Source organism: Scardinius erythrophthalmus, assembly GCF_964197995.2.
Source record: "Scardinius erythrophthalmus genome assembly, chromosome: 15".
In the NCBI taxonomy this organism is placed as follows: domain Eukaryota; kingdom Metazoa; phylum Chordata; class Actinopteri; order Cypriniformes; family Leuciscidae; genus Scardinius; species Scardinius erythrophthalmus.
The window spans coordinates 35,485,319-35,557,407 of NC_138235.1; the positions used below are offsets into that span (position 1 = coordinate 35,485,319).

Sequence of the window (72,089 nt, forward strand, 5' to 3'; positions counted from 1 at the left end):
AAGTCCTTTTGGAGTAACATTTAGCAGATGCTCTTTTCCAAAGCGACTTACAAAAACAGTAACTACAAATTCGAGATCTGTATGGCATGTTCACAGGTCTAAGTTAAAGGAGCCCGCCGACTTTTTGTGACTTTAGCTTATTCACCGTATCCCCCAGAGTTAGATAAGTCCATACATACCCTTTTCATCTCCGTGCGTGCCGTAACTCTGTCTGACGCACCCACCGCTAGCCTAGCTTAGCACAAAGACTGGAGGTAAATGGCTCCAGCTAGCATACTGCTCCTAATAAGTGACAAAATAACGCCAACATTTTCCTATTTACATGTTGTGATTTGTATAGTCACAGCGTGTACAAATAACAAGGTCACATGAGACACGGCCATCTTCTTACCGTATACATACTGGGAACTATATTCTCAGAAGGCGAAGCACTGCTACTTGGGCGGTAGTTATGGTTAGAAGATGGCCGTGTCTCATGTGACCTTGTTATTTGTACACGCTGTGACTATACAAATCACAACATGTAAATAGGAAAATGTTGGCGTTATTTTGCCACTTATTAGGAGCAGTATGCTAGCTGGAGCCATTTACCTCCAGTCTTTGTGCTAAGCTAGGCTAGCGGTGGGTGCGTCAGACAGAGTTACGGCACGCACAGAGATGAAAAGGGTATGTATGGACTTATCTAACTCTGGGGGATACGGTGAATAAGCTAAAGTCCCAAAAAGTCGGCGTGTTCCTTTAATGTTCAAATCAAGTCAATTCAAGGCCAAGCCTAAGTAAAGTTTCAGTCTTTTTTCACCAGACCATGTCAAGTCTCTAATTCCCTTTGATAACAGTTTTAATTTTAGTTAGTTTTATAAACCCTGTTGCAGGACAATAATAGGATAAAATAAAAAATTGATTTTGTATAAAATGATACATTTATTATATTATTATTTATTATAGTTTTCTATGTTGTATGTATTAATAATATAGTTTTCTATGTTGTAGGTTGGTTTTATAAACCCTGTTTTATGACAATAAAATAAATTGATTTTATATGAAATAATATATTTATTTTATTAATATTTATTTATTAATATAGTTTTGTATATGTTGTAGGTTGGTTTTATGAACCCTGTTGCACGACAATAAAATAAAAATAGATTTTATATTAAATAATATATTTATTTTATTATCATTTATTTTTTAATATAGTTTTCGATGTTGCAGGTTGGTTGTATAAACTTTGTTGCAATAAAATAAAATAAAATGAGATTTTATATAATAAATAAATTATATGAAATATTATATTTTTACAAATGCATTATTATTGGGATAAAATAGGGATTTTATAGATCTCCAAACACATTTTGACAGATGAAGAGAGTGACAAAGATTGCTCAAGAGGCTTCCTTGCATCTAAATAATTCCATAAAATTCTAAGAAAATATTCAGTGTCAATATATGAGTTGTGCCTATTAGGAGTTTTTAAGTCTCAAGACATATATATATATATTTTTTTTTTTTGCAATTAAGTGTGAATTGAACATGCAATTTAGAGAATTAGTATCTGCTTCAAAAAGTACTTAATCTACGTTTTCTCTATTTTCTGAATGCCTGTGTAAATCTCACGCAACAATGGTAGGGTGTTTTACACAATGAGCGATAGTGAGACACCACTTCCATCATATAGTCAGAAATTCTATTTGGAATCCTTTTGGATTTTTTTCCACAGTAATTAGGAACCAATCCAGACCCAGACAGCAACATAGTGTCGGCCCAGATCCGGCCCACGTCTGGTACGCGTTGAATCCACATGTGATCTGTTCATTTAGAGCATTCCAACACAACAAAAGACCATTATTCCAATGCAGCAAGCAAGGCTCTGATAAAGAGTGTTCACTAGAAAAATCCTGTAGTAATTTCAGTTTATCCAGTTGGATTTTGTTAATTCTAAGAGGATTTATTATTTGATCCCATCTCGATTCGGAATCTTTACACATTCATTCAGGATCTTAACCGTAGATGAAATATCTCGATCAGAGCCTCAGTGGAGCTCATGAACCTACAGCCTTTCAGATGCCATCTCAGATCTCCAACCACACCCCCACAAACTTTCTCTCTTTCATCTTTCTGTTGGCGTTCTCGCTATCTTTGCCTGTCTCTGAAGTTGGAGTGATCCGTGCGTGTTAGCGCTGTGATTTAATGCTCCTTTGAGGTTTCAGGGCTGTGCAATCTTCCTCGAGGAGGGAGTCCGAGTCTCCGTCGGCTGGATTTCATTTTGATCATTAAGATCAGAATTAGCCGTCTGACTTTCACACTTCAACCGTGTTAAGCTGTTTAGAAAGGCAGAAACACTGGGATGTGCCGCGACTACTGATGCTCCCCAAAATCAGCTATTTCCACAACCATTAAGAGTCACTTTCACGCCTTAATTTACACAAATCAAACAAATTAGGGAACCGAATCGCTTATTAGACTTGTGTTCTTCATCCACCACGTGCCGGCCTTTCATTTGAAAGTTCAATCAGAGCCACATTCTGTGCACAAGTTTCAGTCCAAGATGAACCGCTCTGAGGTCTTCCATGGGTAATTAACCCAGTTCTACCTGTCTGTATCTCTCTGGCTTATCAATAATTGAGCTCAAATTAAAACACAGACTCTATAAGTAGCTTTACTGCCATCAAATAAACTACAGCACACAAGACTAGTAATTTATCCTGATAGATAAAACAATTACATCCTGATAGAATGGATCTGATAGGATCAGCGAGATGGGAACGGTGGCTGGAAGACTTCATGTACTATGGAACTGAAAAACAATAAAAATCTAAAGTATGAGCTATGTGCTGTTAATAACTAATATCATCTTGCCCTGAATGATGCTGTCAGACTCAGTGCTCACTCGGGGAATGAGCCGTTTACTTCCTGTGATCGTTCGCCTCCTAGAGGCGGTAGTTCACATCACTGGCCTTGGCATCCAAACAACTGAATCATAAATGCCTATATAGATATGTGAAATTTATTGCCTATAGATATGTGACATTTATATATATATATATATATATATATATATATATATATATATATATATATATATATATATATATATATATATAGTAAACATTTATTATATTGAAATTTACAGCTTATGATTTTTTTATATTATTATTTATTGTATTGTTCTCCACAGCACAAATGGTGCAGGACAAATGAAATGAAATAAAAACATTTAAAAATGTGTTTATTAACTGTTATTAACTGTTCACTGCACTTCACTGGACTAAATTATAAAAATAAAATTATAAAATAAATAAAGTAAAATTGAGCAATTTACCATTGTCATTTAGATAGCCAAAAGACCATTTTTATGCTTTTAAACCCCATTCACCTTATCATTGTGTAGTCAGGCAGAATGCCTCTCCTTCCGAGGCTGGCTGTAATAAATCACTCTTATCTGTGTGTGTACTGGAAGCGTCTGTGGCGATCGGGTAGCCATGACACTGAGATTACCTCAGGAGTCCAGAGAACCCTGGAGAGAACAGGCTGTGCTCTTATGTGTGGATATTGCTGCTCCTAACCGCACCTGTGCTTGTATCTTAGACACATATCAGCTCAAGACGAGGGCGCTGGTCTGTTTTATAGACCTAAAAGACACCAAAAGCAGAGATTCAGGAATTTTGGGTAAGTAAATGTTTTCCTTTAAGCATTCAAACACAAACAAGACTTACAACATTGGAGTATTTGATAGATTCATAATGACACACTGCCTCAGGAAAGTGACGGCAGTTCTGAGGTTTGATATCTTGTCATGTAATGCAGTGATATTTAGACATTTTTAAGTGTGCTATGTGTCATTATCTTCTCTGTAGGAGCTTCCCACATCATGGATGGATGGAAAACCACAGGGAAGACCGGCATGCCACAGCTGGTGGTGAAGATTGTTGGTGGGAAACAAATTAAGTATTTTATTGAAGGGACCAAAAGGTAAATTTGTTCTTTATTCTTTAAAGAATTTCCCCACATCATTAAAAAGTATAAAATGATATACATGTATACACGTTAAATAAATACATTTTTACATGATGTTTATTATTATTGTATAATAATTATTGTATAATATATTATTATTGTATAGAAATATATATATATATTATTAATATTAATTTATTATATTTTTACATAAGAATTATTACTATTAGTATTGATAATAATAATAATAATAATAATAATAACAACATTTAATTATTCAAAAAAAAACATTTTTTATAGAAATCGCAAAATATCAGAAACCATACATAATTACATATATAATTATATTTAGGAATTGATAATAATAATAATAATAATAAACAAGGTTTAATATGTATAATTTATTATTATTATTTAATTATTATTACTATTAGTATTAATAATAATAATAATAATAATAATAAATAATTACATTCAATTATTTAAAAAAATAGCAAAATATCAGAAACATTTAATTTTATAAGTTTATATTTTTAGTTTATTATTTTATAATAATAATATGTTTATTATTATTATTATTATTATTATTATTATTAAGTAATAATCTCTGACCATTAATAGATGCAAGATAAAAGCTCAAACTGTTATATAGTCCTACAGATCATCTTGTGGTAACAAACAGACTGGACAGATACAGTCCACCTTACAGAGTCACGGATGGAGATATAAGCAGAAAATCACCGTCTCATGACCTGGAGCCTATGGGACCATTCGAGCAGACAGAGAGCCTGTTAGATGCCCTCAGACAGGTACTGAGAAAAATCAGCTAAAGCATAAATACAATGAAATATAAATATAATATCTACTCATAAACAAAAAATCTTTTTTAACAGCGACTTGTATTTCTGTGTGGTTGCAACTGGGCAGTTTTTTAGATGACTTGAGATCAGTTCAGGCTGATGTATGATTGCACTGTCCAATGGAACTGAAAATACTTACCAATCAAAATAACAGCGCTATCCATGGTCCTGAAATCCACTTCCCATTGTTCACTAGAAGAAAAGTCCTCTAGAATAAAAGCTTTCTGAAGCTCCTGCTGAAGATGGCTGGATACTAATGGTATTGTAATGATCCAGGTTCCAGACAGACAGTGTGTGACGGCACCATGTGGAGATCGCTCGCGCTCCTACATACATCTGAAGTCCACAACCAACCTGGCTTATTCAAAACAACTCATGCAAACTCCTCATATTACAGGGGCAGAGGTGAGATATCATGTGCATGCTGTCTTTAATGGTACATTTTTTTTTTATGTTTTTAAAAGAAAGATCTTCTGCTCATCACGGCTGCATTTATTTGATCAAAAATACAGTAAAAACAATAATATTGTGAAATATTATTACAATTGAATGTTTTCTATGTGAATATATTGTAAAATATAATTTATTCATGCGATCAAAGCTGTATTTTCAGCATCATTAGTCCAGTCTTCAGTGTCAGATGACCCTTCAAAATTCATTTTAATATACGGATTTGGAAACCGTGATACTTCAGTGATGCATAGAAAGTTTAAAAGAACAACATTTATTTGAAACAGAAATCTTTTGCTACATTATAAAAGTCTTTACTGTCACTTTTGGTCCATTTAATGCATCCTTGCTGAATGAAGGTATCCCCCCCCCCCCCCCCCAAAAAAAAAAAAAAAGTAGTGTAGTAGTGTATTCTAAATTAAAAACCCAAAATGATTGACCTCATGTCCAGCCAGAGGAGCCATTCAAATCAGGTCAGGAGCGCTGCCTCCTCTCCTCTGTCTCTGAGGAACTGCAGGACTGGGAACCACAAACATTCCAGAGTATTGAGGAGGAAGTGACATCACTCGACCCGTCCCAGTCAGGAATCCTCCATCAGTCAGTCCTTACATACCTCTTCCTCAGACTGAAGGTCCCTCTGAAGCTCAGCACACTGGCCTGTATGTTCAAATCCTTCAGAGACACCAGCAACCTAGAGCAGGTACATCAGTTATCATCAGTTACAGCAAATATCATTATTCAACTAATCATTGTACAGTTTCAGGGGCATTTGCATTCAACAAAATGAAACCCATCGATTCAATCATAAATGTAAACATGTTCTATTCATTGATTTTCATTCTTATTTCATATACAAGTCACTTTAGTATACACCATTGCTTATTTTCATGAATAACCTGTTTGTTTGTTTGTTTGTTTGTTTATTATTTATTAATTTATCCATCCCTGACATTGATTTTATGACAATAAAACATACTGGTATTGAAATATGGGTTTAATTTTCTTTTTCCAAAAAAATAATAATAATAATAATAATTTCTTTAGATTTTGGGTTGAAACATGACATATACTGTATATGTTTATGATAATTACCCAGTTTTCCATTTTGACCCTGTAAATAGGGCTTTTAAATTGAATGAATCTCGTATAAACATATACAAGTCATGTTTCACCCAAAAACCTTAAAAAAAATGGATATTATATTTTGCCTGAGGAAAAATAATCACATTTTTAATACTAATATGCTTACAGTAATTGTCATTAAAATGTCACAATAAAAAATACAATAAATAATCTTTAATAAATAATAATTTTTCTAAACTAATTTCTAAAAACTTCACCACCATCATCATCGTCATCATCATCATCATCATCATCATCATCATCATCATCATCATCATCATCATCATCATCATCATCTTCTTCCGCTAATCCGGGCCCGGGTCGCAGGGGCAGCAGTCTAAGCAGAGATGCCCAGACTTCCCTCTCCCCAGACACTTCCTCCAGCTCTTCCGGGGGACACCGAGGCGTTCCCAGGCCAGCTGGGAGACATAATCCCTCCAGCGTGTCCTAGGTCTTCCCCGGGGTCTCCTCCCGGTGGGACATGCCCGGAACACCTTCCCGGAAGGCGTCCAGGAGGCATCCAGAACAAATGCCCGAGCCACCTTAGCTGGCCCCTCTCGATGTGGAGGAGCAGCGGCTCTACTCTGAGCTCCTCCAGAGTGACCGAGCTCCTCACCCTCTCTCTAAGGGATTGCCCAGCCACCCTGCGGAGAAAGCTCATTTCGGCCGCCTGTATCCAGTATCTTGTCCTTTCGGTCATGACCCACAGCTCATGACCATAGGTGAGAGTAAGAACGTAGATTGACCGGTAAATCGAAAGCTTCGCCTTGCAGCTCAGCTCTTTCTTCACCACATCAGACCGGTACAGTGACCGCATTACTGCAGAAGCTGCACCGATCCATCTGTCAATCTCCCGTTCCATCCTTCCCTCACTCGTGAACAAGACCCCAAGATACTTGAACTCCTCCATTTGAGGCAGAAACTCTCCACCAACCTGAAGTGGGCAAGCCACCCTTTTCCGACTGAGGACCATGGCCTCGTATTTGGAGGTGCTGATTCTCATCCCAGCCGCTTCACACTCGGCTGCAAACCGCCCCAGTGCATGCTGAAGGTCCTGGTCTGATGGGGGCCAGCACGACAACATCAGCCACAAAAAGCAGAGACGAAATCTTGTGGTCCCCAAACCTGACACCCTCTGGCCCCTGGCTGCGCCTATAAATTCTGTCCATAAAAATTATGAACAGAACCGGTGACAAAGTGCAGCCCTGCCGGAGTCCAGCATGTACCGGGAACAAGTCTGACTTACTGCCGGCAATGCAAACCAAGCTCCTGCTCCGGTCGTACAGGGACCGGACAGTCCTTAGCAAAGGGCCCCGGACCCCATACTCCCAGAGCACCCTCCACAGGATGCCGTGAGGGACACAGTCGAATGCCTTCTCCAAATCCACAAAGCCCATTTGGATTGGATGGGCAAACTCCCATGAACCCTCCAGCACCCTGGAGAGGGTATGGAGCTGGTTCAGTGTTCCACAACCGGGACGGAAACCGCACTGTTCCTCCTGAATCCGAGGTTCTAGTATCGGCCGTATTCTCCTCTCCAGTACCCCTGGCATAGACTTTCATGGGGAGGCTGAGAAGTGTAAGTCCACCTCCGAGCCCTCAGCCTCTGCTTCCTCAATGGAAGACATGTCAGTGGGATTGAGGAGATCCTAAAAGTATTCCTTTCCGCTGTCCGACGACATCCCTAGTTGAGTTCAACAGCTTGCCACCTCCACTGTAAACAGTGTTGGTAGGGCACTGCTTCCCCCTCCTGAGGCGCCGGACGGTTTGCCAGAATCTCTTCGAGGCCAACAGGTAGTCCTTCTCCATGGCCTCACCGAACACCGAATTTTTTGCCTCCACAACCACCCGGCTGCAGTCTGCTTGGCCTGTCGGTACCCGTCAGCTGCCTCAGGAGTCCCACAAGCCAGCCAGGCCTGATAGGACTCCTTCAGCTTGATGGCATCCCTTACTTCCGGTGTCCACCACCGGGTTCAGGTATTGCCGCCTCGACAGGGACCGGAGACCTTACGGCAACAGCTCCGAGCGGCCGTGTTGACAATGGAGGTGGAGAACATGGTCCACTTGGACTCAATATCTCCAGACTCCCTCAGGATCCGGTCGAAGCTCCGCCGGAGGTGGAAGTTGAAGATCTCTCTGACAGGGGACTCGGCCAAACGTTCCCAACAGACCCTCACAGTACGTTTGTATCTGCCGAGTCTGTCCAGCTTCCTCCCCCGCCATCGGATCCAACTCACCACCAGGTGGTGATCAGTTGACAGCTCCGCCCCTCTCTTTACCCGAGTGTCCAAGACATACGGCCGGAGATCGGATGAAACGACCACAAAGTCGATCATCGACCTCCGGCCTAGGGTGTCCTGGTGCCACGTGCACTGATTGACACCCTTATGCTTGAACATGGTGTTCGTTATGGACAAGCTGTAACTAGCACAGAAGTCGAATAACTGAACACAGCTTAGATCAGGGGGGGCGTTCCTCCCAATCACGCCCCTCCAGGTGTCACTGCCCACATGGGCGTTGAAGTCCCCCAGTGGAGGACTTTCCAGCACCCCTCCCAGAGACTCCAAGAGGGCCGGGTGCTCTGCACTGCCATTAGGCCCCGTAGGCGCACATGACAGTGAGAGACCTATCCCCAACCCGAAGGCGCAGGGAAGCGACCCTCTCGTTCACCGGGGTGATCTCCAACACGTGGCGGCTGAGCTGGGGGGCTATAAGCAAACCCACACCAGCCTGTGGTGAAGAGTCCATCCTCTCTTCGAGGAGTGTGGTTCCAGAGCCCAGTGTTTTTAAGCATATATGGTATTCTACAGGAATTATTTGCACTGAAGTTTGTCTTTTTTCATGCGAAAGTGATGATAAAAATGTTTTATGATGTTCAGCGCATTGTACTCACCATCACACTCTGCAGGTGCAATATAAAGAATTGCTGCAGTTCATACAGAGAGCTGTGCAAGATGAGAAAGAGCAAAGTGTTGAGGTCTGTAAATGAGTCTGATAAAAGTACCCAGAGAATTGTCTTTTTGGCGGTTTTCTTAAATAAAAAAAGATACATTTGAACATGATCCCCTTTAGGCCGAGATCTGGGATGGTTCAGTGGCCAGTACTGACCTGGAATCAGTGATCAGTGTGACTGCAGACCAAAGAGAAACGTGGCTTCAGAGGTTCCAGAAGATGGAGATGGCCTTAAAAATGAGTGACACCAAAAACACAGGTATAAAGCCTATCATGGAAATACAGTCTATCTGGTCCCAAGATGCTCATTTTAAAGAGGACCTGTTATGTTTTTTTTTACATGTTCATCTTTCTTTAGTGTGTAATGTTGCGGTTTGAGCATGAAAAAGCTCTGCAAAGTTACAAAGTGCCTCAAATGGGAGTTATTCTCTATGTCAATGTCACTGTTTCTATACTCCCTGAAACACCACCATTGTAGTCTTGAGTTTTCTTCCGGGAACAAACACGTCACAATATTCCTCATTTAAATCATTAATATGCAGATTAAAGGGGCGGGGCCTGGTTGAGTTAGCTAGTAGTGTGTTGAAACTGGTGCTGCCTTCCAGTCCAAAATTGTCATGCCCTTCACTTGCTAACTTCCCTCCATCTCGTACACTCGGATGTACGTCATTGCTTACGTTGCACGAGTGCCCACTACTGGCAGAAACTGCAATGGGCTGAACTGGAACGTCCTAAGCCCTTGATCACTTGGAATCAGCTATGGAGTTGATTTATTATTTTTATTTTTTTTCCTTTAAGAATTTGTTTAATGCAGCATCCAAATGTTTATGTGTGTTTGGGTTGTTTTAAATAAAATAAAAAATATAATTAATATATCATAGAGTTGTCTGTTGTGGTGGTGATTAGACGAGATATGTGGTGACGTCACAGTCGTACTGCATTGTGGGACATATAGGTACCTGAAGTGTACATTTGAAGTAGACTCGCTCCCACGGTCAAGATCGAGGGAACGAGGGTCTGTCCATACAAACTTCCCTCGTCCACTTCACAAAGTGGAACGCACTTCAAAATGGCGGCAGGGATTCCCCCGAGGGGAAGTGCTTAGGGAAGTTTGCAAGTGTGTGTCTAAAAGTGGACTGGAACGCAGCCCGAGAGTTATGGAAAGGAGCGGGACATTTCCTAAACACGCTCGCACGGTTGACCAATCACAACACACTGATCCAGCTGACCAATCAGAGCACATTGTGCTTTTCAGAAGGAGGGGCTTCATAGAGACAGGAACTAAACAGAGCGTTACTGACAGAGTGGGAAGAGAGGACCTGCAACAGTTGAAAATATGTGAAAAATAATGTGTTTTTGAACATTCAAGAATTAAAACCTGTTTTAGAGCCCAAAAACAAAATCAAGACTTTGTGAAAGGATATGATATTGCCTCTTTAAAGCTATTTAAAACTGTGATGGACTAAGCAGCAATAGTATTTTCTAAGCAGAGATGTTGTTTTTAACACTGTTTTTCAGGTTATGTGGACAGAGATCAAGCCAAACGTCTGATACTGAACTACAGCCTCATCTTTGATCTGAATCTGAGTCCACTGAAGATCAATGAAATCACACGTAACACTCAGCAAGAGGGCAAAGTTCACCTCGAATCAGCTCTGCAGCGGCTGAAGGAACTATAAACCTCTTTAACCTTTTCTTAAATCTATGCACATACTACAGCATTACAGTCATTCTTAATAACCACTCTGGAAAATATATATTTTGACCCTGTAAAAAGGGCTTTTAAATGAAAGCCGAGTAAACCGCATATAAAAAGACATCATGTTTCATCCAAAAAAAAAAAGGAACTATATTTTGTATGAAGAAAATTAATCCTATTTTTATTACTAATATGCTTAAATGTCATGAAAACAAATGTTGCGACTGATGGACAGATAGATATAAATATTTTTTTTTTCTAAGCAAAATATAATTTCTTGTTTTTATGACATTAGTTATGACTGTAACTAATGTAACTAACTAACTGTAACTAACTAAACAGTGTACGACTGTAACTCAGTTACGACTGTAACTTTGGTTCCTTGAAGAGGGAACGAGACACTACGTGGTTTGACGATGTAGGTTGACAATCTGCGTGATTACGTTGTGAAGCATGTGTGAAATCAGTCCAACATTGAAGCTCTGATTTGGAACATTGATTTTTAACAAAGACGCATTCGCTACTAATTTACAATTAAACATTGCACATCCATTAGTGCATCTTAGACTTAAACTCAGTTTTTTAATTAGGTACCACAAGGCCTGATGATTATAAGACAAATCAAACTCTGATGTAAGATTGCAGATATAACATGATTTAACATCTGTTCAGACTGTGGAGAACGACCATATTGTTTGGAGAATCATGTCACATGATCTAGTAAATCAACCAGTTCGACCACTTTAAACACAAAGACATAACTTGTACTTACTTTAGATTTGAAAGGAATGCTTCATTCTCTCACTGAGGTGTATTTTTTTATTTGTAGTAAAAGCATTTCACTATACAAATCTTGTAAAGCTACATGTGTATACATTTCATTATAAAATAAAATGCATGCATCCATAATAAAATAATAAAAATGTAAAAAAAAAAAAAATTTTATAGCTGTGCTTAAATAAATGTTACAAATTTTTGCCACCATGACATTAAAATTGACCATTCTTGTTTTTTTTTTTATGGAATATTTCATGTATGATTACATGATGATGTCAGTCTGATACATTTCAGGTTACTGACGGTCACTCTTCAGTATCTCTGCTGCAGCAGATGATGTTGAAGGTCTGAGGAAGGTGGAAAACACCCATGATCTCATCTATGTCCCGAGGCTGTGGATCTGGTGGCCAGGAGAAATGAATCCGCTGTAGGAGAGACGTGATGTACAGGAAGAGCTCCGTCCTCGCCAGGGTCTCGCCGAGACAGACCCTCGGACCTGATAAACCAGCACACACAAATATTTAGGCCTAAATTTAAGATTTATGTATTTGAGTTGCAAATAAAATTTCCATCCATTTAGATTACAGAGATTTGACTAAACAAACTAGTAAAATGAATGTGATGCATATTTGTCAGTCATACATAAATTAAAGATTTCCACACTCAGAAAATCATAGCATCGTTTATTATTAACTAATTGCATGTAATTGATTCAATTTAAATCATTTTAAAACAGCATAAATCATTGAGAAACTAATTACATTTATTTAGTTATAAAGTATGAACATGCATATGACTAGCTGTGGAACAAGCAATTTTCAGCTGTGTGAGACTCAAACAAATTGGATTAATTGATAAATATATAAACCTGGTTATTGTGAATTTAAAGCATTCAGTTTATCAGTAAGTATTATTACAGAAATCTTCCCTGTTTCATTCATGTACTGTATGACTGATAAATATGCATCACATTATTTTGCTTATGCTAAAACTGTGTAATCCAAAATGGATGTACATTTTATATGCAAAAAATACATAAATCTTATATTTAGGCCTAAATATTTATTTGCGTGTAATTTTAGTCCAGTAACCTTTGTGTTTAATAATATCAGAAATGTCTGACTCACCCAGTGAGAACGGGATGAAACACTCCGGCTTGCTGAAGAGTCCGTTCTCATCCAGGAAATTCTCCGGGTTAAAGGAGTTAGGATGCTTCCAGTGCTCCTTATTGCTGAAAATTGCTGCTAAGTTTGTTAGGATCATAGTTCCCTGTATGAGGAAAGTTCAGCAGAGTTAAATAACGCATTTCACAAAACCTGGAGGCAATATTAACCTCCTATATTGTCCCATGTTTCATGTAATCAGTCATAATTTACACTGGCTTATTGCCCTTACATTATATAGATAATATTACATACATATTTATATAAGATTCATTTAATTGATTGGACATGTGATGGAAATGTTTTATGTAATGGCCTCAGAACTGGTCAAAAGGGTATTTTAACATGAAATGTGCAGAAAAGTGCAGACGAAGGAAGCTCAGGTCAAAGACCATGTACACATCACATGGTCAAATAATCTAGACTTTCCGAAAAGTGCTTAACACAGTAGAACTAACAGTCAGATGATTAGCTTATGATCATTACAAACCAATCACCAGAACAAATCAGAGTGAAGACTTGAGTGGCATTGATTTTTACTTAACTAAGTATTGGATTGTATTACAAGTATTTGGGAAGGGAATTACCATGAGAAACTGTAGTATATTATTTTATTTTATTTTATTATATTAACATCTGGAAGTTTTTTTTTTTAATTGTCAGTGAAGTCAGATTTGTAGGTTGTATTCGTATAGAGAATTTCCACGACAGAAAAGTACAGTACACAACTTTATATAATATTAATATAATATCTAGTCTAGTTTCTTTATACTTACAGTTTAAATTACTAGTGAAACAAAAAAAGCATGAATATTGATTGCGGCAAGAATGTTTGTTATTTATGATTGGGAAACAATAAAACAATCCATTTAAAGGATCATTTAAATTTCAAAATGATCATACTTTTTCAAAATGATAAACTGGGCAAATTTCAAAAAAAAGCAAAAAAATAGAAAAGGAAAAAATATATTTAGCTTATTTTTAATACCAATATGCTTAATTGTCAATAAAATAATGTCATAATGCAAATGCATGAAAAACAAATCTTAATGGTCCTTAATATATTTTATTTAAACAAAATATATATTTTTTTAATTTTGGATTTAATGTAACTTGGACAATTTCTGACAGGTTTCATGACAACGCAACTACTTGCTTACTGCAATGTAATTTGTCAAAAAAGCATAGTGGTCCATTGTGTATTAAGCCTATTGTTAACTTCTGATACATTTTTCAATATTTAATCCAGAAATTGACACAAAAAGGTATACAGATGCGCATATATATATATATATATCAGATGTGATGTGTGAGGGAATACAAAATATAAAAATGTAATCTCTTTGGCTAAGCTCTTCATATGACTCAGGTAGCATCTTTATTGCGAGGTTAACTGTATGAAAAGGCTGTGAAAATCCCTAAAGCCTTGTCAACAAATAATTCAGATGGTTAGATTTAAACATATTGCCAAGGAAAAGCCAGGATGTCTATGTTTTCAGTGCGTAATTACTTAGATAACTTCACTCATACATTCATCCAGGCTCCATTCATTACCTGAGGAATGTCGTATCCTCGTAGTTTTGTTGGACGAATCGTTTCATGAATCACTCCAAATGGTACAAGGTTGGCAAAGCGCTGAATCTCGTGAACAGTGGCGTAGGTGTACGGTAGTTTGCCACGGTCATCCATGCTGGGAAAGCGGTCGTAACCCAACACCCGAACAATCTCCTCATGACATCGCTCTGTGTGAGTTAAAAGGGAAATTGCATTTCATGGTTCTTAAAGGTTAGTTAGAGTTAGAGCACCTTCTGGAATTACTAAACAACCTTCCAGCAAGCAGCGCTCCAAAATGTTTTCATTAGTACACTAAATGGTTCTGAATTAACTGCAGAAAAGACGTGGTCCGTTGCTCTGTATAATTTTGTGAATAACTGATTCTGAAAGGAATCGTTGCAATCGGGAATTTCGTGTAAGGCTGATTTAAATTTCTGCGTCGAACGTACATCGTAGGCTGTGTATAGCACATGTAGCCTATGACGTAGCCTGACGTGCACCTCTACAAAAATGTAACAACGTGTCAATACCAAGGGGGTAATCTTTCAGAAAAAAACTGAAGCTTCTCCGGGGGCCACCATTGATTAGCAGACCATCACCTGCTGTTAGCATTCCATTGACTCCCATTCATTTTGGCGTCACTTTGACAGCGAATAACTTTATATCTGAGGCGTTTAAAGACTCCATTTGTCCATTATTTATTTCTAAAGAAACACGGAAATGTATCAAAGGCTCCATTACCTTGTATCTTACGTTATGGCCCCGTAGAAGCAGTTTTTGTAAAAATAGGCTAACGATTGCGTCATAACCACGCAACTCTGTCGCACAGTAGAGAGATTACCATATGGACAGGAGGAGAAGCTCACAGGCAATCTGGGGGACATGGAGGCAAAAATGACAAAATAATTAATCAGAATACTTAGCAAAAGTTTCTCCTGCTCCTAGCTAAACAATTCTACACGGACCGCAAGCGCTGTGATTGGTCTGCAATAAGTGGCAATCTGTCTGCATGTGTAATTGTGCATCAATGTGGACAACAAGGCAGATATATAAATGACCACAATGGAATCTTGCTTTCACACACAAAAAAAGCTTGTTTCCAAAATATAAATGGTAATTTCGACGTATAATCTCACAATTCTGAAAATTTTCTTGCAAGGGAAAGTTTCTCACACTTTCAGAAAAAAACGAAAAAAAAAACGAATAATGAGATGAAAACTCGCAATTGCCATTCAATTCAATTTTGAATATTATTATTCAATTATTACATTATTCAATTAATGAATATTATTTAATTAATGTTTAGCTCTAGTACCTTGTACATCTCGGTTTCGGATCAAGAAGATGAGCCCCCATCTGATGGTGGTTGATGTGGTGTTTGTTCCAGCCTGGAACAAATCAGCTGCTGAAATAACCAGATTCTCCTCATGAAACGTGGAATCATCGTTGGACTTTTGCTGCTCCAGGTGAAACAAATTTTCAGTTTACTACAACTAAAAAAAGGTCTAGTTTTACATATATGCATGTGGGAACCCTCTCACTTTCTCGATCTCCAGCAGGTAGGCATCAATGAAGTCTCGCGGGCTGTCTGGAACCAGAGTTTCTTTGTGTTCTTTAATTTGTTTACGGATGAAACCATCTAACTCACTGGCATTCTGCTTGACCCTCTGGTGTGGCCCAGGGAAATGCTTGATAAAGGGCACTAAGTTGAAGAACTAAGAAAGACAAAAAGATGATGGGTGCCTTATGTTTCAAATATTTTTCACATTTGAGACTTCTTTTCAGTGCATTTTATTCACGCCATACAAAATTAATATTCATATTATCAGGTAAATATTTCAATATTAAGTAAATATTTTAACTTAGTTAAAAGTTGAGGAACATATGGAAGTTCATCCATCACTTCAATTACTTGTTTGTAAAAGTCATCAATATAAAATATTTTAAGGTGGAGTATAACTAAATGTTGATAGAAGTCAAATAAAACAATTGAAAATGCTTATCCCAACTTTATAAAAATGCCCGATGTCATGCAATATAGCAATGGGAATGCAGACAGTGCAGGTCACATGATTTGTCACCTGAAAGTTAAATATGTGTGTCACAGAACAGAAGATGGCAAACACAGGTAACTTTCAAACAGAGTTAATATGGTGATACTGGTAGGAAAGTGACAGTTCTTATCTTTGCAGGCGGTGATTAAGAATTAGAGGAAAACCGGAAGACGAGATGATCCCAGAAGATGCCAGTGAACACTGGACGAACACTGGACAGTTCAAGACAGGATCGCACAGGTAAGTTTTACTTTCACAGACGACTGACGAAGACTGGACGGTCCGAGACAGGTGGGTAAGTAGGGTAAGTGTTAAGTGCTGAACAACAAGACCAGACAAAGGTGATCTGAAGAGTGACTGCTTATATGGTGCATGGGCAATAAGTGATTTTCAGTGCCAGGTGTGATGATAGCTGACTGAGTGCAGGTGTGGACCAGAAGGATGCTAGGAAATGTAGTTCTGTGGTGACTGAGGATTATGACAAAACCGCTCCCTTTCCAGAAGGTTTGAACACACGCCAATAGAATCCAGCCAAGGAGGGAGGGAAGGAGGGCGCCCTGGTGCCGGCAGGATGGGAAGCCTTGAGTGTGGTACTGGCAAGCCATGGACGGAGCCATGGAGGCGCCAGTAGCTTAGGGTGCCAGGAAGGTATCTGCGGTGCAGGGAAAAGTTTGCAGTGTGGGCTTCAAAAGGACAGTCATCCTAAGTGAGGAGGGTTAAACAGAAGCATGCTGTAGTTAAATCCTGAACTTGCTGGTTCACAGTGACTGGAGTGGACTCTAGACTGAGTCTCAGGGTAGGAATGGACATTTCTCTTACTGGAACAGACTGAGGAATTTCACTCAGGAATTAAACCCTGGACTTGGGGAAGATGACTCACTGGAGCAGTATCTTGACATGAGGACCGAAGATTGAAATCTTCTTAAGAGCTGTCTTGATGGCCATGATAATTGGTAGCGCTAGCTTTTCCATCAGGTCCGCACTGTTTGAGACAGCTTTCTTTGCCCGAAGAAAAACTGGAGCACTTGCCATGATGGTATTGAAAGCTGACATTGCATAGTCGTGAGGAGGGAAGCTGGCGTTGGTTTGACCCACATGGAAGACGTTAACCTCTCCCACAGTGAAGGACGAACCACTTTGCAACAGTGCATAATCAAGCTCAATAATAAATCAAAAATAATTTGCGCTCCAGGGAACAGATAGTAGCTGACGTCAGAATCTGTTGATAAAGGTGCTCCTCTAATCCACCCCAGAATATTGTCTACAAGGTTCCAGCATTCCATGGAACCAGTTTGGAAAGATTAAGAAAATCCTCAACATAATCTTCGATTGGATGACCATCTTGTGAAATGGAGAGTAGATGATTCTTTGGGTCAAAAGATATGATGTCCATGGTTGATGTTGGTTAAGGTCAGTGCTGCGTTCCAGTCCAAAACTGTCATGCCCTTCACTCGCTAACTTCCCTCCGTCTCGTACACTCGGATGTACGTCATTGCTTACTTTGCACGAGTGCCCACTACTGGCACTGCAATGCACTGAAACTGCAATGGGCTGAAATGGAACGTCCTAAGCCCTTGATCACTTGGAATCAGTTTTGATTTATTAATTTAGAGTTGTTTGTTGTGGTGGTGATTAGATGAGATCTGTGGGGACGTCACAATCGTACTGCATTGTGGGACATATAGTGCCTGAAGTTGTACATATGAAGTAGACTCGCTCCCTCGGTCAAAATCGAGGGAACGAGGGTCTGTCCATATAAACTTTCCTCCTCCACTTCACGAAGTGGAACGCACTTCAAAATGGCGGCAGGGATTCCGCCGAGGGGGAAGTGCTTAGGGAAGTTCGCAAGTGCGTGTCTAAAAGTGGACTGGAACACAGCCCTGGTCTGGTCTGCTGTCACGGGAACAGAAGATGGCAAACACAGGTAACTTCCAAACAGAGTTTATTGATTGACATAAGGGAATTGAGCAGGTGAGTACCTGGATTGCAGATTAATATAGTGATACTATCAGGAAAGTGACAGTTATTATCTGTTGCAGGCGGTGATGAAGAATTAGAGGAAAACCTGAAGACGAAATGATACCAGAAGATGGATGAAGACTGAAGAAAATTGGACAGTTCGAGACAGGATTGAAAAGGTAAGTTTCCTTTCACAGAAGACTGAAGACTGGACAGGTCAAGAAAGGTGGTTAGTCAGGTAAGTGTTTAGTGTTGAACGATGAGACCAGACAAAGGTGATCTAAAGAGTGACTGCTTATATTATGCATGGGTGATGAATGATTATCAGTGGCAGGTGTGATGATGGCTGACTGAGTGCAGATGTGGACCAGAAGGGATGCTGGGAAATGTAGTTCTGAGGTAGTTCTGGTGACTGGGGATTGTGACAATATGGATGCACTACTGTTTAAATTCTGCCATTATTATTATTTACTCAAAGGGTGGCCATAGCCAATAATCAGTAAATTAATCAAATAAAAATAATAATAAAATAGTTTCTGAGGGAGATTGAGTACTTGGATGTACATGGATGAGGATAATGCAGACATAATAAAAAGAAAGCCAGTGATGATTATTGATCAGCAGTGTAAATCTTTTTTCTTTTTTTAATTCAGTCAAAAATTAAGAATGTGATCATACCTGTCCTGCAGCTGACCCTGCGAGCATTAAGTTATCATTCAGAAGTTTCAGAAGGTATGAGAAGCATTTGTCATCATAATCGAAGCGATCTCCAAACACGATGGAACAGATAATGTTGGAAGCTGCATTCTGTAATGCATGTAGGGGGTTCATTGACTTGCCTACAAAGAAACATGCATCAGTATGAGTGGAAAAAGGCCAGTGCTTTTATATCCAATCCATTTTAAATAGAAACTTGAATTTAAATTGTAAGGCTCGCCAAATCGGCCCAGCGGTGGTTTCCAATAGAGCAGTTGAAGGTTTCCTGGCATTCTGTCTTTTAGTGTGGCAAACTAATTTAATTCCAATTAAACTTTTATCTAACACCATTTGATCACGACCGAGACTAATCAGACACAATTATTTGTTATATTTAACAAATAATCTTTAAAACTCACCCTGGGATCTATGGTCCCATCCCCCCAACAAGGGCAAGAAGGGTCTTGGTTACCATGACTATGATCAGATTTTTATTGCTGTTAAAAATGTGGTCACGTGGAAAAAGCAGAGGCTATAGGAAATACCCACAGCCCTTAAAACAGACTTTCCTGAATTAAAGGAGAACTCGGCAACTCTAGCGAACTCTAGTCACTTCTTCGCTGATTTTCCCTGAGCTCCCCCTACAGCTGTGGTGGGGCGTATATTTCACAACACGGTCGTAAAAAACTCACTTGCGGCAGCCTCCTCCCCCTCTCTACCGCTGCTCATGTGCGTTTGTTTTGATCGGAGCAAGCCAACTGTATCGTGTGGAGCTATGTCTACCGAGGTGGGTAATCTGGTACATCATACATGCGTGTGTGTTTATGTCGAATTGCCGTAAAGCAATTTGTGTTTCGCGCTCGCGCTCGTTCTCGTTCTCGCTTCTCACGAGACTTCCAATTTCTGTCTTGCCGGGACGGTAGTGCCCAAGTTGCAAGGTTGGTTTTCCGCCTGGGAACGCTGGGGGGAGCGGGGAAAGTCACCAATATCACCAGAACAGGCTGTTTAACCATCCAAATGATTTATAGACAGTTTTATTAAGTTAAAAAAGTTACCAAGTTCTCCTTTAATTTATGGACGAACTGATCTGTAAATGAACATGCACCCCAGAACACTGTGTGAATGATTTACTGTCTTGTGTAGTGTCTTTTGATACTATTATGTCTTTGATAGTATGTATTATATGATAGAACCAATGGTCAATGTTGCCCCACCTGTATCGTGTCTCCTATCTAATTAATCCTCATTTAATGACTCACACTTTAGTGTATATCACCTTCTCATAGAATGCAGTGTGTGTTTGTTATATCGATCTGAGTATAAATGGACACAAACAGCAAGGCCTATGCCTTACCACACTTGAGACAGAGCCATAAATCCTCTCAACAGAGGAATTTTCCGCTTGGAAATTCCCCCTTTCTTATTGGTCGAGCCAACCCTGAGTGGTGGGACCTTTCTCAGACTTTAAATGGCCTCTACACAAGCCCTTCCCTCTCTTGGCCTTCTCGGTACATTCGCATAGCTGTCCTGCGTGGCCACACTAGGCTCCAGGGCAGCGGACCTTGGCCCACAACTAGCCATGTGCTCACTCAGGAGAGAGAGGACTCTCTCAATCAGAACAGAATCAAAGGACTACATCAGGAGTGTGGCACAATGTCTTCATTCAATGCAGAAGAAGTCCATCGCAACTCCAACCATCAACTCTTCCGACTTCCGACTTCCTTCTCCTGAGTCCAGTTTGCTCTGCGTGTCCTCTCCGGCCCAGGGCCGGCAGGCCACAATCTGCACTCCCAGCTATGGGAAAAGAGTCAAATGAACCACGCAAGTTTATCACCAACTCTTTAGCCAACGCAGAAGAAATCGATTGAGACTCATGGGACCATAAAAATCCTTCTTCGGGAACTTCACGAAATGTTTCACTGCAAAGGCCATGCAAGTTTACATTTAATGAGATGCTCTTAAAATGATAAGCTGATGGTTCTTTAGATAAATGGATCTTTTCCATTGTTCCATTTCCTGCTTCCGGTATCATTCTATCACTCACCATTTTACCTATGCATGCATGTATGTGTGTTTAGTTTAGTTATGTTTGTGATTTAGTTAATAAAACCTGTGCACAATACGTATTTGGTTCTGATTCCCTGCTTGCAGCAAAGTTTATTTTACGATTTAGATTTTGACTACAGGCTCTTACAGTAAGAAAGACATTTCCCTTCCCCGGAATTGAATATTTCTTAGAATTAATAAACAATTAACACTGAGTGTTCACGGGACGAACAGGTGGATTGATTATAATATTAATTTGACTACATTAAGTTCATTCTATTAACTGATCCAAATATTCATAATCAATTATAACAAGTTATGACTGATTATTAATATTTCTTTAGAGCTAATTTGCTACATGACCTTAAAGTCCAACTGAAATCAAAATTGACCATATTTACTTTGTTAGCGCATATTACTAGTCTTGTGGTGAAAAATGAATCTGTGCAAGTTGATACACAGAAAAAAATTGTTTGCCGTCGTAATCTTTAATCAAAGTCTGAAAAGTTACTTCCGGTCTGGAATGGCGTTCCTTCTCTGATGATGTAGGTTTGACGGCTTGGGTTGGGAAACGCTTAACCACTCCCCTCAAACCGTTAGTCCGAGATGAGCGAGAGATGGAGAGGAGGAGCGCTAAAGTAAAACCCTGCCCTCTGTTCAGTTTTCCTTTTCACTGGGAAAGACATCACAACACTGGAGAAAAGTCGTTTGCAACTTCCGGTTCACGCGACTTTAAATTTAGGTTAGAATGTCAATTGTTTATTTATCATTTCTATAATAATTAATCTAGACACTTGATTATTCTAACTTTTTATGGAAATTACACTCGTTCATTCAGATTCCAATAACATTTTGAGTCTCTCACCGGCCAGGTATATGGATCTCAATCACAAACTCGTCAGTGTTGGTCATTAGACAGAGGCAATTGACTGATACCTTTAGATGCCGCACCATGCTTATTTCTAAAAGTATGCTATTTAGTCCCCATCTGGATATGTACACACAAGCTATATCTAACCAAAGGTCATGACCATTACCATAGAAATGAGCGGACCAATTTAACTTCTAATAATAAAATATAATGGTAACTTTATATAATCATGCCATGCCATTTCACATATACACAATGTTTAAGAAAGAGTCCTTTGGGTGCTGTTTGACACAGATAAGCTAGTTTGAGAGTTCTAATAAAGGATGAACATTTCATACCTTCTGCTTTAAGAAATTCAGAAATCAGATAGTGGCTTTCCTCTATCACCAGATCTTCCACTGATTTCTTCCCCAGGCCAAAATTCCTGAGCGTGTGCAGAGCAAACCTTCTCTGCTGCCTCCAGGAGTGACCAAACGTGACCATTATTATACCTGAGAAAAAGAGAGAACCAACGTTCTAATCTCAGATCTGATCTATTGCTAAATTTATAGCCTACACATTTTTGAAGCAAAGTGACTCGAGATCGACCACACACGATTAAAAATAAAGGTTCTTCATTGGCATCTATGATTCCATGAAGAATCTTTAATGTCTATAGAACTTTTTTATTGCACAAAAGATTCTATGTAGTGGCAAAATATTTTCAAATTTTCAAAAGGATCCCCAAAATGGTTCTTCTATCTACAGCATCACTGTGAAAACACTCTTTTGGGACCTTTGATATGTAGTTCACCCAAAAAATGTAAAATGTAATTCTGACATTAATCACCCTCATGTCGTTCCAAACCCGCAAGACTTTCATTCATCTTTAAGCACAAATGAAGGTCTTTTTGATGAAATCTGAGAGCTTTCTGTCCCTTCATTGACAGCTACACAACTACCACTTTGATGCTTCAAAAAGTTCATAAAGAGATCGTAAAACTAATCCATATGAATTGAGTGATTTAGTCCAAAATTTCTGAAGAGACGCTTTATATGATGAACAGATTGAATTTAGGCTTTGATTCACTTTTAAATACTGATCAGCGAACATAAACACAAACTTGACGTGCGAGAACAAACCTCATTGATTCTTGCAGAAGCTCAAACGTGCTGCGTAACGAGAAGAAAACTCATTGTTCTCATACATCAAGCGAACATGCTTAAGCTTACGTTTATCAGAACTGATGTGTGCGTTGATGAATGTTCATATGTGAATAAAAGCCTAAATTCAATCTGTTCATCATATAAAGCGAAGTCTCTTCAGAAAATTTGGACGAAACAGCTCAATTCATTAGTCTTACGATCTCTTTATGAACTGTCTGAAGCGTCAACGTGGTAGTTGCGTAGACTGTCAACAGAGGGACAGAAAGCTCTCAGATTTCATCAAAAAGATGTTCCAAAGATGATGGAACGTCTTACAGGTATGGAATGACTCGAGGGTGAGTAAATAATGACAGCATTTTAATATTTGGGTGAACTAACTCTTTAAGAGTGACTCTAAAGTTTAGAATGAAATAGTACAAAATCCAAATTTCAAGCATCATAATATCATTTTACTCACCAAGTCCATTAGTTGTCCATTCAATAAGAGGCATAGCCGGTCTTCCAGAAAAAGCTTCCTGAACCAGGGCTTCCTTCGTGACCTGGACTGTGTTGAGGATTATTATCGGCTTCCTCCCAAGATACACAGTGGACATTTCTCCATACTGAGGCATCTACTCGGAGAACATTCACAAGTGCATTTAAACTAAGAAAATGTTTCTGAACATATGTTTTGTAAACTAAACATCTAATTTCAAAATAGGTCAGAGTTCAATGATGAGCCCATACCAAGAAAACAGCAAAAACTCACTGATCTTATGAACTCCATTGGCTCCTTTATATAATGTGGTAATGATCCCACAAAAGGTAGAGGTCTGGGACCAGGAGGAGTTCGACCTCTGTAGGAATTAATCCTGATGATCTCGAACAGAACCAGAAAGATCAAGCCCAGAAACAGAGTCAGGCCTAGAAAGGCCAGGTCTAACTTCACGAGAGTCGCCCACATGATGAAAGATTCCAAAGACAAACTCAAAAGCAGCAGACTACCAGTGAGCTTTATAAAAGCAAAGCAGAAGAGGGAGGAGACAGTGGGAGAGATTGACATGCTGTTAACCCTTTCAGCTGTGTTAATCCATGTGTCAATCAGCAAAAATGATGAATGCAGCTGTTTTACCAATTTATCAAGCATATAATAATTAACAGAAATTATTATATAACACCAACACCAGTACGTAGTACCGGCACTTGTATATTTGAATCTGTAGCGTACACTCAACTTTTTCTTGCTTCCCGGTACCGCCCACATCGAAACGTAGAATCAGGCTAATTAATTGTATACATTGCACGTTCTGGGCTTTTATAAGCTGTACGGACTGCACGGATCAATTATCTGCCAATATGACTGTGACTCAAGCCTTATTTTTCTAATTCTGCATGAATGGCATACTGCTATTCCTATCGGGTAAAATGTGCAACTCATTTGAACTCTATTGAGAACAGTAAAATGCAACAGAGAGATCTTAAAACAGCCACTAGTAAAAAGACTGATTTCCAGCATGTAATAAAACCCCCACTTATTTGGAGAGAAGATGTCAAAGAAAGAGCACAGTCACTGCCTTGCTCATACTCCTCTCCTCGCATATAATGTATCTTGAGCATCCATTGGTTTTTCCCTTTCATGTTTGGTACCATTTCATTTGTCTGGGTGTGATTAGTAAAATTTCACAGCATCATGATAAAACTTAAGAGACTTCTGTTCTCCTGTTGTGGCGGTGTCTCTTCAAGATCTCTGATAACCTTTGATCCTCAAGCCCAAAACCAGGTGAAAACCTTTGGGGCACATGAATAGGCTCAACAACATTCCAAACTATTTCTAAATATTTACAGCTCTTTTGTTCTGGTCTGGATTTTTAAGGGAGTCATTGGGATCCTGTAACCAGAAAACCACACGCTAAGGAAACTCACACCCTGCTGTGTGTCTCTAGATCTGTCAATGAGCAATTGATGTTATGTATTTTATTATTTCTGAAATGGCATCTTTCTATTTAATTATGTAAATGGCATTGTAACACAGTTCGTTATTGCGGGAAGGAGGAGGCAGGGAAGAAGGAGATGGGAACTGCCGAACATTTAAAGACTTTAATAACAAAATAAATAAACAAATACAAAATGAAAGTAAAGACAGCAGCCCCTCATGGACGACTGCTGTCACATATACAGTAACAAAATAAAACACAACATAAATCCAGGCCTGGCCTCTCTCGTCCTTCACTGTTGTCTCCTCCTTTTATGCTTCCGCTCCTCTGTGAGAGATATGAGACTGGTGCGTCGCGCAGATGTCGCTCATTAGTAATCATGCCACCTGCTTCGTGCTCGCCATAGGCATGATACATTTTTACCTGATGAATAAAAGGCTTCTCTGTCATGGCAACTCTGAGTGGATATGACATTGTTGATATGTTTGTTTGGTCTTGGTGGAATTGATTTGCTACGCTGCTGCTGTTGTTGCTATTGTTGCAAAGCAAGTGTGGGACTCGCTACTGCAAATACATTCAGGACACGCTGCTGTGAGCAAGTAAGACATGATAATGCTTATACTGATAAAAATTATTCTGTTGTGAACTAAATACTACAGAAAAAACAAATGTAATTTCTACATGAAAAAGTTAGCTCGGGCAAGAAAAGAAAAGTACATTTTATATTAGTACTCAATTCAAGCTTGTAGAAATGAAAACGTAAATACCAACGTTATACAATTAAAGGTGCATAACGCAAGTCTCTGAGTTTTTGCAGAACTATGCTAGCCTGGCTCCGCCCTCCTACGTACTTCCGCTCAATTTCATTTTCCTTCAGTACTACGTCTGGGACTGCTGTATATTCTTAGGTTTCCAGAAACCAATTTTTTGTAGGACCAATCAGCGAACAGAGGGAGTGGCTGAGAACGATGACGTTGATGTAGTGCGTCAGTTTGAGTTGGAGTAATGGCAGCGGAGAAAAGCTATTCGGTCCGTTGTTGCAAAACTGCCGAATATACAGAAGTTAAAGCCGGAGCAAGAACAATGTTTGCTAAGTTTTGTTGGTGCTCATGAAGTTGTGGCCCTCCTCGAAGTTTTGAAGTTTTGTTGGTGCTCATGATGTTGTGGCCCTCCTCGTTCGGGTTCGGGAAAAGTTTGATTTTCCAGCTCACTCAGCACTAGAAGTGCCAGAAATCCATAACTACTAGAACTGCCGCAAGCGGTCATTTTGATCGCTATTCAAAACTCTATATCTTTAATGATAAATCTCCAATTGAGAGATGAATGCATTTATTGTATTAGGATGTCTTTTAAAAACAAAACAACACCAAACTGTACATTTAAACAAGTTTAATTATAATTTATAAATAAATAATTTTCGTAGATGCCCTGAACGAAATGACGGAGATGTTGTCATGTTTCCACTGTTCGATCGCGCCCGCCGACACACACACCATATTCCAGCATTGCAGCCTGTTCATTATAGCCATGATAAAATATAATAATAAAATAGTCAATCATACATATAAAAATTCCACTGCTCTGTTTCTCAGTACTAGGCTACAATTTGTACCATTTTATGCGTGTGAAGAGGATGATTTTTTCCGTCGATATTGGAACGTGAGTGAAGTTCAAAGCCTATGATAAAGAATAGTTTAGCATCCAAATACATCGCAAATGTTGAAACATTTTGATTCTAATTAGAGAGTTATGTGAGCCTAACGCCGCTTACTTTCACTTTCGCGTATAAAGCATTTCATTTTGGCTTTAGTTATTTTTTCATTCTTGTTCTGTTCTGAATATCATTACATTTAAATGATTTGTTGTTGAATATGTTTAGTGTATTTTTTACCACATTTTATTGTTGCGTACCGCGAAATTCAGTGCGGTCAATATGACCGTTTATGGCCGAAATAGGTAAATATGTTCATTTTTTTTTTTTTTTTTTGCCTTATGTGTAATTTACATAGGTAATTTATATATAATATAAACATTTTAAATGAAAATACAGACACTTTTAGGGAAAGTCAGGTACCAGATTGTATTTATTTTTTCAACAAAGTTATTGCAGATATAAAATTCAAAACGGTCAAAATGACCGCCAGTTCTAGTGGTGAATGAGTTAGCTAAGGCGAACGATAGGGATGCAAAGCCGATAGTTGTTGTCGTCTCCCCTCTTGTTGCACTAATGGAGGACCAAGTGAAGGAGGCAGAAAAGTTGTTTCCGTATCGCGCAGTAGCCTGGTGATCACTGTACAGCATTTGCGGCAGATCCGAAACGACCGCAGCGGCGTATTGTTAATGATTAGACCCAGCTGCGAGAGTTGACTGAATACATCACTGTCCTTGTACATTTTGAATTTGTTAATGTTTCCGGCCGGTTTCGGCGCATGACATACGTCACGACCACACGGTAGCGATTGGCTATGGCAGATCCTGAGTGACTCTGGGCAGATCCAATAGTTTTGAACTTTAACAGAGAACCCGCCTACAAGGAAGTAAACGTTTCTCAATGGAGAGATTCCAGACTCTCTGTACAAATGAAATGTATAAGAGTCTGGTAGAACCAGGCTAGAACTATGCCCCCCTCTGGCGACAAATGAAACTGCAACACTGCAACTGAACGCGCATGACGTCACGCCCAGTCTCAAATTCGGCCCGAATCCCTCTTATTTATTTTACTGTACAGGATTATAGAGGCAATCGCAGTGATCAGAGAAGGGCTCATTCAGCCCATCAGGCAATTGTTTAAGCATGTATGGGTTAGAAAAACGGGTATTTTTAACATGAAAAGTTGCATAATGCACCTTTAAGTAAAACCTACTCAACTTTTGTGATATTGGTGTTCCCATTATGCACTGGGGCATGAACAATTAATAAGGTTGATTTTTCGCTGTTTTCCAGCTCTATTTACACTTATCACTGCTTTTGTTGTTAGGTTTAGTAACTTTTTTGTGACATCTGGAGTTCCTTTTCTACTCAAAATGACACATACTCAAAAACGATCCATCGAATGTTACCATCATTGTGTCTTGTGTACCAAGTATTGAGGTCTCTGTGTTCAAAATTTGATGTTACTTCTATTAAGTATCTCATTTTCTATTGTACTATTAACTTAGATGTTTCTAAGATGTTTCAAATACACTTTGAAGGTGTGGTTTAATTCAGTATTATAATTGTATGAAACTTCATCTACACACACACACGCAAAAAAAAAAAAAAAATACTAGAGAAAAGCCATAATTAAGTTTACTTTATGAGCAAATTTCCTTTCAACACACAGAAAAATTAAGCAGTTTGTACAAAGTCTTGTTTCATATACGTAATAAAATTATGCAAAAAAATCGTATTTTTTAAGTAAATCAAACTGATTTAAAAAAAAAAATATATATATATATATATATATATATATATATATATATATAAGTGTAGGGCTTCACGATTATGACAAAAATCACAATTGTCGATTATTCCCTTGAAATTGACCAATCACAACACACTGGTCCAGCCAACCAATCAGAGTACATTGTGCTTTTCAGAAGAAGGGGCTTCATAGACAGGAATTAAACAGAGCGTTACTGACAGACTGCGAAGAGAGGACCTGCAACAATTGAGAATATGAAAAAAAATAATGTGTTTTAAACATTCAAGAATTAAAACCTGTTTTAGTGCTCAAAAACAAAATCAAGACTTTGTGAAAGGATATGACATTGCCTCTTTAAAGCCATTTAAAACTGTGATGGACTAAGAAGCAATAGTATTTTCTAAGCAGAGATGATGTTTTCAACACTGTTTTTCAGGTTATATGGACAGAGATCAAGATACTGAACTACAGCCTCATCTTTGATGTGAATCTGAGTCCACTGGAAATCAATGAAATCACACATAACACTCAGCATGATGGCAAAGTTCACCTTGCCTCAGCTCTGCAGCGGCTGAAGGAACTATAAACCTCTTTAACCTTTTCTTGAATCTATGCACATACTACAGCATTAGGCAAGGCATGTTAATTTATATAGCACATTTCTATGGCAATTCAAAGTGCTTTACATTGAGAGGAATACAAATAATCAAAATAAAAGCAAGGAAAATTCAAACAGTTACTCAAAAGTTTTACATAGAAAGGAATTATAATAATCACACTATAGCAATTCATAGTAGCCTAAAAATCTAGACGCACCCTAGCGGCAGCAAAATGTATTTTGCAGCCAGGGTAGTCTAGCAACTCTCCAAGATTTGACTTTCTTGCTGGAAAAAACCTAAATTGGGTCAGGCCAATCACGTCGTGTACAGAGTAGGCGGGGCGGGCTTAACATAATGACGACAGAGTTGCGATGGTTCCCTGCTAACTGTTATTTGAAAACAAAGAATGGCGGCTGCTGCTGTAGAACAGTCTTTCGAATCGGCTTTGGCCGCGACTCTGGAGGACTTGGAGTTAAGTTCTTCTTTGAGAAAGAGCAAAGAACGGCACTTAAGTCATTCTTAAAAAAGGAAGATGTGTTCGTAGTTTTGCCGGCCAGATTCAAAAGTTGAATCTATCAACTAACGCTCCGCTGTTGGGAAAAAGCTCTGGTTGGTTGAAGCGCTGTCCTATTGCGTGCAGAGTGAATTTGAAAGACAGCCGCTTATCCCGCCCCTCGGATTGAGTCGTGTCTATGGTGAGTTGCAGACCAAACATCTTTTTGTAGGTCTGGCTTGCCAGGCTAAATTCAAAGAGCTTTGCATAGAAAATAGACACAAAATAAAAACAAGGGAAATTAAAACAGTTATAAAAGGAATTAAAAGAGATAAATGATACAGTTATAAAATGAATTAGAGTAAAATGAATTAAAATGGTAAAAAGATGATATAGAATAAACTTCTCATCTGGCAAAACACTGGTGGATCTTTTTTTGACTCTGAGATTTCCCCATGACGGTCAGTAGTATTACTTTGTTTCTTGTTGTATGTGTATTTGTATATGTGCACTGGAAGCTTCAGTACCAAGAAAAAATCCTTGTAGGTGCAAGCACACTTGGCAATAAAGCTCTTTCTGATTCTGATTCTGATTATTCTTCTGTGGATTTTCATATACCGTGGATTATCTGAACCCACCAGATTAGTAATCTGTACCAATCCAGACCAGTTATCTGTACAAGTCACCACAGTGTTCCCTTGACCGTCATGAGTCAATCCCTCTCAAACTCCACCACAGAAAGGTGAGCACTTGCTCACAAATTTGGTCATCAGGACCATCGAGGTCTATACTACAATACCCTTCACAAAACACCGGTTATCAATCAGTGCCATTTGAGTTCAGTTTAGAATCAAAAAGAAGAATACAGTAGCTTAGAATCAAAAGGAGAATGCAGAGATAAAATACAGTGTAATCAGTTGGACGCACAGTTTTCATTCATTTAAATGCATAGCTAAACAGATGTGTTTTGAGTCTGGATTTGAATGTGACTACTGTAGGAGCACATCTGATCTCTTCTGGAAGCTGGCTCAAGCTGTGGCTGGCATAGTAGCTAAAAGCAAACTCACCATGCTTAGAGTGAACCCTTGGTATTTTTTGTTGATGTGATCCTAATGATCTGAGTGAATGTGGGCATTCTCTGGAAAGCCACTTTGGAACAATCTACATTGTTAAAAACACTATATAAATGAAGATGACTTGACTTGACTTGATCTGTTGGGTTTATATTCAGTGAGCATATCTGCAATGTATTGACTGAGGTCCTAGGCCAGAATTGGTCAAAAGGGTATTTTAACATGAAATGTGCAGAAAAGTGCAGACGAAGGAAGCTCAGGTCAAAGACCATGTACACATCACATGATCAAAGAATCTAGACTTTCCGAAAAGTGCTTAACACAGTAGAACTAACAGTCAGATGATTAGCTTATGATCATTACAAACCAATCACCAGAACAAATCAGAGTGAAGAAGACTTGAGTGATGTGAATTTTTACTCAGATTAGTATTGGATTGTATTACAAGTATTCAGGAAGGGAATTGCCATGAGATACTATATTGTTTTATTATATTAACATCTGGGCGTTTTTTGAATTGTCAGTGGTGAAGAAGTCAGATTAGTAGGTTGTATTCGTATAGAGAATTTCCACGACAGACTAGTACAGCACACAACTTTATATAATATTAATATAATATAACATCTAGTCTAGTTTCTTTATACTTATTTTAAATTACTAGTAAAAAAAAAAAAAAAAAAAAAAAAAAAGAAAAAGAGCATGCATATTTATTGCGGCAAGAATTTGTTATTTATGATTGGGAAACAATAACACAATCCATCTAAAGTATCATTTAAATTAGGTTTTTACAAAATGATAAACTGTGGGCACATCTAAAAAAACTAAAAAAATATAATTAAAAAAAAGAAATTCTATTTTGCATATTTTCTTTTATAATTTTAATACCAATATGCTTAATTGTCACTAAAATAATGTCATAATGCAAATGCATGAAAAATAAATCTTAATGGTCCTTAAAAATATATTTTCTTTAAACAAAATATTTTTTTTTTATTTTTGGATTTAATGTAACTTGGACAATTTGATAGATTTCATGACAACGCAACTACTTGCTTACTGCAATGTAATTTGTCAACAAACATAGTGGTCCATTGTGTATTAGGCCTATTAAAGGTGCAGTATGTAAGAATGACAACTAGTGGTCAAAATAGGCACTGTAGTCGAATTAAAAATATTGGACATCGCTGTTTCTCCCACTACCTGCTCCTCAGACTGGATGGCGCTCACACGGGTTGCCAGTTTGAGCACACGCAACAGGAACGAGCGCAATGGACAATAAAAATCTGCAAATTGGCAACGTGCAGTATCACTGACCAAAACAAAAACAAACATTCCAGCCTGGAAACGCACATTTTAAAGTAAAATAACTGGCTATAGAAGTGTTTTTCAGAGAAACGAGATGTGAACTTAGCAAGTTTCCTCAATATATGCAAACATATTATGGTATTTTTTTATGGGGGGTGATGGGGATTATGGGGAGTCCTGGATGGCAGAGGCAGGCTAAATACACTAATTGCGCAGATATTAACATAAATAAATACATAATATTCAATAAAAGTAAACATGAATAAGACATTCTTATTAAAGATGAGACTTATTAAAGATTTATTTTTATTGACTGAAAACTTTTTTTTTCTGTGATTACTCACGATGAATAGCCATTAAAAAACCTAATGTTTTTAACATATTTTATAATGTAATAATTTCACATTTAATCTCCAAATTAATGTAGAAACAACAAAGACAGTATATTTCAAATATTGGTCTAAAAGGTAGGAAATATACAGAAATTGAAAAAAGTTATCAAACAGTTTGCACTGCATAAATGTTAAATTATATATAGATTAATCCTTATTAAAGTTACACAAGTTCTTTAGTAAAGAGCAGTGAGTGTTTTTCTCTGTTCCCTTTGTTCTTTGATTAACTTTACTGACAGAAAGCTTCATTGGCTGTTGTCCCTTTAAAGAGGTCATATAATGGTACATGCACTTTTACAAGTTGATTGCACTGAAATGTGTGTTGGCAGTGCCTGTACACAACCATCATAAAATGATAAAAATCCATCCAGTGTTTTTTTTTTTATCTCCTTATGTTTGACCCTCTCTGAAATCAAGCCGTTCGATTTTGTGACGTCACAAAATCGACGCCCCTCCCACGATTGTGATTGACAGCAGCGTTTCAACACAGACCCACCCTCGCTCGTGAGCGAGCTGTCTGTCATCATAGTCCGCGTGTCATTGTTGATACCCTCACTGGAGCGCTGTCTATGAGCAGAATGGCGTCTGCGATTGTTCTTCGGTGTAATAAGGAACACAGCAGTCATTTTGATGTTCCTAAATCCGAACCGTTGAAGAGGCAGTGGCCGAGTTTTGTTTTTGAAGGGAAATGCCCAAAGGATTGACGCGGGGATTCCCTCATGAGGATTCCCCACGATCGTCCATGCTTTCATGTTTGCGCGAATCATTTCACACCAGACAGCTTTACAAACGAGAAAAAACGGATCGTACCAACGTGTTCCTGCTGAATCTCCAGAAGTGAGTGTAATGTTTTATTAACCTTTATATTAATATTTATATTAATCTTTGCAAATTTGCAAACCTTGCTGCACGCTTTTAGTCTGACTTCGTCATACTCATATTCTAGTCAGAATGTGAGTCTGATACCGCTCCATAGAGATTTGATTATGGGGCGTGTCTCAACCGAACTAGGAAGAAAAAAACCTCTGCACTCAATTGGATAGACCTACAACCAATCAGAGCAACGGAGTAAATGACGTATGTTCTTCATTCATATTTTCAACCAACAAAATGTCGCGGCTCTCTGTTCCTCTTTTAAAATGAATGCGCTGTGGATATCTTCTATAACAGACGCGATGGCGGAATCTACACATGATGTTTCATAAACAAAGTTCGGGAGGAGCACGTACAAATAATCAATCCAATATCAAATTGTCATCAAACAATACCATGTCTAACGTTACCGAGGAAGCATATTCACTCTGTCAACTTACCTAACACTCCTTGACAGTTTTTCAGCATCCCTCGGTCCCTCCACCACCCCGAATCCTCACTCTTGTCTTGTTCTCTCACAACCAGGAACACGGGGGAGTATGGCTACCGAGCCCACAGCCCTCTCGGACAGCACGTCATATACGCATTTATTCTATCTGACTTATTTGTAAATGTGAACTCGTGAAATCTCAATTCTCCAGCTGCAGTCGTCTTTGTTGTAAACTAATTCAAATCAAGCGCTCTTTGGTGACATAACCGCAGACCATCTGTCCATCATCGATTAAAGCCCGCCCTGGCAATTTGATTGGCTCGGCCTTCTAGGAGCCGAGCATAATTACTCCTCAATGGATCGAGTCCAGACCGAACTTCCCGACCAAAAAATGTTGTGGGCGGGGTTCGGGCTGGCACCCAGGCTAGCACGCTTCACGATGAATGCATACACTCAGGGTACATTACAGCATGTTTTCTATGTACGACGTTCTCAATATGATTAATAATCCCACGTTTATAATGAACAAGGCGTTATGGATATTGTGTTATTATTTCAAACGGTGTACGCACAGAACAGAGGGGCGGGGTGAGCAAAGCTCATTATCATTTAAAGACACTGATTAGATATGATGATTTAGATGAGCCAACATGCTCTTTTGTGTCAGCTTTGTTCTTGTTGTTCTTCAATATGTATGATGACATGATACATTTCAGGTTACTGACGGTCACTCTTTAGTATCTCGGCTGCAGCAGATGATGTTGAAAGGCTGAGGAAGGCGGACGATACCCATGATCCCATCCATGTCCAGAGGCTGTGGATCTGGTGGCCAAGAGAAATGAATCCGCTGTAGGAGAGACGTGATGTACAGGAAGAGCTCCGTCCTCGCCAGCGTCTCGCCGAGACAGACCCTCGGACCTGATAAACCAGCACACATAAATAATTAGGCCTAAATTTAAGATTTATGTATTTGAGTTGCATACAAAATTTCCATTCATTCAGATTACAGAGTTTTAAAATAAACAAGCCAGTAAATTTAATGTGATGCATGTATGTTAGTCATTCATAAATGACAATGATTTCTGCACACAAAAAAAATAATCATGGCATATTTGCAAGTATTTTATTTTATTTAAATAATCCTATTTTCAAATCAGTATAAATCATTGTGAAAACAATTAAATCTATTCAGTTAAAAAGTATGCATATGAATAGCCGTGGAACAAGCATTATTCAGTTGTATGAGACGAATTGGATTATTGATGACAAATATATAAACTTGTTTATTGTGCATTTAAAACACATTCAGTTAATTAGAACTATTACAGAAATCGTACCTGTTTAATTTATATGACTGACAAATAGGCATCACATTGCGTTTATAAGTTTGCTTATGTTAAAACTGTTTAATCCACATGGATGAATATTTTATATGCAAAACAAAAATACATAAATCTTCAATTTAGACCTAAATATTTATTTGCGTGTAATATTAGTCCAGGAACCTTAATAATATCAGAAATGCCTGACTCACCCAGTGAGAATGGGATGAAACACTCCGGCTTGCTGAAGTGTCCGTTCTCATCCAGGAAATTCTCCGGGTTAAAGGAGTCGGGATGCTTCCAGTGCTCCTTATTGCTGAAAATTGCTGTCACGTTTGTTAGGATCATAGTTCCCTGTATGAGGAAAGTTCAGCAGAGTTAAATAACGCTTTTCACAAAACCCAGGGTCAATTTAAGGGTTAATGTTTTACATGATAATATTACATATATATTTATAAAAGATTCATTTAATTGGTAGTATAAGTACAGCACATAACTCTTTAATTTTAATATAATATCTAGTCTAGCTTCTTTATCCTTACAGTTTAAATTACAACTTGTCAAAAAAAGTACATGAATATTTATTGCGGCAAGAATTTATGACTGGGAAACAACAACAAAGTCCATCTAAAAGAGCATTTAAATCAGGTTTTTACAAAATGATAAACTGGGAAAATCAACAACAAAAAAACTATTTTGCATTTTTTGTTTTATACCAATGTCCTTAATTGTCACTAAAACAATGGCACAATGCGAATGCATGAAAACAAATCTTAATGGCCCTTAAAAATTATGTTTTTTTGACAGGTTTCATGACAATGCAACTACTGGCTCACTGCAATATGTATACAATAAATATCAGATGTGATTTATGAAGGATTAAAAAATATAAAATATAATCTCTTTGTCTAGTCTCTTCATAATTGGTTACTTATGACTCTGGTAGCATCTTTATTGTGAGGTTAACTGTAAAAGGTGTGAAAATCCTTAAGGCCTCATGTACATCATGTTGTTTGTCAACGAATAATTCTGGCTCAGCCAATTCATCAAAAAGATCTGACTCAATATGAACGATTCAAACATATTGCCAATGAAAAGCTGGGTGGATGTCTATATTTTTAGTACGTAATCACTTAGATAACTTAATTCATCCAGGCTCCATTCATTACCTGAGGAATGTCGTATCCTCGTAGTTCTGTTGGACGAATCGTTTCATGAGTCACCCCCAATGGTACAATATTGGCATAGCGCTGAATCTCGTGAACAGTGGCGTAGGTGTACGGTAGTTTGCCACGGTCATCCATGCTGGGCAAGCAGTCATAACCCAACACACGAACAATCTCCTCATGACATCGCTCTGTGTTAGAGATAAAAGGGAAATTGCATTTCCTGGTGCTTGAAGGTTAGTAGGAGTTAAAGATTTATGTCTTGTTTCTTACAAGGCTGTTGGTGTTGAAAACGGCAAAAAGGCCAATAATAGACAGAGCATCTAAATTACCTATTAACCTTAAGTCACTTGTGACACTAAATGGTTCTGAATTAACTGCAGAAAAAGGCATGGATACATTTACCGTTGCTCTGCAAAATTCCTCTAGTGAATTTCTGTGATTCCGAAACATTGCGATTGGGAATTTCGCTGGGCAAAAAAGTTTGATCCCACACAGTTTCCTTTCGAGGGAATTCAAACTGCGTCAAAGACAACACTTTGGGGAATGCCCCTTAGTGTAATGCGTCTGAAGTATGAATGAAACTAAAAGATGCATTCTTCCACATATCCATCCTTCCATCTCACAGGAAGTACCTGGGGTTCGCTTTCAGGGGGGAAGCGTTCCAATATCGGGTTCTTCCGATCAGCCAAGCTCTCTCCCCTCGCACCTTCACCAAGTGCATGGAAGGCTACAGGGCATCCGTGTGCTGAACTACATTGACGACTGGCTCATTATAGCCTAGTCTCAGGAGCTGGCAGTTTGGCATCGAGATGTCGTCCTTGGCCACTTTAAGAGCTTGGGGTTGAGACTCAACACGAAGAAAAATGTGTTTACGTCCACCCAGCAAACGGTGTACCTAGGGGTAGTTTGGGACTCTTTACGATGCAGGCATGGATGTTTCCTGCACGTATCGAGTCCATCCTGGCCATGGTGACCAGTTTCAGAGGCTGTTAGGGCTCATGGCAGCTGCGTCCAACGTCATACATTTTGGCCTGCTGCATACAGTATAAGGGCCCTTCCCAGAGGGGGAACCCATTCTGCATGATCAGGGTTACGCGCAGATGCCTTCGTTCCCTATCTATGTGGAAGACACCTTGGTTCCTGTCTCAAGGTCTAGTGCTGGCAGCGCCATGTTGCCGGAAAGCCGTTTTGACAGACACATCCATCACGGGCTGGGGCACGGTCATGGACGGCCGCTTTACGAGAGGTCTGTGGCACATAAACTGCCTAGAAATATTGGCGGTCTTCCGGGCTCTGAGGAGCTTCCTCCCAGACCTCAAGGGTCACCATGTTCTCATGCAAACAGACAATATGTCGGTGATGTCTAATCTGAATCAACCGGGGGGTCTGAGATCGTGCCCTCTATCCAGACTGACGCATCAAATTCTCCTGTGGTCCCAAGATAAACTGTTGTCCCTCAGAGCAATGTACGTCCCAGGAGACCAGAATCGGGGGGCAGACATCCTGTCGAGGCAGGGGCTGATGCCTGGGGAATGGGGACTTCACCCCGACTTGAAGTCGATATGCGAGAGGTTCGGCCCGGTGAAGGTGGATCTATTCGCATCTCGAGAGACGACACATTGTCTTACTGTGTGTGGTATTGGTACACTGTCCACTGTTTCACCACTTGGTGTAGAGAGCGTGGCGTGGACCCAGTTAACTGCCTTACCCCGTCCACACTTAAGGTGTACGTGGCTGCCATTGCAGCTTTCTACACTCCTCTTGGTGATGGACCTTTGGGAAGGTTGGTTGTACGGTTCCTCCGTAGTACATGGATGATGAGGCCTGTGACTCAAACCAGAGTTCCCACATGAGATCTGGCAGTGGTTGTCGAAGGGCTGGTTGCGGCCCCCTTCGAACCTCTGGAGTCGGCTGCAACCAAGTACCTCACTCTCAAGGTAGCCTTTCTCCTCGCCATCACTTCTTTTAATAGAGTGGGAGATAACCAGGCCCTCACTATATCTCCTGAGTGCCTGGAGTTTGCTCCCAGTAGAGTTAAGGCTATCTTGCACCCCAGACCGGGCTATGTGCCTAAGTTGCCCTCTAATATGGCACACTCTATGGTTCTGCAGCCTTTTTTATCCTCTCCCTCATGTGATGGTGGAAGATGAGAGACATCATCTGCTCTGCCCTGTCAGAGCGCTTAGCATTTACATACAGAAGTCATCTCAATGGAGGAAGTCAGTCCAGTTGCTGGTGTGTTTCGGGTCACCCAGGAAGGGGCTCCCCACTTCCAATAAGACCATCAGCAACTGGATAGTTAATGCTATTTCCTTGGCCTATCAGGTGTGCAGCTTACCTTCACCTTGCCTTCGCTACTCAACTAGAGGCATGTGGCATCCTCTAGAGCCCTCCTTTCAGGGGCTCCTATCCAAGACGTATGTGACGCGGCTGGCTGGGCCACTCCACACACATTCACCAGATTTTATAGTCTGGACCACCCTTCTACGCCGTGCACATGAGTGCTCTCGTCCTAAGTAGGGCCTGAGACAGCTTCACACTAGGTATAGGCAGACAAGGGGTACTCGTTCCTCAAAGTGTCGTCATCAACGCAGTGAAAATTTAACGTCTAAAGTGTAACGTCTCGGTTTACAACTGTAATTATATTTAAATATAATTAAATTATGTAATCAAAGGAATGAGTCACTGCGTCCCTTGGCCACGTCTCCCCCTGCCTGGGAGCGACTTGCTTCATCGCAAAGCTAACACTGTTGTGTGCCGGCGTTGCTTTGTACCTTCCGTGTAAGCAGTCACATACTACATCATGACGCAGTGGAAATCAGGATTTTATTCGTTTCATTCATACGCCAGACGTGTTAAGCTAAGGGGCATTCCTCAGTGTCGTTGTTCCCTCCTCAGGGAACAAGGGTTACAGTCTTAACCCGAGATGATTCCGCTCATATTCAAGTTCAAGAAAGCTGCTTGTTTTGAAAGTGATTTCTTTGTGAGAAGCGCTTCATACATCTATGTTATTGACAATGGAATGCAAAATTTTGCTAATGTGACTGCTGTGGAATCTTGTTTCCACCACAAAAAAAACTCGTTTCCAAATTAAAAATGGTCATTTTGGCATAATCAGAATCTCACAATTCTCAGAATCTCAAAATTCTGACTTTTTTTTCTTACAATGGCAAGTTTCTCACTTTTTTTTCAGATTTTTTTTTTTTTCAATTTGAAATTTAATTTCAATTTTCATTTTATTGTTGGAATCTCAATCTTCCAAAAATTGCCTCGCATCCCACAGCGGTCATGGTCTCACATCGATACACATCCACATCAAATAATAAAACACAATACAATAAACACCACTTGATACAAAAACCACATATATGTAAATACGCAACCAGCTGCAGTCCATTGATTTAGTCCTTTCTATTTTTCAGAATCCTGAGGTCCACTTAGACCCCCAATTCTGATTTATTATTATTTATTGAATTAATTTTACTGACTGATGAACAAAAGATTTCTGTAATCTGTTCACTAGCATATACTACTCTAATGCTACTTTATGCTACTAATTCTTTCAAAGAATTGCAAGTTAAATCCGCATTTCTGAGAAAAAATAATATTGAATTGTGAGAATAAATTCTTGCAATTGCCAGGTTATATCTCACAATTCTGTTATTTTTTTCTCAGACTTGAATGTTAAATTGCAATTCTAAGAAAAACAACTGAAGTGTGAGTTATTATTTCTCTTCAATTATGCCTTCCACACCAAGATTCCTGTAGTATTCTTATATACTGCTAATGTTTAGCTCTAGTACCTTGTACATCTGGGTTTTGAATCAAGTAGATGAGCCCCCATCTGATGGTGGTCGATGTGGTGTCGGTTCCAGCCAGGAACAAATCAGCTGTCGACATAACCAGGTTCTCCTCATGAAACGTGGAGTCTTTGTTGGACTTTTGCTGCTCCAGGTAAAACAAAACTATCAGTTTACTACAGCTAAAACTATCTTGTTTTACATATATGCATGTGAGAACCCTTCTTTCAGTAACTGTGATCTCACTTTCTCGATCTCCAGCAGGTAGGCATCAATGAAGTCTCGCGGGCTGTCTGGGTCCAGAGTTTCTTTGTGTTCTTTAACTTGTTCCGAGATGAAACCCACTAACTCACTGGCATTCTGCTTGATCTTCTGGTGTGGCCCAGGGAAATGCTTGATGAAGGGCACTAAGTTGAAAAACTAAGATAGACAATAAGATGATGGCTGCCTTGTGTTTTAATTTTTTTCACATTTGAGACTTCCTTTCAGTGCATTTTATTCACTTCATTCAAAATAAATATTCTTATCATCAAGTAAACATATTTCAGTATTAAGTAAATATTTTAACATGCAGTTAAAAGTTGAGGAGCATATAGAAGTTCATCCATCAATTCCATAACTTGGAATTCATCCATTGCAGAGCAATTTCTAGTTTATAAAATATTATAATAGGAGTATTACTAAATGTGTATAGATTGAAGTCAAATAAAATAATAAAACAATAATTAAAAATGCAACTAAAGAGTGAACTAAAGTGAACCTAACTTTATGCAAATGCATGATGTCATGCAATATATAGCAATGAGAACGCAGACAGTGCAGGTCACATGATTTGTCAGAATTTTAACATCAGTGCATCCATACTATTTAACTGTATCAGGCATTATGTACTCAAACGGTGGCCATAGCCATTAAAGAGATTAAGATTCTGTTATTAATTACTCTCATCTTGTTCCAAACCTGTAAGAATTTTGTTCGTCTTCAGAACCACAAATCAAGATCTTTTTGATTAAATCTGAGTGATGTCTGTCCCTCCGTTGACAGCTACGCAACTACAAATTTGACTCTTCAAAAAGTTCATAAAGAGATCGTAAAACTAATCCATATAAATTGAGCGGTTTAGTCCAATTTTTCTGAAGAGACACGATCGCTTTATATGATGAATAGATTTTTTTTATGCTTTTATTCACAAAAAAAATTCATCAACTCACACATCAGTTGTGTATGTTGAACCAATGAGGTTCATTCTCGTGTTACGCAGCACATTTGAACTTCCGCAAGAACCAATGAGGTTCATTCTCATGTTACGCAGCACGTTTGAGCTTCAGCAAGAACCAATGAGGTTCATTCTCGTGTTACGCAGCACGTTTGAGCTTCTGCAAGAACCAATGAGGTTCATTCTCATGTTACGCAGCACGTTTGAGCTTCAACAAGAACCCATGAGGTTTGTTCTCAATCAGGTTCTGTTGAGCTTCTCTTTATGTTTGTATTATAAAATATGATACCACATGTATCATAAAAAGTGATTTAAAATTTTTGACTAAACTGCTCAATTCATATGGATTAGTTTAATGTTTTGAAGCGTCAAAGTGGTAGTTGCGTAAAATCTCAATTTGTGTTCTGAAGATGAACGAAAGTCTTACGGGTTTGAAACGACATGAGGGTGAGTAAATAATGACAGAATTTTTGTTTTTAGGTGAACTAACCCTTTAATCAATAAATTAATAAAATTAAAATAATAATAATTAATCATTTCTACCAAAAAATTAAGAATGTGACGATCATACCTGTCCTATAGCTGACGTTGCAAGAATGAAGTTTTCATTCAGGATTTTCAGAAGGTATGAGAAGCGTTTGTCATCATAATCGAAGCGATCTCCAAACACGATGGAACAGATAATGTTGGAAACTGCATTCTGTAATGCATGCTGGGGGTTCATTGACTTGCCTACAAAGAAATATGCATCAGTATGAGTGGAAATATGCCAGTGCTTTTATATCCAATCAATTTTAAATAGAAATTTGAATTTAACTCTTTACCCACCATTGACGGAATTTTTCGGCTTTCATTCTAGTGTGTTTACACAGCATGTCTGAGCGTCTCCAAGAACCAATGAGGTTCATTCTCGTGTGTTACGCAACACATTTAATCATAGAAATTTGAATTTAACTCTTTACCCACCATTGACGGAATTTTTTCAGCTTTCCGTGTTTTCAATGTTGTACAGTAGGGGGTGCTATTACACATCATCTATAAGAAGACTGAATCTTCTGATCAAAACACAGGCAAAAAAGAAGCAGAAACAAACGATAGCATATGTAAGCAGATGCATGTGTAAAATAACGCGATCATCGGCATTAAACAGTATTTATACTACAGGGCCGTTGAATGCTTGAATCTGATTGGTTGACGAACGTTCTAAGGTGTGCATTATTTTCAGGGAAACGCACAGCTAAAGTAGTTCCAGGCAGGTCTTGACCGCATTACAGTTCCATATCACTTCGCGTAGTTAACGGTAATAACGGAAAATAGGATACAATTCATAACAAGAAAAAAACATTTAGCCGCATGAGCTTGATCTGGAATTTTCAATGTCTAGCTTCACAATCAATGGAAACATGCAGTTTAATTTGAACAAATAAAGTATATTCCTATCTATAATCAATAGAAAATTAAACTGAATATAGGCTAAATAAATGGATAATCCTGCAGCACGGATTATTATTGCAGATAATATAACAAATAAATAATTATTGATAGGCCTACTTGTTAAAAGGGCTTTGTGTTTCATTTATTTGGCTAGTCTGTCATCTGTCAATAATAGGAAAAAAAAAAAAAGAATGAATTCGAATTAATTAAAAGGAATTGAATTAATAAATAAATAATAATATTGACGCACATGCTTTTCTGTCTCATTATTGCAACATCTCTCTCTCTAATAACTGCATTAATAACTGGGGACACACTTTAAGGCCGGTTATGAATGTAATTTGATACGTATGACTGATCATGCCCAAACGCGTGTTCAGCGCGTTCAGTCTGTGTTCAGAGTCGGTGTTTAAAATCTGCTGCAGTCGATGAAAACAGTCAGAGAATGTGTCAGCTAGTCGTGTGTCCCAGCATTAGTCTGCTATCAGTGGCTCAAATATGGGATGATTATAGTCTCAAAAAGATTAACACGTGTAAGCACACTTATTAATGAACTTGATACATGTTGCAGAAATGTTTTATCCATGCCTTTCAACTTGCGTGTGCAAAATTCAAAATTGAATGAATGTGAAGCAATTTGTACAAATAGAGACATTTTTGTGAATACAAATGTTTTCCTTTGTATTAGTGTATCATAGTTTGCGCATGCAACACAGAAGATGTGCATGTGTGGATCAGGTGACACGCGTGCATTCATTGACGTCTCCTCTGAGTCGATCTCATTTGATTCATTTGAATTTTGAGACTTTCTTTTCGCGGTTTTTAAGCATTTCACAACCCACACACAAACAACTACAAATGAATAGGCCTGGTGCTAATTATTAATGTGTGCACAACTACCCATCTATTTGACAAATTCACAAATGTGTGTCACTACATTTAAACTAATACAATACAACTTGTGTGTGCAAAATCCAAAATCACATGAATGTGCAGCATTTTGTACAAATAGAGACATAGTTGTTAATACAAAACCTCGATCTTGTATTAATGTAGGCCAGAATTTGTGCATGCAACAAGTAAGATGTGCATTTGTGGATCAGGTGACACGCGTGCATTCATTGACTCGTTTCTGAGTCGATCCTATTTGATTCATTTGGATTTTGAGACTTTCATTTCGCAGGTTTCGCTTGCACGATCCACACACAGCTGTCTGAGAAAACCTGCTACCACTAGATGGCAGTATTCTGCTAAAACAGACAACGGCAGCATAATAAAGCGTTCTTCCCCATTTAAGACGCTTAATGAGAGTGATATTGAAACACCACATTTAGTACACAATATTGGCCTACCTTATTAATAAAGCATACTTTATAGAGGCAAACAGATTACATCAGATTATGAACAACACCCATAGAAAACCATTATAAAACGCTTAACGTGCAATCGCGCGTTGAATGTTCAATAAGGTGTATAAGGCTACTGAGTTTAAATATCACCGTCTTACTGCATTGACGTTAAGCTTTTTCTTTATAATATGCGCTATGGGAGGAAAACTATAGAGCCTACAGACAAGAGCCTATGAACGCGACGCGCGGCGTTTCATGTTAATGGCATTTCCCTTCCTGAGCCTGTTAAAAGAAGCTTAACATGAAATTCTGCAGTTGCGTTTAACTTTGCGTGTGTATGGGAGAGAAACGCTCCGAGAGCGCAGTGAAGTAGGCCTACGTTTTAGGTTTGATATTCGCCGCATTTTCTAAAGGGACCATCTGCAAATTCCACTCACAGTCAAAAAATATAAACGTCCAGTCATTCATTCAAATGAATACTTCCAAGGTTGTGGTAAATGCCTAGTGGGCAGACTGACTTAGCCTAGTGTATGTCCAGCCAATATCCCGATTGAACAGTACGATTTTTTAAATTAGCCTACTGTAAATTGTTTTTCTATTCATGTTCCAAAGGTTGTATTACGTTAGTGATAGTCAGGTGAAATGTTGCATTATTCACCTTTAGTAAGTCACCAAAAACCTGTTTGGTTAATTACAGTAATTTTTGTTAAAAAAAATATTGTTTACTGTAAATAGGCAAGGGCGGTATTTGGACAATTTCACCTGTAGTAAGCCAGTCTAGTCACTAGGAACATACTACAGCCATTTTGAACATGAAAAAACCCTTTTAGTGAATTACAGTATTTTTCTGCAGAATACAGGCTACATACAGTACATGAAGTAAAGTAAGAAAGTAATTAAGCTACATTTTATTTATAAAGCTCATTTAAACATAGCAGGGCTATCCAAAGTGCTGAACAAAGTAAAAACAAACAGAATAAAGCATAGAAACAACCAAACAGAACAGGCAGAAACAGCATCAGGAGATCATTAAAATGCCAGGGAATAAAAATAAGTTTTCAATTTAGATTTAAAAATAGCAATTTAAAAATGAAGGGAAGACTCGTCCAAATTTTACTTGTAAATCCGTCTTACAGGAACCTTCTACAAGCTTTGGAATTTGAAAATGTCTGTTTTTAAATATTAAAAGTAATTTGAATGAAAACAAATTATACGTTTTAACGCAGTGGAATTGGCCGACGTTCCCTTGTGCATCACAAGCCGTGGTTAGCGCGTCAAAGCATTCTCATGTACAAATATGCAGCTACACACGTAGGGCCAGTTGATTTTCAATTAATATTTCATGTCGATATACAATGGTTGCATATTGTTAAAACTAATCGTGCTATAGTAAGACTAGCCTATAATGGCTTAAGGGTCAAGGGAAAACAAATGTACTGTGAAAATCGTCTATAACATTTAAAAACAGACATTTTCAAATTCCAAAGCTTGCATACTATGAATATTATGTGTAGTCAGATAAAAAATAAGCATAATATGAACGCAACTGCGAAACATTTTTTTTTAACAGGAAGGGAAATGCCATTAACATGAAACGCCGCGCGTCGCGTTCATATAGGCTCTTGTCTGTAGGCTATATAGTTTTCCTCCCATAGAGCATATTATAAAGAAAAAGCTTAACGTCAATGCAGTAAGACGGTGATATTTAAACTCAGTAGCCTTATACACCTTATTGAACATGCATCGCGCGATTGCACGTTAAGCGTTTTATAGTGGTTTTCTATGGGTGTTGTTCATAATCTGATGTAATCTGTTTGCCTCTATAAAGTATGCTTTATTAATAAGGTAGGCCAATATTGTGTACTAAATGTGGTGCTTCAATATCACTCTCATTAAGCGTCTTAAATGGGGAAGAACGCTTTATTATGCTGCCGTTGTCTGTTTTAGCAGAATACTGCCATCTAGTGGTAGCAGGTTTTCTCAGACAGCTGTGTGTGGATCGTGCAAGCGAAACCTGCGAAATGAAAGTCTCAAAATCCAAATGAATCAAATAGGATCGACTCAGAAACGAGTCAATGAATGCACGCGTGTCACCTGATCCACAAATGCACATCTTACTTGTTGCATGCACAAATTCTGGCCTACATTAATACAAGATCGAGGTTTTGTATTAACAACTATGTCTCTATTTGTACAAAATGCTGCACATTCATGTGATTTTGGATTTTGCACACACAAGTTGTATTGTATTAGTTTAAATGTAGTGACACACATTTGTGAATTTGTCAAATAGATGGGTAGTTGTGCACACATTAATAATTAGCACCAGGCCTATTCATTTGTAGTTGTTTGTGTGTGGGTTGTGAAATGCTTAAAAACCGCGAAAAGAAAGTCTCAAAATTCAAATGAATCAAATGAGATCGACTCAGAGGAGACGTCAATGAATGCACGCGTGTCACCTGATCCACACATGCACATCTTCTGTGTTGCATGCGCAAACTATGATACACTAATACAAAGGAAAACATTTGTATTCACAAAAATGTCTCTATTTGTACAAATTGCTTCACATTCATTCAATTTAGAATTTTGCACACGCAAGTTGAAAGGCATGGATAAAACATTTCTGCAACATGTATCAAGTTCATTAATAAGTGTGCTTACACGTGTTAATCTTTTTGAGACTATAATCATCCCATACTCAAACCTCCGTTACTAACTCTAAAATGACGTTTTGGAATTAGCAACGGAGGCATTGGTTTAGATGCGTAAGAAATTAGTCCTACATACAAGAGCGTTTTAATGACAAAAACTTTACAAACGTCTTGAAATACATAATCTGAACAATGTTTCGAGGTGTGGTAACTGTAGTATAAGCGGAATAATTGACTTCAGGCCGTTGAATTATTAGAAAAATAATGCACACCCGAGGTGAACGGCCACTCCGCTTCGCGTCGTGACCGCATTACCACCTCGGGTGTGCATTATTTTTCTAATAATTCAACGGCCTGTCGTCAATTATTCCTTACATAAATCAAAACTGCCAAGGACGAGAGACTGTGAAGCTTTTTGATCATTGTTCTAAAACCGATCCAGGCGTAATCTTTGACAAAACCGCAATTTTCTAAATTGTTTTCTCAAAATGTTACTTTTTTTAATGAAACTTACATACAAGGGTTAATAAAAAATAATGCATTGAGCTAGAATAAAATGTTTTTTTTTTTTTTTTTGTCTAAAGCAGAGGCTTGTCCTTTTTTTGACATATTGCATGTTCAGATAGTCATACAACAAACTATTTTGGGGGCCATGAACATTTTGAGAAGATGCTCAAAAAACCTGCCGGTGGCCGGCAACTTAAAAAAAAACACTGCATGGCGAGCAAAGAGTTAAATTTTGAAAGTATTTGTAAAAAAGTTGCTAAATATACATCCTCAACATTTAAATACAAAAAAGTTAACGACACTACAAGAAATGTTTAAGAAAGAGTCCTTTGGGTGATGTTTGACAAAGATAACACCATGGAATGAGTTCTAATAAAGGATGAAAAATTCCTACCTTCTGCTTTAAGCATTTCAGAAATCAGATAGCGGCTTTCCTCTATCACACGATCTTCTACTGATTTCTTTCCCAGGCCAAAATTCCTGAGCGTGTGCAGAGCAAACCTTCTCTGCTGCCTCCAGGAGTGACCAAACGTGACCATTATTATACCTGAGAAAAAGAGAGAACCAACGTTCTAATCTCAAATCTGATCTATTGCTAAATTTGTAGTCACATTTTTAAAGCAAAGTGACTCGAGGTCGACCGTACACCATTAAAAATAATGGTTCTTTATTGCCATTATGATTCCATGAAGAATATTGAATGTCTAATGAACCTTTTTATTACAAAAAATATTCTGTATAGTGCCAAAAGATATTTCAATTGTTCTGTATGCTATATGAAAAAAAAAAAAGATATAGATATATACATACATACATATACTTTAAAGAACTATTCACTGAGGTTCTTTAGGGAACCCAAAATGGGTCTTTTATGGCATGCAAAAAAAATCCACATTTCAAGCATCATAATATCATGTTACTCACCAAGTCCATTAGATAGCCATTCTATAAGAGGCATATGCGGTCTTCCAGAAAATGTTTCCTGAACCAGGGCTTCCTTCGTGACCTGGACTGTGTTGAGGATTATCATCGGCTTCCTCCCAAGATACACAGTGGACATTTCTCCATACTGAGGCATCTACTCGGAGAACATTCACAAGTGCATTTAAACTAAAATGTTTCTGAACATATGTTTTGTAAGTTAAACATCTAATTTCAAAATAGGTCAGAGTTCAATGATGAGCCCATACCAAGAATACAGCAAAAACTCACTGATCTTATGAACTCCATTGGCTTCTTTAGCAAATGTGGTAATGATCCCACAAAAGGTAGAGGTCTGGGACCAGGAGGAGTTTGACCTCTGTGGGAATTAATCCTGATGATCTCGAACAGAACCAGAAAGATCAAGCCCAGAAACAGAGCCAGGCCTACAGAAGCCAGGTCTAACGTCATGAGAGTTGCCCACATGATTGCTTTCAAGACAAACAGAAGAGCAGTGAACGACTGTGGGCTTTATAAACAGAGCGAAAGAGGGTGGAGACAGTGAGAGAGTTTGATAAGCTGTTAACCCTTTCAGCTGTGTTAGTATTACTGATTTGATGAATAAAGCTATGATGCCTGGGTCTTCAAACAAAATAAACAGAAAGTAAATTTTGCCTACATAACACAGCCCTGCTACAATTCTGCTGATTTGCTAAATTATCTAATATTAATTAATTTGATGATGCCGAGTGCATAAATATCAACAAAAACTCTACATCACGTACAGTTTTTATTCTCAATTTCACAGCAGTAGAAGAGATCATGACAAAACTAAAGAGACTTCTGTTCTCCTGTTGTGGGTGGTGTCTCTTCAAGATCTCTGATAACCTTTGGTCCTCACGCCCGAAACCATGTGAAAACCTTTGGGGCACATGAATAGGCTCAACAACATTCCAAAATATTTGGAGCAGACATTTGTTACCTGGCTCAGAGGAAGAGAGGAATCATGTCTTTGTAGCAGATATTCTGGTGATTAAGGAAAAATACAAGACGTCTTCACCTTATACATGGATGTCGAAAGCAAGAATGCTAAGAAATGCATCACGTTGTGAGAAAGTGCCATGCTGAAGAGAAACATGCACTATTTTTGGAATCAGTTCCCCAAAATTAGCAAGAAACAATTATTGGGTTTCATTAAGCAAATATGATGCAGGCCGGTGTAATCTATGAACATTCAAACAGAAGGTTTAGACTTTGCAGCCACCTATGAGAGAAGGAAAACACTTCCGTTTCCCATTTCCTTTCCTTTCCCAGAGAGAATGCTTTGAAGTTCACAGTGGTTTCCAAGAACTGGTTTGTCAGACTATAGAAACTGGATGACTGCAGTAAGGCCTATGACATCTAATCAAAAAAGATCATTGTTCCTCATTAATGACACGCCTGCAAAAGACGTGCAAAGGTGAGAAACTCAGTTCAACTAGGACAAAGGTGAAGCAAAATTCAGTCAAAATGATGAAATGAACGATGCAACCACAAGGCACAAGCAATACCTCATTTACACATTTGGTGGATTTTATGTTTGGCGGTACCTTGGTATTGCAAATTATAACATGTGTAATAAAATAGTGTGCATTTTAAAATACCTCGGAACACCAATAAATACCATGGTGATTAATGCAATCATTCAGTTACATTTATCAAACAGCTGTATATGATGCAACCTCATGCAATAATTCGTAGCATTTTATGATGTTCAAAAAAACGAGTAACATGCAGAATTCCATGCGAATTTGCTATAATTATACAGTCACTGCTCAAAATAAAATGCATCAAATCAGCAAGTGTGCTTTTCCTTTTATTTATTTATATAAATTTACCTCATAGGAAGAAGTGAAAGTAGGCTACTTATCCCAAAATATGTAAAGGAAAAAAGTAAATGAGAAGTGAGCTTGTTTTTGATCATCGTCATGAGAGCTTCTCACTTAGCCTACATCTCATGTCAATGGACAGCATTATCGAATTCTTAGCTCGTTTTAGATTAATTTTTGACATAAGTTTCCGTGTTGATAAAAGGCGTCGTCTGTCAGCAAAATAAGGAAGCTCGTACTATTAGCGTAGACGTAATTCTTTCTGGGGAAACGAATTAGAAACGAAAGCAAAAGTTTTGGCTCGCGAATCATATTTTGGTATCGGTTCTTTGTAGTGAATCGGTTGAACCGCAAATCAGATGGAATCGTATATGCAGGTTATACCAAAATCCTACAAACTTTGTGGCTACAAAGGGTGTAAATAGTAGCCCTAATAACGTTTCATAATCGCTTCATTATTAAAGTGATATTTCAAAAGAATCGCAGAATCATTTTAACAGATTCACTAAAGTTCAAACGTGTCGGTTCAGTAAAATGATTTATATACAAATGAGTCATGTACATGTTAGTTTCGATACGTTTAAATGCCAGAGACGGTGATTAACTTCGTTCAAAGTAGGCTGATATATTTTGCTTGTATTTTACTGATCGATTCAATAGTTACGGGTCAGTGACTACTTCAAATTTCGCTTTCATAATTAAAAAGATCGGTCACATCGCAGTCGTTAAAGATGACACAGAACGGTACCGGAGGTTCGGGTTTCATGACACTGTACAGTGCAGTGCTCGCTAAAGGAGCACCAGCATCATCTGATACAAGTAAGTTAATTACAGGTCATTTTACTACTTATGAAAGTAGGAACTCCATTGGCTTCTTTAGCAAAGAAGCCAATGGAGCTTCTTTGCTAAAGATCCAAAGATCTTTAGCAAAGAAGATCTTCTCCAAAGATCTTCTCGAGAAGTTAACTCGACAGTTTAGCTACACACCAGTAAGTCTGTGAGGGTAGTTTATGAATCAAAATAGTTCCATGATTACCTTTTTATAAAAGGACATTTCAATCTACATGTGTCATCTTTACGTTAATATCCCAGACCAACTTTTATTACAAAATTGCAATTATGCTGTTGTTGTGCATGTTATACTGTACATTTAATGTTGGACAATAGTAACCATATCCATCCATCAATCAGAACCAAGCACTGACCTGATGAAGCTGAAGAAAGCACTTCGGGATCTGATGGTCCAATATCCTGCAGGCATCACTTTGAGTAAAGCGCGCAGGTCCTGCCCGCTCCTCCTGGACTCAGTGGTGCTGAACGGCTACGCGTCTGTCCGCCAGCTCTTGGCATCTATGCCTGATGTGGTGACACTACAGGGATTAGGTGTCCAAACATTCCTTCTCCCTGTAGATACTAAACTACAGCACAGGACAAGTCTAGGCTCTGGAGGGGTAGCCAGTGTTTACGGCTAAGTTATCCCTCAATACTCTGCTGTCTAAAAACAGGACATTTGACCAGATGACCAAAGCAGCCGCTACACATTTTCCTTCACTAAACTGTGACCTCTGCAACCTGGCCTGGATGACCACAGACAATAGCAGTAATAAGGATACATGGATTTTTTTTACATTTTTATTTATTTATTTTTTTACTTTTGACTAGATGAAGAATTTTACTCTAAAATATATTATAGAAATCACTGTGTTTACATCTTTGAAGACCACAAAAGCACTTAATTCTTGTATGTGGTCACGCACAAATGAGGAAATATGTGCAAAATTCAGGAAGTTGTATGAACTGATTAGGCAACTCATGGGTTGTTTTCCTTAGTCTTAAGAGTATGAGATTTATATGATTGATTATAACTTTATATACTAATATTTACACATTTTAAATCTTAAAATGTTTTAGAAGAAATGTTCACAAGAATTTATTTTTTAATAAGATTTATTTTATTACATTTGCATACAATACAATACATGCATCCTGCTAAAATGACACTGTAGGTTTGATAAAATATTGTCAAAAAGGATCTGCATTAAATGAAAACTTTGATTTTAAAGCATTTGTGTTTTTTCTCCACTCATATGAATAGATTTTTGGGGGCATATAGATATAGTACCATGACGTACATGATGCATGAACTCAGCCAGTTTCAAACATACACACTAACAGGGTGTGTAACAGCTCCACGTGAATAGCCATACATCTAGTTTAGACCTGTCCAGGCTTGTCTGTAGTAATATAAGCTATCACATGAGAGATTACATCACGAGAGAAACAAAGCTTTACAGTTGTATTACAACACTGCAGTAATTTATTGTGATATTCAGGGTTTACACTTTACAACAAATAGTACAGCATCCATATTAATCTAGAATATAAATCCTTAGCTAAAATATTAACATCAAGTTTTAAAGCTGTCTAAACCAGCTACGGAAGCTTTGGAAACTCCATTAATGCAGGAAAGGTAACTGATGGTCAATCTTAGGAACTTCGGCTGTGGCAGATGATGTTGTATGGCTTAGGAGAGCGGAGCGCACTAGCAACCCCATTCATGTCTGGCTGCGGCTCACCAGGTGGCCAGGAGAAACGAATCCGCTGTAAGAGAGAAGTGACGAAGACGAAGAGCTCCATCTTAGCTAGAGTCTCCCCGAGACATACCCTCGGACCTGATATATAAAACACAATGGGTTTTAACCTAGTTGGCTTTGCTCTTGGTCTACTGCTATCGTAGTCACAGGCGACTCACCCAAGGAGAAAGGGAGGAAAGACTCTGGTTTGAAGAATTGTCCATTATCGTCTAAGAAATTCTCTGGGTTAAATGTGTCTGGATACTTCCAGTGCTCCTTATCACTTAAAATTGCTGTTAAATTAGTCAGTATCTCGGTGCCCTAGAAAGAAGATGTTTGTTAGTGGAACAATTTCAATTAAGAAAAACAACACGTACAGGCTCCATTCATTACCTTGGGAATGCCGTATCCTCGTAGTTTTGCAGGCTGAGTTGTTTCATGCATCAAGCCATATGGTACAATGTTGCCAAAGCGCTGAAACTCATGAACAGTGGCATTTGTGTACGGCAGTTTGTCACGGTCATCCATGCTGGGAGAACGGTCGTAACCCAACACCTGAACAATCTCCTCGTGACATCGCTCTGTAACGTCATTAATGTTCATGTGTGTACGTTTCTCAGAGTTAAAACACAACAAGAAAGCAACTGGAAGGTTAACTTAATGAAACACTGTGGCGCTGTAAAAGCTTGCGTTTACAAATTATGTAATATTTTTTCCAATTCAGCATTTCCATTTGGCTACTTAAAGGTGAACTAAGTAACTTTTTTACCTTAACTGAACAGCTTCGGAGTCATTGGAATGGTTCTATTACTTATTTCGGGTTGAATGGTGGTCATTTCGCACCCCCCTGGTGCCCGTGAGCGGAGAATCCGCACTTGCAACTTTGAGCCGGCGGGCCGCCGGCAGCCGTGCCAGGAAGTATCGCGTGATATCAGGTCTCGCGATGTAAACAATTGCTTTACGGCCAAAAGAAATCTGCTAAAATGCTGTCATTATTGCGCTCCCTCACACTGTTCGAACCCGAATGAAGAAGACGTTTTAAAGAATGTCCCATCTGCTTTGATGTTGTTGATCTACTAGCCTCTGGTGTCTGAGAATCGCCAACAAGATTTTACAGCAGTGTTGTCAAATATCTATTCCGAAGCTGTAGGGGGAGCTCTAGAGAAAAACCTGTGAGCAAAAAGCGAGAATACAGCGAAGAAATCCCGAAACTACTGAGCCCTGCTTTAAAGCTCAAAACTTGGGCTCTAGAGCTTTGAAGCAAAATAAAAAAACAATATTACAGAGCAGAAATCTTCATTGCGGAAAAAAAAAAACAATTGGGGAACCATGACCTTGCAACTGGTAAAATATACATTTGTGCATATGTAAGACACATCATTGCAAGATTGTTTTGCATATGCAAGAAGGTTTGACATCAATAAGACCAAATGTCTTGGTGCATCTCAAAACCAATCATGACATGCCAAGCCAAGTTTGAATATGCATAAATGAGATTCGAGAGCTGTGAAGGGGATTTTCAGTGAATAATGACTAAAATTTGGTCTGTTTCTTAAACAAAGCAATTGACTTTAAATTTTAAATTAAAATGCAGAAAACCCTTAAAATGCATGCAAAAAGAACAGAACAGAAAACTTTACTTTTCACTTTTATATCTACATTTATGTACTTGGCAGATGCTTCTATCCAAAGCGAATTACAGAGCATGCAAGATATACATTTATCAGTTCATGCATTCCTGTTAACATGCAGTGTTAATCCTAAGTACCTTGTACATCTGGGTTTTGTGACAAGTAGATGAGCCCCCATCTGATGGTGGTCGATGTGGTGTCAGTTCCAGCAAGGAACAAATCAGCTACTGACATAATCATGTTCTCCTCGTGAAACGTGGAGTCCTCGTTGGACTTTTGCTGCTCCAAGGAAAACAGAAAGCATTTAAATTGATCCATGCATATAGTTATCTAGCAGCCTACTGTGATTTCACCTTGTAGGATATTGTTGGTCCTGGAACAAAATTCCTATAAGGGTTATAAATGGAATTGGGGCATGAAGTCCCTTCAAATTTAAGGGGAAGTTCGTAACAAAAGATGTTCATCCAAGAACATGTGTTACTTGGGAAAATCGCTGCCACCTTTCCAAATAGTCAAAGAAAGCCATCAAAGAGTGGATTAAACAGTTTCTAGAATGGTTGGTTGTGATGATCTCACCTTCTCAATCTCCAGCAGGTAGGCATCAATGAAGTCTCGTGGACTGTCTGGATCCAGAGTTTCTCGGTGTGCTTTGACTGATTCCCTGAAGAAACCCTTCAACTCTTCGCCGTTCTGATAGATTTTCTGGTGTGGCCCTGGGAAATGTTTGATGATGGGAAGCAAGTTAAACACCTGGAAAAGAAAAAGGCTACATATAACTATGCGGCATTAACCGCAGAAGTTTAGTTTCAACTAAGTTTAGTTTTAGTACTCATAAACACCTGCCTAGAAGTTTCTTCCAATTCTGAAGACATTTTGACATTCTCTCAGAGTAGATACTTCTTATGAGTAGGTACTTCTTTTGAGTAATTACTTTCTGAGCATTAAACAAGTACTCTCCAGTAGCCTTTTGGGATAGTAAAGTATCTATTGGATGCACCCTTCCAAATCTAGCTGGAAATAGTTCATCATCCAGGTACTTTTTGTTCTATGAATACTGTGAATTCGACATACTGTTTTTCACCTACTAGTGGGACTGGGAAGTATGCAATTTTGAGTGTAGCCCTTTAAAAGCTTTGTGAGTTTAAAGGGTCATTTCACCCGTGGAGACATGGATGTGTATTGAAAGTGGGTCATTTATGTAGAAGAAATGTGAAATTATTTTTGAATTTGGAGCTTTCTAGACTGAGAAAAGCCAGAAAATGTATTTTTGGCTTATGTGGATGAAAGACAACAACTCCCAGAATGCACTTGCTTCGCTGCCCTACAAGGCCACTCCCAAGCCAAGCCTACCGGTAAGACAGCGCAGTTGAGAACAAAAACATCAAGGCAAGGCCAGGCTACGAGTGAGTCTCCGTGACGAGTTTGCCCAAAATGTCCGGGATTCGGCTTTTGCGTTCTACAGTCGCCATTCATCATGTTTACTGTGGCGAGCAGGACGAGGCTGAGGGGCGCGGGAGAACGGCGCGAGGCCGGTGGCGTGATTACTGACGACCGACACCTGTGAGGCACTGTTCTCGTATCTCGCACGGAGGAGCAGGTATTTTCTTAGCCATTGTAAAACACACATCAACCGATCACGCCACCGGCCTCGCGTCTTTCAACCGATCACGCCACCGGCCTCGCGTCTTTCTCCCGCGGCGCTAGCCTCGTCCTGCTCCCTGTATTACTGTGATTACTGATGAGCGCGCCTGTGAGATGCACCGGTCTCATGGGCTATCTCTCACGGAGGTGCGGGTATTTTCTTAGCAATGTTAAAACGCAAATCAACCGATCACTTGTTTAGCATTCATGTAAACATTACATTCAGATTCACCAATCGGGGTGAATTCAGTTAGATTGAAACAAAAGGTGAGCATGTAAACAATGGATGGCGACCGCAGAAAGCAAAAGCTGAATCCCGGACATTTTTGTCGATCTCGACGGCCGGACATGTCCGGGAAATAGAGGTAACCCCTACTACTCAGCTTTCTTCGTCCATGTTTTGTGCAGGTTTCTGCCGTTGAAATCAAACGCACTCGCACTGATCTGTGATAGGTCTGTTAGCGCATTAGGTCCAACCCCCTATGGGCGGGTTTGAAAGGGTGGATCTAGTGCTTGTAGTCTTAACAGAAATCCCCCCCTCTTACACTTCCTCCTACAATGACGCAAAATGACGATTTTTGCGTCATTGTAGGAGGAAGTGTAAAGAGGTAAATACAGATTTCTCTCGTCTCGGGGGAAAATGAAAAAATGTTGCATGACCATTCAATAGTATGACTGGGTTTCTAACAATGCAAAGCTTAATGCAAATGGGTGAAGTGTCCCTTTAAGAAATGTTTTGAGCTAAACTCTTGTAGGGCTGAGCAAATATGGGCAGAACTCTTTACTACCCTAGTACTTCAGAAATCCTTTTAAAGGTATACATGTAAGTTAAACATGGCAAAATGGCCTTCATCACAGTATGCTAATGCCTATCTACTGCAAGAGGATTTCATCAATATGCTGATGGAGGAGTGTTGGAACACTCCAGGCACAGGATGGTTCTGTCGGAAGAGACAGAGTCATTTGCACCTCAATGCCTTTTGTTCTTTTGTTCTGATTATTGGTTCAAGATAGCAGCGTTATCTTGCAGCCTTACGAAGGTGGACCTTCAGGATCAGGATTGGACATCTCTGGTCAAGTAGTTCCCTTTGTGGCATAAAGCCTTATTCTTCAGATATTGACAAGCAAATACACAAAATTGGAGACAACCTTGATGTAGGTAGTGTTGGTGATGAAAATGACAGCCATTTACAGCAAAAAGCAACAGGAGCACTTACTTTCAGAAAGCTGAGGTTTTGATGCGGCACAAATGTGACCGCTGGCAAGGTTTAGCACATTATTGCTAAAGATTAACGATGTAATGTGTCGACAACCTATGGGAATGCAGACAGTAGAGCAAGATCCGGTTGGATATTGGGACAGTTAAGCAAAAAACATTTTTAACACTTCATCGTACCGCCCCAACAAGTGACCCTGTATGATTGATGTTCTCCTTCAGGATTTCCAGAAGGTATGCGAAGCGCTTGTTATCGTAGTCAAACCGATCCCCAAAGACGATGGAACAGATAATGTTGGAAACACCATTCTGTATTGGATGTTGGGGGTCGAAAGGCTTGCCTTCAACAAAGAAAACCTTGCGTTAGTTTTTGGCAAGGAGTATTTTAATAGTTTAAAAAGAAACTCCACATGTTGAAATTACAGCTGGCTTGCTGAATAACACATTTGGTTTAATGACATTTGAATACTAAGGCACAATGGAACTATGCACTTCAAATATTTTGGCCAAGAATTCATGTCCACATACTTGCGTAAAAGAGCATGTTTAAAGTTCGTTTAGAACTTGACTCAAGTATGAGGTGGGACATAACAGAGTACAGCACCTCTAAACATTGAAAACATTCACAGATTAAAATCCTCAATAACCTTCTGATTTGAGCATTTCAGAAAGTAGGTAACTGCTTTCCTCTGTCACACGTTCCTCCACAGATTTCTTTCCCAGGCCAAAGTTTCTGAGTGTGTGCAGAGCAAACCGTCTCTGCTGCCTCCAGGTGTGACCAAATGTGACCATTATTATGCCTAATGGAAAGAGAACAGACCTTCAGAGTTACGAGGAAATACACAGACAAGTTGAACAAAGAAAGACAGACAACTTAAACTTGGATGTACAGTGCTAGTACCCTACAATTAATACAATGTACTGACCATATCCATTACTGATCCAGTTTAGAAGTGGTAGAGGTGGCCTTCCTGAAAAAGATGAAGCATTTTGGACCAGGGCTTCTTTCGTGACCTGGATTGTATTGAGGAGTATCGCTGGCTTCCTCCCGAGATAAAAAGTGGTCATCTCTCCATACTGAGGCATCTACTCAGAGAAGATTTCACAGCAATTCAACACAACTTAAGTGGTTTAAACATCATCTCACTTGTGAGCGATGTCAACATAGCTCAACAGGGTTTTTCCTGGTTCAAAACAAGGCGGAGGTGAAAAAATCCTGATCATGTATTTTAATAATAAGATAATTTAACTTGTATTTTTCATATACCATCATATAGCCTGCTGTGTTTCCCACAGTATTTTTTTGGGTGGACCTCGGTACCTCTAGGGGGGTCCGGGGGCATGCATTAAAGGTAAATTCATTAATCTGGTGCACTTTAAGTCACCAGAATCCGCTGTTAATTTTTTTTTTTTAAATCCACCCGCCAACTGCCCAAACCTATGATATTCTAGATATCGGCATCTGATCATCACATTACAATTATTCAAATTCTCAGTGTTATAATATGGTAAAATATCACACTGAAGTAGGCTGATTTAAAAATAACATTTTTTGGCAAAATTACATTTCCTTAGTAGCCTAAACAGAGGCTTTACTCCCTCCAAACTTAAAAAATCAGTGTTTCATTAAATCACAGTTGGAAAAACACTCTTATCAGAATATTTTTTTTACCTTTATGGGCTCCATCTTTCATTTCAAATTTATTTCATTTCTTAAATTTGATCAATACATTCAATTAGATTAATAAAACACTAGGCTCAGGCTGTTACCAATAAAATTAAATAATTTACAATGAAAAAATACAACTGTATTAAATGAGATTATTAATTGAAATATTTAAAATTCTCTTTCACTTGTCCCTTCAAAAAAAAAAAAAAAAAAAAAAAAAAAACACGTGTCCCGGACAAGCGTTAATTTGTGTAATTTGTGGCGGCACAAAATTTGACGGAGGCGGTCGCCTCATAATTATATGCAGGAAAAACCCTGGCTCAAGCATAAGGAGAACATAAGATACCTTTGCACAAAAACAAAGCCTCTGTAAAATAAGCTCAAAGCAATGACTCACTGATCTCAGAAACTCCATTGGGTTCCTCAGAAAATATGGTAGGTTACCCACAAAAGGTAGAGGTCTGGGACCAGGAGGAGTTTGACCTCTGTGGGAATTAATCCTGATGATCTCGAACAGAACCAGAGAGATCAAGCCCAGAAACAGAGCCAGGCCTACAGAAGCCAGGTCTAACTTCATGAGAGTCGCCCACATGATTGCTTTCAAGACAAACACAAGAGCAGTGAACGACTGTGGGCTTTATAAACAGAGCGAAAGAGGGTGGAGACAGTGGGAGAGATTGACATGCTGTGAACCCTTTCAGCTGTGTTAGTATTACTGATTTGATGAATAAAGCTAGATACCTGCGTCTTAATATATCAAACAAAATAAACAGAAAGTAAATATTGTCTATATAACACAGCCCTGCTGCATCTTGAAAAGTACAATTCTGCTTATTTGCTAAATTATCTAATATTAATTATTTGATGATGCCGAGTGCATAAATATCGACAAAAACTCTACATCTCGTACGGTTTTTATTCTCAATTTCACAGCAGTAGAAGAGATCATGACAAAACTAAAGAGACTTCTGTTCTCCTGTTGTGGGTGGTGTCTCTTCAAGATCTCTGATAACCTTTGGTCCTCACGCCCGAAACCAGGTGAAAACCTTTGGGGCACATGAATAGGCTCAACAACATTCCAAAATATTTGGAGCAGACATTTGTTACCTGGCTCAGAGGAAGAGAGGAATCATGTCTTTGTAGCAGATATTCTGGTGATTAAGGAAAAATACAAGACGTCTTCACCTTATACATGGATGTCGAAAGCAAGAATGCTAAGAAATGCATCACTTTGTGAGAAAGTGACATGCTGGAGAAAAACAGGCACTATTTTTGGAATCAGTTCCCCAAAATTAGTAAGAAACAATTATTGGGTTTGTTGTGGAAAAATTAAGTTTACTTTTTCCTTATTTATTTCCTAAGACATTATGTGGGTTTTCTTTTAATTCAATCATGTGTTTTCTCTCCTGGAATTTATGTATGCACCTGGCAGGAAAAAGACAAACACACAGTAAAGGCTACCCAGTTTGGGCTAGAAGGACCACTATTTCTTAAATCCAGCTAGATCTGGTTTACTGGGTGAGTTGAAACTGCGGTGATTTGTGTGACCAAGCCTCTTAAAGAGAATAAAACTTCTTCTCTTTAATACAATTTGACTCTGAATGTTTCTTATGTCTTGATGCTGTTTGTTAGTTATTGTTTTTGCCACAAGTTTAATTTAGCAAATATGATGCAGGCCGGTGTAATCTATGAACATTCAAACAGAAGGTTTAGACTTTGCAGCCACCTATGAGAGAAGAGAAACAGTACAACTAGAACAAAGATGAAGCAAAATTCAGTCAAAATGATGAAATGAACGATGCAACCACAAGCAATACCTCATTTACAAAATTAGTGGATTTTATGTTTTGCGGTACCTTGGTATTGCAAATTATAAAATGTGTAATAAAATAGTGTATTTTAAAATACCTCGGAACACCAATAAATACCATGGTGATGAATGCAATCATTGTTAGACATTTTATCGTATTTTTGCGGTAACTTACTGGCAGCACTATTGCCAGTAAGTTACTGTAAGTTCCCCTTTACAGTAGCTTACTGTAAATGTGTTTTACGGTATGATGCCCTTACCGCAATTTAATTTTACAGTAAGATGCCCTTACCGCAATTTCATTTTACAGTATGATGCCCTTACCGCAATTAAATTTTACAGTAAGATGCCCTTACCGCAATTTCATTTTACAGTAGTATGCCCATTTTATACTATTTTATTATTTATATTTTACATGAATGCTATTGAATTTACTAAATTCCAAAAAAGCGACTTTAGTCCATGTATTCACTCTCACAATCAATTACATCCATTTTATATATTTATTGTGATGCAACATTAGGCAAGGCAGTTTTATTTATATAGCACGTCATACACTTTGGCAATTAAAAGTGCTTTACACTAGCCTGACAAGCCAGACCTACATCAAGATGTTAGGTCTGGAAACTCACCATAGTCACGGCTCAATCCGAGGGGCGGGATAAACGGCTGTCTTTCAAATTCCCTCTGCACGCAATAGGACAGCGCTTCAACCAACCAAAGCGTTTTCCCAACAGCGGAGCTTAGTTGATAGATTCAACTTTTGCCATATCTGGCTGGCAAAACGACGAACACATCTTCCTTTTTTTAAGAATGACTTAAGTGCCGTTCTTTGCTCTTTTCTCAAAGAAAAACTTAACTCCAAGTCCTCCAGAGTCGCGGCCAAAGCCGATTCGAAAGACCGTTGTTCTCCATCAGCAGCCGCCATTCTTTGTTTTCAAGTAGCAGCAGCCAGGTAACCGTCGCAACTCTGTCGTGTATGTTAAGCCCGCCCCCGCCTACTCTATACACAACGTGATTGGCCTGACCCAATCTGGGTTTTTGCAGCGAGAAGGTTTATTGAGAGTTGCTAGACTACCCTGGCTGCGAAATATATTTTGCTGCCGCTAGGGTGCGTCTAGATTTCTAGGCTAGCTTTACACAGTAAGGAATTAAAATAATCACAAAATAAAAGCAAGGAAAATTAAAGTGCCCCTATTATGGATTTTTGAAAATGACCTTTCATGTAATGTGTAACAGCTCTAAGGCCTCGTTTACAAGTGAAATGTAACCCAATTCAGATTTTTTGCTCATATGTGACACAGATCGGATGTGTTCTATGACAGTGTAAACAGGAAAAAAAACACATGCATTCAGATATTTCGAGATCGGTTTCAGGCCTCATTCATATGTGGAAATAAATCAGATATAAATCAGATATGTGCCAATGCGACTGTCATGTAAACAGGCTGATCGGATTTTCTGAGGCATTAGGCTACTTCTCCGCGGTTTAATGACAAGAGCAACCCCGATGCGCGTCTGCAAAGGGACCAATGGCCTGTCGAAACGTTGTGTCGTCGTAGGAGAGGAATGTGGACAAACGTTGACACAACATATCAAAGGTTGGCTTGCTCATCCTAAAATTTCGGACCCACTGCTTCTCAGACTGAGCTGTCTGGCCAGTAGCACGTGGAAAGGAGGGATTTAGAAAGATTGATTCATCTGACGAGCCGTATAAGAATCTTTGAAAAATGTGGGGATGTGCAAATGTATATTATGAGAAAATTCAGTAGTAAATAGCATAATAGGGGCACTTTAAAACAGTTATAAAAACAATTTAAAAAGATGTACAATACAGTTATAAAATGAATTAAAAGAGTAAAAAGATAATACATAAATAAACTTCTCATCTGGCAAAACACCGGTGTATCATATTTTTCACAACTCCCAGTTTTACTCTGAGATTTTCCCATGGTGATTACACTGTGTCTGTGGTGTTCTTGCGGCACGCCTAAGAAATCAACGTATCCAAAAAAACAGATTTTTCCCTAAAATCGTACATGAGAAGCTCTAGGACTGACTCACGGGGTAACTTCGGGTTCACTGCCCCATCAGTCCGCACCCCAAAAGATTTGTCCGGAAGCTCTAGGAATGGAATCGATACAGTCCGCACCCCACAGAACCTCGAGTTTAATTACACGTCAAACTCACTACTTCACCACAGACAGAGGTCATCAGCATGGTTTCATCTCTCAATTTCCCCAATTAAGGCAAGGCAAGGCAAGGCAAGTTTATTTATATAGCACATTTCATACACAATGGCAATTCAAAGTGCTTTACATAGAAGAAATTAAAATAATAAAAAGAAATAAGAATAATTAAAACAGTTTAGAGGAAAAAATAAAAAAATAATAAAAAAAATAATAATACAGTACAGTACAGATAGTCGGACGAGCATTGGCACAGTGCTCATTCATTAAATGCATAGCTAAACAGATGTGTTTTGAGTCTGGATTTGAATGTGACTACAGTAGGAGCACATCTGATCTCCTCTGGAAGCTGGTTCCAGCTGCGGCTGGCATAATAGCTAAAAGCGGACTCGCCATGCTTAGAGTGAACCCTTGGTATTTCTAGCTGATATGATCCTAGTGATCTGAGTGATCTGTTGGGTTTTTATTCAGTGAGCATATCTGCAATGTATTGAGGTCCTAGGCCATTGAATGATTTATATACCAGTAATAATACTTTAAAATCAATCCTAAATTTAACTGGGAGCCAGTGTAAAGACCTGAGGACTGGTGTGATATGTTCATATTTTCTGGTTCTGCTCAGAATCCTGGCGGCAGCGTTCTGTATGAGCTGCAACTGTCTTATGGTCTTTTTGGGAAGGCCAGTGAGGAGTCCATTACAATAATCCACCCTGCTGGTGATGAAAGCATGCACAAGTTTCTCTAAGTCTTGTTTGGAAACAAAGCATCTAATTCTTGCAATATTTTTCAGATGATAGTATGCTGATTTAGTTATTGCTTTGACATGACTACTGAAACTAAGGTCTGACTCTAGTGTCACACCAAGATTCCTGACTTGATTTTTAGTTGTTTGACCCCTAGAGTGAAGGTATGCGTTCACCTTGAGAACTTCATCTTTGTTTCCAAACGCAATGACTTCAGTTTTGTCTATGTTTAACTGAAGAAAGTTCTGACACATCCAACTGTTGACTTCATCAATGCATTGGCACAGGGAGTCAATGGGGCTGTAATCGTTAGGCGATATGGCTAAGTAGAGCTGTGTGTCGTCTGCATAGCTGTGGTAAGCAATTTGGTTCTTTCTCATTATTTGGCTCATTGGGAGCATATACAGGTTGAACAGGAGTGGCGCAAGAATTGAGCCTTGAGGGACTCCGCATGTCATGGATGTCCACTCAGACTTATGATCTCCTATACTCACATAATAACCTCTCCCATCTAAGTATGACCTGAACCATTTTAGGACTATCCCAGAAAGCCCCACCCAGTTTTCCAGCCTGTCAAGAAGTATGTTATGATCGACAGTGTCAAATGCAGCACTGAGGTCGAGTAATAGCACTGATATTTTGCCTGAATCAGTATTTAAGCGAATATCGTTTATTATCTTTATGAGCGCTGTCTCTGTGCTGTGGTGCGGTCGGAAACCAGATTGAAAATAGTCAAAGTATCCATTCGAGCATAAGAATTTGTTCAGCTGATTGAAGACAACTTTTTCAATGATCTTGCCTATGAAAGGAAGATTTGAGATCGGCCTATAGTTGCTTAATATGGTCTTATTCTGATTGCTCTTTTTCAGGAGGGGCTTGACAACAGCAGTTTTCAGGGAGTTTGGAAAACTCCCAGAGAGAAGTGAGGCATTTACCACTTCTAGGAGATCTGCTTCTAAACTGTTAAACACACTTTTGAAAAAAGATGTGGGAAGTGTGTCAAGAGCGCAGGTTGATGTTTTAAGGTGCTGTACGGTTTCTTCCAAAATTTTGCCATCAATTTCTTTGAAGTCAGACATAGTAACTACTTTCTCAGGCGGTTTGATCTGTCTGACCCCAGGGCAACTCAAGGATGTGCTGATCACCTTTCTGATATTATTGATTTTCTCAGAGAAGAAAGAAGCAAACTCACTGCACTTGTTGTCTGAGAGCATTTCACTGGGAATCTGGCTTGGGGGGTTTGTCAGTCTCTCTACAGTAGCAAAAAGAGTGTGTGTGTTGTTTAAATTACTGTTTATAATATTTGAGAAGAAAGTCTGTCTAGCTTTGCCTAGTTCCATATTAAAAGCATGGATGCTGTCTTTGTAGATGTTATAATGGACTACAAAGTTTTGTCTTCCGCCACATGCGCTCTACTCTTCTGCATTGTCTTTTCATATTTTGCACTGCTGTTGAGTTTCTCCAAGGTGCTTTTTGTCTGTCATTCTTCTTCCTGACTTTGACAGGAGCAATATCATCAATTACACTTTTAACTTTTGAGTTAAAAGAATCAAGGAGAAAATCAACAGAGTCAGCAGATATGCTTGGTGTTAAGGATATAGCCTTCATAAATAGTACACTGGTGTTCTCATTTAAGCATCTCTTCTTGACAGACAGAGATTTAGCTTCAATGGCAGGAGAGATCAATATATCAAAGAAAATACAGAAATGATCAGACAGTGCTACATCCTTAATAACAATCGATGAAATGTTTAGACCCTTACTGATAAGTAAATCTAGAGTGTGTCCACGATTGTGTGTGGGTCCATGTACATGCTGAGTCAGATCAAAAGTTTTTAAAACACTTTTGATTTCTTTATAACAGTGCAGTGCTCGCTAAAGGAGCACCAGCATCATCTGATACAAGTGAGTTAATTACAGGTCATTTTACTACTTATGAAACTTTTATCCAAAGATCTTCTCGAGAAGTTAACTCGACAGTTTAGCTACACACTTAGTAAGTCTGTGAGGGTAGTTTATGAATCAAAATAGTTCCATGATTACCTTTTTGTAAAATGACATTTCAATCTACATGTAGCCTAGATTGAAATCCCTTTCAAAAAGGTAACCATCTTTACGTTAATATCCCAGACCAACTTTTATTACAAAATTGCAATTATGCTGTTGTTGTGTATGTTATACTGTACATTTAATGTTGGACAATAGTAACCATATCCATCCATCAATCAGAACCAAGCACTGACCTGATGAAGCTGAAGAAAGCACTTCGGGATCTGATGGTCCAATATCCTGCAGGCATCACTTTGAGTAAAGCGCGCAGGTCCTGCCCGCTCCTCCTGGACTCAGTGGTGCTGAACGGCTACGCGTCTGTCCGCCAGCTCTTGGCATCTATGCCTGATGTGGTGACACTACAGGGATTAGGTGTCCAAACATTCCTTCTCCCTGTAGATACTAAACCACAGCACAGGACAAGTCTAGGCTCTGGAGGGGAAGCCAGTGTTTACGGCTAAGTTATCCCTCAATACTCTGCTGTCTAAAAACAGGACATTTGACCAGATGACCAAAGCAGCCGCTACACATTTTCCTTCACTAAACTGTGACCTCTGCAACCTGGCCTGGATGACCACAGACAATAGCAGTAAAAAGGATACATGGATTTGTTTTTACCTTTTTTTTTTATTTTTTATTTTTTTTTTTGACTAGATGAAGAATTTTACTCTAAAATATATTATAGAAATCACTGTGTTTACATCTTTGAAGACCACAAAAGCACTTAATTCTTGTATGTGGTCACGCACAAATGAGGAAATATGTGCAAAATTCAGGAAGTTGTATGAACTGATTAGGCAACTCATGGGTTGTTTTCCTTAGTCTTAAGAGTATGAGATTTATATGATTGATTATAACTTTATATACTAATATTTACACATTTTAAATCTTAAAATGTTTTAGAAGAAATGTTCACAAGAATTAATTTTTTTATAAGATTTATTTTATTACATTTCCATACAATACAATACATGCATCCTGCTAAAATGACACTGTAGGTTTGATAAAATATTGTCAAAAAGGATCTGCATTAAATGAAAACTTTGATTTTAAAGCATTTGTGATTTTTCTCCACTCATATGAATAGATTTTTGGGGGCATATAGATATAGTACCATGACGTACATGATGCATGAACTCAGCCAGTTTCAAACATACACACTAACAGGGTGTGTTACAGCTCCACGTGAATACATCTAGTTTAGACCTGTCCAGGCTTGTCTGTAGTAATATAAGCTATCACATGAGAGATTACATCATGAGAGAAACAAAGCTTTACAGTAGTATTACAACACTGCAGTAATTTATTGTGATATTCAGGGATTACACTTTACAACAAATAGTATAGCATCCATAACTATTAATCTAGAATATAATTCCTTAGCTAAAATATTAACATCAAGTCTTAAAGCTGTCTAAACCAGCTACGGAAGCTTTGGAAACTCCATTAATGCAGGAAAGGTAACTGATGGTCAATCTTAGGAACTTCGGCTGTGGCAGATGATGTTGTATGGCTTAGGAGAGCGGACCACACTAACAATCCCATTCATGTCTGGCTGCGGCTCACCAGGTGGCCAGGAGAAACGAATCCTCTGTAAGAGAGAAGTGACGAAGAGGAAGAGCTCCATCTTAGCTAGAGTCTCCCCGAGACATACCCTCGGACCTGATAAATAGAGATAAAACACAATGGGTTTTAACCTAGTTGGCTTTGCTCTTGGGTCTACTGGTATCGTAGTCACAGGTGACTCACCCAAGGAGAAAGGGAGGAAAGACTCTGGTTTGAAGAATTGTCCATTATCATCTAAGAAATTCTCTGGGTTAAAAGTGTCTGGATACTTCCAGTGCTCCTTATCAGTTAAAATTGCTGTTAAGTTAGTCAGTATCTCGGTGCCCTAGAAAGATCATGTTTGTTAGTGGAACAATTTCAATCAAGAAAAACATTGCATCTGGGCTCCATTCATTACCTTGGGAATGTCGTATCCTCTTAGTTTTGCAGGCTGAGTTGCTTCATGAATCAAGCCAGATGGTACAACATTGCCAAAGCGTTGAAACTCATGAACAGTGGCATAGGTGTACGGCAGTTTGTCACGGTCATCCATGCTGGGAGAGCGGTCGTAACCCAACACCCGAACAATCTCCTCATGACATCGCTCTGTAACATCATTAATGTTCATGTGTGTACATTTCTCAGTGTTAAAACACAACAAGAAAGCAACTGGAAGGTTGACTTAATGAAACACTGTGGTGCTTTAAAAGCTTACTCTAACTCAAACAATGGTGTGTTTGGGATGGGGCTACCTGTGTGCTACAAGGAAAATCTGTATAAACGTAGATGCGTTTACAAATTATGCAGTATTTTTTCCAATTCAGCATTTCCATTTGGCTACTTAAAGTGCAAAACTTGGACTCTAGAGCTTTGAGGCAAAATAAAAAAACAATATTAGAGAGCAAAACTCTTCATTGCGACAAAAAACCAACAGGGGAACCATGAACTTGCAACTGGTAAAATATACATTTTTGCATATGTATGCAAGAAGGTCTTGGTGCATCTCAAAACCAATCATGACATTCCAAGCCAAGTTTGAATATGCACAAATGAGATTTGAGAGCTGTGGAGGAGATTTTCAGTGAATAATGACTAAAATTTGATCTGTTTCTTAAGCAAAGCAATTGACTAATTGACAAAGCAATTGGCACGCCTAATTCCTGATTAACTTCCTGTTGATCTGCACATGCGTCGCGTCTGAACGCATTGTTTGTGTTTGGAGCTGTATCGATTTGATTCATAATCCGTGATTTTTTTCTCTTTAAACTCACTTATAACGAACATTTTCTACTTTTCCTCACTGAGAAGCACTGCTGCTCAAACCGCATAGTTGCAACGCGGACTGTTGAGCAGATGCGTCTCAAGCCGATTTGTGACCCAACACCGGTTTTCACCTGTGGGTCAGGGCTGAGCGCGTCTTCTTTACACTCACTTACAAACGAACATTTTCTCGCCTATCGTGCGTCTACATTACACCCGTACCACTAAAAAGATGGATTATATCCAAGACTTCAGTCATAAATTAGTATTAATATTGATAGCATCACTGGTAGCGTCGTTGCTAACTTACTGTCCATCTGTTAAAATGGCGAATATATCAGATGTATGTTGTCTACCTTTTGGTGCAGGTGAGGACACATTCGAGCTGTACGCGGTGTTGTCTGAGCTGGAAGCTGTAGAGAAGCAGATCCGCGACCTTTTAGAGAGACAAGCCGAGCTGATAGACCAGCGTTTAGCTCTTGAATCAGCACGCGCCAATGCGTCGATTAGAGACCGGCGTTTAGCTCTTGAAACATCACGCGCCGATGCACACAAATCAGTGACTAACATTAGTAATCCGCTGACCCCGACCTCGTCTACTCCGTGCGTTTCTCAGCATTGGTCCCGAGCACCCAGGTCACGATCAGCCATGGTTTCGTTCACTCCGGCTCCGACACACCACCACGAAGCCTGGGTGGTTCCGCAGCGGAAGACACGAGCCAGGACCAGAGCAAGAATCTCTCCGCCCCTCCCGGTTTTCCAAATCTCCACCCAGAACCGCTTCTCCCCTCTTCGCGAAAAGGAACGCGATGCTGTCATCATCGGCGATTCCATCGTCCGGCACATCCACGCTACGTTAGGTAAAAGTAAGGTGCGCAGTCACTGCTTTCCTGGTGCTCGTGTTTTCGATGTTACTGCGCGAGTCCAGAGATCTTGAACGGTGACGAGCGTGTCGGAGCCGTCGTGTTGCAGGCGGGAGTGAACGATATCAGGCTGCGGCAGACGGAGGTTCTGAAGAAAGACTTCAGGAGCCTGATCGAGACGGTACGCAGCAAATCGCCTGAAATAACGATCATTTTGTCTGGACCGCTTCCCACGTACCGACAAGGGCATGAAAAGTTCAGTAGATTATTCGCGCTAAATGAATGGTTAATGTCATGGTGCAATGAGCAGAAACTGCTCTTTGTAAATAATTGGAATCTGTTTTGGGAGCGTCCTAGGGTCTTCCGCGCTGATGGCTTGCACCCAAGTAGAATCGGAGCAGATCTTCTGTCTGATAACATCTCCAAGATGTTAAATACCGTTTGACTGGTAACCAAAAGTCAAAATTACAGTCTCTGCTGCACCAACTTTATTGATATTCAATATGTGTAGAACATTGCATAGAAACTGTGTCTATTCCTCGTTTAGTGAGATCAAATAATAAATCTACTGCAGGATCTAGAAAAAATCAAATTGTTATTAAAACAGAAAATCTCGCTATTAGTGAACAAAAACAATTTCTAAAGCTAGGTCTTCTAAACATTAGATCACTCACACCTAAGGCAGTTATCGTAAATGAAATAGTCACAGATAATAGCATCGATGTACTGTACTTTGCCTTACTGAAACATTCCTTTGGGGTCAAGCAAAATGTCACTGGTCCGTATTTTTAATCTTACAGTTCAAACTACAATCCGGCCTCTAGTTCATAAACGCCAGAGGAGAACTGGCCCCCGACTGAGCCTGGGTTCTCCCAAGGTTTTATTTTTTCTCCATTAGGTCACCTGATGGAGTTTCAGGTCACCATTGGTTTACTTGACGGAGTTTTTCGGTTCCTTGCCACTGTTGCCTTTGGCTTGCTCAGTTGGGGATATTTTGGGGATATTTAATTTAATTTTATCAATCAATAAATTCCACTAGAAACAAACCTTGTTGTATTATTTTAATTTAATGCTGTGAAGCTGCTTTGATACAATCTGTATTGTGAAAAGCACTATACAAATATACTTGACTTGACTTTGATAGAAGACAGAATTAAAATGCAGAAAACCCTTAAAATGCATGCAAAAGAACAGAACAGAACACTTATCACCTTTATATCTCCATTTATGTACTTAGCAGATGCTTCTATCCAAAGCGAATTACAGAGCATGCAAGATATACATTTATCAGTTCATGCATTCCCATTAACATGCAGTGTTAATCCTAAGTACCTTGTACATCTGGGTTTTGTGTCAAGTAGATGATCCCCCATCTGATGGTGGTCGATGTGGTGTCGGTTCCAGCAATGAACAAATCAGCTACTGACATAATCATGTTCTCCTCGTGAAACGTGGAGTCCTCGTTGGACTTTTGCTGCTCCAAGGAAAACAGAAAGCGTTTCAATTGATCCATGCATATCTAGTTATTAGGCAGCCTACCGTGATTTCACATTGTAGGATATTGTTGGTCCTGGAACAAAATTCCTATAAGGGTTAGAAATGGAATTGGGGCTTGAAGAATCTTCAAATTTAAGGGGTAGTTTGTAACAAAAGATGTTCATCCAAGAACATGTGTTACTTGGCAAAATCGCTGCCACCTTTCCAAATAGTAAATACCATCAAAGAGTGGATTAAACAGTTTCTAGAATGGTTGGTTGTGATGATCTCACCTTCTCAATCTCCAGCAGGTAGGCATCAATGAAGTCTCGTGGACTGTCTGGATCCAGAGTTTCTCTGTGTGCTTTGACTGATTCCCTGAAGAAACCCTTCAACTCTTCGCCGTTCTGATAGATTTTCTGGTGTGGCCCTGGGAAATGTTTGATGATGGGAAGCAAGTTAAACACCTGGAAAAGAAAAAGGCTACATATAACTATGCAGCATTAACAGCAGAAGTTTAGTTTCAACCTGCTCCAAAACACCTGCCTAGAAGTTTCTTCCAATTCTGAAGACATTTTCTGCATCCTAAATCACATACTCTCAGAGTATATACTTCTTTTGAGTAAATACTTTCTGAGCATTTAAACAAGTACTCTCCAGTCGCCTTTTGGGATAGTAAAGTGTCTATTGGATGCACCCTTCAAAATCTAGCTGGAAATAGTACATCATCCAGGTACTTTTTGTTCTATGAATACTGTGAATTTGACACTGGTTTTCACCTATATAGTGGGAAGTATGCAATTTTGGATGCAGCCCTTCATAAGCTTTGTGAGTTTAAGAAGTGTTTTGAGCTAAACTCTTGTAGGGCTGAGCAAATATGGGCAGAACTCTTTACTACTCTAGTACTTCATAAATCCTTTTAAAGGTATACATGTGAATTAAACGTGGCACAATGGCCTTCATCATCACAGTATGCTAATGCCTATCTAGTGCAAGGGGATTTCATCAATATGCTGATGGAGGACTGTTGGGACACTCCAGGCACAGGAAGGTTCTTTCAGGAGAGACAGAGTCGTTTGCACCTCAATGACACATCTGTACCATTTGCTTCACAGGACATGTGCTTTCAACTACATACTGTTTATTTAAAAGTGTGTTCTAATATGTAACTATGCCATGTTTGGTCTCATCTGACAGCTTATAAACTGAAATGAACGGTGGTGAACTTAATAGAGATATTAAAGTATCCTAATATACAATATAGGTACTATTGCTTAAACATACATTGAGGCGATTGTTAATGTTCTTCTCACCCTCTTAATCACCACCCATTTGCCTCATCTTTTGGTTTCCTGTCCTGTTTTGGTGTTGGTATTCCACTCATGTTTAACAATGCTTTG

At 38.9% G+C, this 72,089-nt stretch overlaps 3 protein-coding genes across 3 annotated transcripts in view; all 3 read right to left on the bottom strand.

Moving 5' to 3' along the window:
- Positions 1 to 11,843: 11,843 nt before the first annotated feature.
- Positions 11,844 to 24,246, bottom strand: LOC308703226 (cytochrome P450 2B4-like; the record flags this gene model as incomplete). Its single annotated transcript, XM_081386547.1, has 9 exons — positions 11,844 to 12,310; positions 12,942 to 13,083; positions 14,532 to 14,719; positions 15,847 to 15,988; positions 16,073 to 16,246; positions 19,223 to 19,383; positions 22,496 to 22,648; positions 23,761 to 23,914; positions 24,052 to 24,246. The coding sequence occupies 9 exons, from the start codon at positions 24,244 to 24,246 to the stop codon at positions 12,120 to 12,122; spliced, it is 1,500 nt and encodes a 499-aa protein (XP_081242673.1). The 3' UTR covers positions 11,844 to 12,119.
- Positions 24,247 to 31,782: 7,536 nt separating this feature from the next.
- On the bottom strand, positions 31,783 to 59,346 carry LOC308703227 (uncharacterized protein; the record flags this gene model as incomplete). The annotated part of the gene is made up of 19 exons (XM_081386548.1): positions 31,783 to 34,702; positions 35,319 to 35,460; positions 36,276 to 36,463; positions 40,079 to 40,220; positions 40,322 to 40,495; positions 41,863 to 42,023; positions 47,630 to 47,782; positions 48,160 to 48,313; positions 48,448 to 48,678; positions 50,740 to 50,834; positions 52,520 to 52,696; positions 52,777 to 52,918; positions 52,991 to 53,178; positions 54,366 to 54,507; positions 54,805 to 54,978; positions 57,266 to 57,426; positions 57,733 to 57,885; positions 58,012 to 58,171; positions 59,152 to 59,346. The coding sequence occupies 19 exons, from the start codon at positions 59,344 to 59,346 to the stop codon at positions 34,512 to 34,514; spliced, it is 3,123 nt and encodes a 1,040-aa protein (XP_081242674.1). The 3' UTR covers positions 31,783 to 34,511.
- Positions 59,347 to 67,022: 7,676 nt separating this feature from the next.
- Positions 67,023 to 72,089, bottom strand: part of LOC308703228 (cytochrome P450 2B12-like) — a gene marked incomplete at both ends in the record, with an annotated part of 8,479 nt that continues 3,412 nt past the window's right edge. The window contains 5 exons of the mRNA XM_081386549.1: positions 67,023 to 67,207; positions 67,295 to 67,436; positions 67,509 to 67,696; positions 70,546 to 70,687; positions 70,983 to 71,156. Of these exons, the coding sequence (XP_081242675.1) occupies positions 67,023 to 67,207; positions 67,295 to 67,436; positions 67,509 to 67,696; positions 70,546 to 70,687; positions 70,983 to 71,156 (831 nt within the window). The remainder of the gene's footprint in view (positions 67,208 to 67,294; positions 67,437 to 67,508; positions 67,697 to 70,545; positions 70,688 to 70,982; positions 71,157 to 72,089) is intronic.